This window comes from Medicago sativa, chromosome 7 (genome assembly GCF_051527215.1).
Source record: "Medicago sativa cultivar Bolivia chromosome 7, Bolivia_mono, whole genome shotgun sequence".
NCBI classification, from domain to species: Eukaryota; Viridiplantae; Streptophyta; class Magnoliopsida; order Fabales; family Fabaceae; genus Medicago; species Medicago sativa.
Window position 1 is genome coordinate 52,394,937 of NC_140755.1, and position 72,089 is coordinate 52,467,025.

The 72,089-nt window shown below is 33.8% G+C and overlaps 6 protein-coding genes and 1 pseudogene across 6 annotated transcripts; 3 read left to right on the forward strand and 4 right to left on the reverse strand.

The window, feature by feature from the left end:
* The first annotated feature begins 8,323 nt into the window (after window positions 1-8,323).
* Window positions 8,324-11,343, forward strand: LOC146906656 (putative transcription elongation factor SPT5 homolog 2). The gene is made up of 6 exons (XM_085728914.1): window positions 8,324-9,295; window positions 9,624-9,685; window positions 10,525-10,650; window positions 10,736-10,996; window positions 11,074-11,229; window positions 11,302-11,343. The coding sequence occupies exons 1-6, from the start codon at window positions 9,223-9,225 to the stop codon at window positions 11,341-11,343; spliced, it is 720 nt and encodes a 239-aa protein (XP_085585040.1). The 5' UTR covers window positions 8,324-9,222.
* Window positions 11,344-12,238: 895 nt separating this feature from the next.
* LOC146906657 (F-box/kelch-repeat protein At3g23880-like) lies at window positions 12,239-15,177 on the reverse strand (annotated as a pseudogene).
* Window positions 15,178-25,557: 10,380 nt separating this feature from the next.
* On the reverse strand, window positions 25,558-26,025 carry LOC146906658 (uncharacterized). The gene has a single exon (XM_085728915.1). The coding sequence runs from the start codon at window positions 26,023-26,025 to the stop codon at window positions 25,558-25,560; it is 468 nt and encodes a 155-aa protein (XP_085585041.1).
* A 3,113-nt stretch (window positions 26,026-29,138) lies between these two features.
* LOC146906659 (uncharacterized) lies at window positions 29,139-33,372 on the forward strand. The gene is made up of 8 exons (XM_085728916.1): window positions 29,139-30,112; window positions 30,205-30,432; window positions 30,706-30,965; window positions 31,338-31,595; window positions 31,684-31,926; window positions 32,211-32,397; window positions 32,488-32,613; window positions 32,706-33,372. The coding sequence occupies exons 1-8, from the start codon at window positions 29,273-29,275 to the stop codon at window positions 33,240-33,242; spliced, it is 2,679 nt and encodes an 892-aa protein (XP_085585042.1). The 5' UTR covers window positions 29,139-29,272; the 3' UTR covers window positions 33,243-33,372.
* A 1,864-nt stretch (window positions 33,373-35,236) lies between these two features.
* On the reverse strand, window positions 35,237-38,374 carry LOC146906660 (protein FAR1-RELATED SEQUENCE 5-like). Its single transcript, XM_085724570.1, has 2 exons — window positions 37,363-38,374; window positions 35,237-36,929 (listed from the first exon to the last, which is right to left on the reverse strand). The coding sequence occupies exons 1-2, from the start codon at window positions 38,243-38,245 to the stop codon at window positions 35,410-35,412; spliced, it is 2,403 nt and encodes an 800-aa protein (XP_085580696.1). The 5' UTR covers window positions 38,246-38,374; the 3' UTR covers window positions 35,237-35,409.
* A 6,987-nt stretch (window positions 38,375-45,361) lies between these two features.
* On the forward strand, window positions 45,362-47,533 carry LOC146906661 (putative transcription elongation factor SPT5 homolog 1). Its single transcript, XM_085728917.1, has 6 exons — window positions 45,362-45,434; window positions 45,559-45,617; window positions 46,709-46,834; window positions 46,919-47,179; window positions 47,264-47,419; window positions 47,492-47,533. Exons 1-6 carry the CDS (start codon window positions 45,362-45,364, stop codon window positions 47,531-47,533), a joined length of 717 nt encoding a protein of 238 aa, XP_085585043.1.
* Window positions 47,534-50,771: 3,238 nt separating this feature from the next.
* On the reverse strand, window positions 50,772-52,999 carry LOC146906662 (F-box/kelch-repeat protein At3g23880-like). The gene has a single exon (XM_085726551.1). The coding sequence runs from the start codon at window positions 52,997-52,999 to the stop codon at window positions 51,827-51,829; it is 1,173 nt and encodes a 390-aa protein (XP_085582677.1). The 3' UTR covers window positions 50,772-51,826.
* Window positions 53,000-72,089: the final 19,090 nt, after the last annotated feature.

The following is a 72,089-nucleotide window of genomic DNA, read 5'->3' on the forward strand; positions in this document are numbered from 1 at the left end:
TTCTACTTACTTAATCTTTCTAGTTCTTGACAGTCTATGCCAAGGCTCTTTGACACAACACACATAAATGTATGATAAATATACATAGTCAGCTTCATTGATTAGGTTAGCGTATAACAAACAATCAATCATCTTGGTTCATTTTATGGATTAGTCCCGAGTGGAGTAACCCCAGAAGATAATCCTTTACTACCGGTGAAATGCTTAGCAAGAGCGCACCGGACTCCCTTAGTGAACGTGCGGGTCCCTTACGGCTTACCCCGTTCCCCTTGGAGAACCTTTTGTACCCAACCTTGGATGGAATACAAAAGACACGTCACCTTAACTTAGTGAAATGCGGCTCCCTTGCGGCTTAACCATTCCCTTAGGGAACCCCTTGAATCCAATTTGGATAACAAGAGATATGACACTCTTTCTTACTTTCCTGTAAGCCTTAGTCTTATGCATGAGAAATAAATTTAAACATACTATCTCTTTTACCTCGGACCCTTAAACGATCCCACTAGAGGTAAGCTTAATACTTGCTTAACTTACTTTGTGAACAGATATAAATCGATTCACATCTTACCATACTCGTATGGCACTTAACTTCTATGCGAAGAGATTACACTTCGCGTCTTAATATTCTAGAGATTGATACTTAACTTACTAGTTCTCAACAACTATGTCGAGGCTTTTGATTTCCCTTTCTTAATGGTTAACTTGCTACCCGTTTCTTGACATAATTTCTCTCATATGCCATGCCTTACTAACATGCTTAATACTTGCTCATTTATCATAAGAAATCTTGCTTACAATGATCATTATTTAGGACCTTGGTTTGAGGGGTTTACTTCTATAATAAGACGGCACAAAGGATCCGGAACGAAAAACACCGAATCTGCCAGAACGAGCAAGCAGTACCAGAAGGCACCACTTACTTGCCACTGCGAGTTGCCTTACTCGCCATTGCGAGTTACATTACTCGCCACTGCGAGTTGGTTGTGAGCAAACCTCCAGAACTGCCATTTTGCTCGCCATGGCGAGTAATAGCTTGCTGTGGCGAGTTATGACAATCCAGAACTTGTGAAAATGGTATTTTAAGCCCAAAAACCTCAAACCAAGTGTCTCTAAGCATATTGGTACATATTTGATCATAGAATACATGTAAAACATTTATATGGCAAGTATTAACACATTTAGTAAGCATGACAAGGAAAGGGGCAACTAAACTAATACATAAGCCCTAGCATTTTCATAACTTTCATAATAATCTATCATGGCATAAACATGAATCCCAAGGGTGGGAAAACTATCTATGGAACTCACCTAAAAGATTACACTTGATTCCCACAAGTTTCCAAGCATCAACTTCACTTCATGCCTCAAAACCCTAGCTTTGGTCCTTATTGCTTTCTTGTTCAAACCAACCCACTCTTGTTGTTCTCTTGCAATCCATATCATCTTTATCCTTGCTAGTTCATCTCAAATCCATCCCAAAGCTCTATTCAACAAATCCTAGTTCTTGATTGACTAACATCCAAGGCCTTAGCTCACCAATTAATCTTCAAATCATCTTTCTCTTTGTTTCTTAACCATGAAGAACCCATAACTTGCACAAGATCATGCTTCAATCCCAACTTGACCAAAACCCTAACCTTAATCTCTTCTTAGGTGAGGAAATAGAGAACCCAAACAAGACCAAGCTTCCATAAACTTAAGAGACCAAGAGAAGCAAGAATCTAGAAGTTACCATGGAAGGAAAAAGTTTGGAAAGGATTGGTGTTGAGAGGGAAGAGATCGATGGAGAGGAGGGAGGAGAAGAGAGAGCAAAAACTCTTTCTCTAACTTAGAAAGAGAAAGAGATAAGAAGAATAAGATATTTTGGCCAAACACCAAATAAATATCCTTCCTCCTGTGAAATTACCAAATTGCCCTTGCCTTAAACGTGTTATATCCATCTCTGATACTTACTCCGTAATAAGCTGACACTACGTAATAATATTCTCCATTAACCTTTCTTTCAAAATAAGTTCTCTGGGACGATCGACTGATACAGTTCTGATACTGACATGCGAGATGTTACATGTTTCACAACATCAAAAGTGTGAGTAAACATAAACAACTATGGACTTTATATATTGCTTAAGCTTGGTACACGAAAAGTACATACATAGACATAATTTCACGACGGGACTATATCTAGTCTCAACATTATTCAAAATTCGACTTAGGTAATATATGGCTCTTTCAACGCCACTCTTGTCTTCTTGAGCTAGCATGCTAGCTATTGTCGAATCAGATGCTGAAATGTAAAATTTCATATTTTTGTTCCTGACCGGAGGCAATAGAATCATAGGTTTTATCAAATATCTCTTGATTGCATCAAAAGCTTGTTGATGCTCCTGCCCCCAGTAGAAACTATCCTCTTTCTTCACCGAAGCAGTTGTGAATAAACCTGCGTTTTACCACTTAAGTTGGAAATGAATCTCCTTAATAAATTAATCTTTCCCAACAACGACTGAAGCTCCTTTTTGTTGACGGAGGTTTAGTCTCTTAAATTGCCTTAGTTTTATTTTGATTTATCTCGATTCCTTTCTTGTGCATGACAAACCCTAAGAAGTCACCTACAAGTACTCCAAAGGCGCATTTTAATGGTGTCGCGTCATTTTTCGGAGATCAAGCTATTTAGTTAGCGTTGACTCACTAATTTTATTCACGACTGAACTTTTAATTTTTCAAAAGAAAGGGAAAAAAGTTCTAAATTACCACATTTTAAAAGATTTAGGGTTCGAGGGTTAGTTACGTTTAGGGAAGGTGTTAGCACCCTAAACGTTCGTAGTATTCTATGAGAACCTCTTGATTTTATTTATTTCTTGGCTATAACTTGCTTGTTTTTTAAAGAAGGAATTAAAGTGGTGATTAAAAAGAAAAAAGAAAATTGTTTTTACATTTTTTATGATTTGGAAGAACAAGGTCTTTTGCATACGTACCCGTGAGGGATCAAAACCTCGTAGTTTGGGGTAAAAATACCGATTGATTTGTTTTATATTTTTTATTAGTTTTGAAAAATGTTTTAAAAAGTAAAAGCAAAAGGGGCAAAATAGAATTTGTGTTTTTTATATTAAAAGAAAAATGACTCAAATATAATTAGAGTAAATTGGAATATTTTTAAGAAAAAAAGGTAAAAAGGGAAATCACTTGATTTGTTTATTATGAAAAGGATTTTTTTTTTTTTGTGAATTTTGATTATTTGCATGTTTTTTGTTCTTTTTGAATTTTAATTAAAACACAACGATAAAACTAACGTGACAATAAAATAAAAGCGCGAGGAATTTCCGTAGTGACGTTGTATCACCACGAAAACCCTTTAACCTATTTTTTTTTGCATTTTTTCAATATATATATATATATATATATATAACAGAATAAATAAAAAGGACACATGCATGATTTTTCTCATTTATGGTTACATTGGACCTAAATACATTCTATATCATATGCAAATAAAATAATTGACCCAAAATAAAAATAAAAATAAAAAATACGGAATAATACAATAAACATAAAATGAAAAAAAAATGCAAAAAAAAAAAGGAAATTAAAATGCAAGAGATATTAAAATGCGAAATGCAAGGGGGGTGCAAATAAGTATCAGGGCCTTGGGGAAGGCAGCGCGCGTGTAGGCCATAGAAAAATGTATCAGGGCAACTGATCTGATCAGCGGCCCTGATCTGATCTAAAGAAACCATATCATAGGCCGTTACTTGAGATCAAAGTGGTCAGGGTACGAGGGTGCATGTTAAATAATTGCACCCACACGTACCGAATCAGAACGGCTTATAAATAAGCTGAGTCAGTTTTTTTTAATTCATTTTTTCCTTTTTTTCTCTCTCTAAGACCTCTTTCCGGCCTCTCCCTTCTCTCTACTGACCTTTCTTCTCTCAACTCTTTTCTCGCCGGAAATGGTTTCCGGTACGGCGGCGGCCGGCCAAGGACCATTCATGTTATAAGATGTTCTAAGTATCAATAGAGATGATTTATGTTATAATTAACTAGATCCATTTAATGATCGATGTATACACGTGAGACCTTTTTAAGTACTAAAAAAAGAGTTTCTCCAATGTAGATGCTTTAAGTATTGTCACGTGTTTTACCTTGGACTATACATTTTGTTTTATTCCATTTGAGTATAATTTAGTAAAAGATAAATTGAGTTTCCAGCAACCGATCCGTTTAAGTATGACTATGCCCTCTTGTCTTTGCTGCTCCTAATGATTCATGCTAACATTCTAGCCTTTTGATTCGTGTTATGTTCTACAGTTTAAAACTCAATCTGAAATGAATCCGTATTTGAAAAACCTTCATTTATTCGCCTGCTTTCTAAAAATATATAATCTGAAATGAATCCGTATTTGAATAAAAACTAGTAAAAATTCCTTGAAATAAAATCTTTCTTATACTGAAAGTAATTTTGATGATCAATTTTTTTAGCGTAAAAAAAATATATGCAATTTTTTTTAGGAATAGAATGAGTGACTCTTGAAATTTTTATTTCAAGGAAAGGATTTTAAGTTAACCCTCAAACATTCTTTTAGCGTGAAACAAAAAAAAAAAAACCAATGGAAGAAGAAAAAAAATCAATCAATTAAAAGACATTAATTGTTTTGTTATTTTGTGGTGATAAGTGTTGACTACAATATCCCTCAAAAAAAAGTGTTGACTACAATAGAAAATGGAATTAAAGCCTACCATATCAATTAATCTAAGCCATTAACCAAAATTGGAATTAAAGGTCAAGATTTAGAGTTAGATATTACACTTACTCTTGGAGTCAAAATATCCCCACCCTTTGTTTTTTGTTACAGGTGTTTTGAAAGATATATCTCTACAAAATTACTAATTATAACACAAAGGCTAAAATATGGTATTGGTCCCTGCAAAATAGGTCAGTTTTGGTTTTAGTCCCTGCAAATTTTTTTTATGGTTTTTGGTCCCTGCAAAAATAGGTCAGTTTTGGTTTTAGTCGCTGCAAATTTTTTTTATAGTTTTTGGTCCCTGCAAAAATAGGTCAGTTTTGGTTTTAGTCCCTGCAAAAAATTTTTTTATAGTTTTTGGTCCCTGCAAAAATTTTTGTTTTTGAAAACAGTCCCTGACCCCAATTATGTGATGATTTGTCACTTTTGTGCATATGTGGCATATGTGCTTACTTAATAAAAAGAATATTATTTTTTATAATTTATATAACAATAAATATTTTTTAATTAAAAAATAATAATAAAACAGATACAATAATTATTTTTTAATTTATAAAAGTGGCAAATCATCACATAAATGGGGTCAGGGACTGTTTCCAAAAATAATTTTTTTTGCAAGGGCCAAAAACTATAAAAAAAATTGCAGGGACTAAAACCAAAACTGGCCTATTTTTGCAGGGACCAAAAACTATAAAAAAAATTTGCAGGGACTAAAACCAAAACTAGCCTATTTTGCAGGGACCAATACCATATTTAAGCCTAACACAAATATGCATTCTGCAAGAATCCCTAGTTTCCTGATCCATTCCCATGATATAGGATCAAACAAAAAGTCACTAAGGTAGGAGAGACGATGAAAATACTAAACACGGGAAATGTTGGGGAAAAAGATGGAAAACTTATAAAGCAAATTAAAAAAAAAATGTTCAAATGTTCTTGGATATTGGAGATGTCTCTAATCTTATGATTTTGAATTTAAAATAAATATTGAATGTCAATTGTCGCATATCATTTGTAAAAAACTAAATAAGGAAACACCACATTCCAATGTCTATTTCTTCTTTGAGTACTGTCATTGTAGTCTCCACGATTTAGGTATGCTAAGATGAGTTTCCTTGTTACATTTGTGTATTAATGGAAAACGGGTATAACTCAAAGTGTATTAATGGAAAATGTGTATAACTCAAAATATAAACAATATAAATGAAAGATCTAAATTAATCTAAAATGAAGTTCATAAATAAAAATAGTAAACCATCAAATTAATCTTTATCTTTGTAGGACACTCACAAATAATTCTTAGAGATCGGGATATTTCACTGAAATTTCTTACTCCATTAAATTGTCAATTTTGTCCCTATATTTAACCACTTACTATCAGTTAAGTCTTTATATTTTAACAATATATTATCAATTTAGTCCTTAAGTTTATCCACTTACTACTAAATTAGTCACTAGTATGTTCTTTGAAGGACTAATATGAACAAAATTTGACAGAATTAAAGATCTTTTGAAATATTCAAAAATACATGTATTGCATCGAGTGCATATAAAGGAGAAGGGTTAATACGTTTTTACCCCCCTGTAATATAGGCGAGTTCCGGTTTTCCCCCCTGTAAAAAAAGATTCTTTCAATTCCAACCTTGTAATATAAAGATTCCGTCGAAAACCCCCCTGGTCGAATATTGGACCCCCCAGCTGATGATGTGGCGTGACGTGGCGTGCTGACTGTATAATTATTTTTATTTTTTATTTTTTTTATAGGGTACACGTGGCATTTGTCATTTTTTTATGTCGTTACCCCCCTGTAATTTAGGCGAGTTCCAGTTTTCCCCCTGTAACAATTTTAAAAATAAAAAATAAAATCTGGAAAATTTTAAAAAATAATTTTTTTTTTAAAAAAATTCTGGAAAATTAATAAAAATTGAAAATAAAAAAAAAATAAAAAAATTGTTCAGTCTTCCGGTTTATTTTCTCTTTTATGTTGTTTATTCCTTTGATGATGTCTAACTAATTCCTTTATGATTGGGTCATAAATGATTTTGTTCTAGCTCATGACCATGAAAGTTATTATAGTTTATTCAGTATAAATTGTACGTAATGCTTTTATGATTCTTACCCAATATAATTGATTTTAGGGAATTATAATTAGAGAAAAGGGCTTTGAGTTAAGGGATTGATCTGAGCTGTTTTTTTAATTGTCATAAACCGATTAACAATCATATGATTTAGGTGCAGATTACTAATAAGTGATGAATAGATGATATGAAAGACCTAATCATTTCTCTAATCATATTTCAAAACCAATTTTATTCTTCAGTAATTTATTTATTATTGCAAAAAAACATGTTTTCCTAAGGCAACCCCCTATTAACATACATCCTGAATATTGACGAAATTTTTCAGGGTTATGATTTTTTCTGGGTATTTTTTTATTAATATTGATGAAGATGATGAAGGTGATAAGAGAATAAGATGAAGAAAGGAAAAAAATATCGGGTAGTTATAGTGCACTATTACTTACAATAGACGACTAAAATCCAACGGTTTATGTTTTATCAAATAGATTCCACTTATTGATCCAGATTTTTAAAATTTTAAATATTTTCCAGTTTTTTTATTTCGCAAAAAAATCTAAACTTTTTTTATTTTGAAAATTAAATTCTAGTATTTTTAAATATCTTCTAAATTTCAAAAAAAATCCGAACTTTTTTCCAATTTTTTAAATTTCGAAAAAAAATCTAAATGTCTTTTCTGCTTTTTTATTTTATTTTTTGAAAAAAATAATCTGATTTTTTATTATTTTTAAAATTTTAAAAAAAATCAATCTTTTATTTTTTTAAAAAAATAATCTGATTTTTTGTTATTTTTAAAAGATTTTCAGTTTTTAATTTTTATTATTAAATGATTTAATGATGTGGTATGTATATACACCCATGTCATGCAAATATAATTATTTTTTAAAATTTTCCAGATTTTATTTTTTATTTTTAAAATTTTTACAGGGGGAAAACTGGAACTCGCCTAAATTACAGGGGTAAAGACATAAACAAATGACAAATGCCACGTGTACCCTATAAAAAAAATAAAAAATAAAAATAATTATACAGTCAACACGCCACGTCAGCAGAAAAGGGTGACTTAGCACGCCACGTCACGCCACGTCATCAGCTGGGGGTCCAATATTCGACCAGGGGGTTTTCGACGGAATCTTTATATTACAAGGTTGAAATCGAAAGAAGCTTTTTTACAGGGAGGAAAACCGGAACTCGCCTATATTACAGGGGGGGTAAAAGCGTATTAACCCTAAGGAGAAAGAGAGTAGTAAAAGTAATAGCTTGCATTAGCAAGTAACTAAGATAGTTAGTTATGATTTGAAGTTACTAAGAATCAATAAGAATTACACTTTTCCATAGGGATGACAATCGGACCCAGACCCAATGGACACCCACAAAAATTATCCGCAATGGGTAGGGTAAAATCCCGCTATTATGGGTATGGGATTTGGTCCAGGTAATTACCCGCAAATTTGAATGGGTATGAGCGCGGGTAAGGGCACTATGCTGCCCAGCCCCGCAATCCGCATATATACTTATTTACATAATATTATAAATACTTTATTATTTTTGGTGTAGAATTATTTAATTTATTTAGCTATTTAAGCCTAAAAACTAAACCTAAAATAATATAAAACTTTAGTAACAATTTATTATGACATGCATCTTTTTAATAACATGCAACTGCAATTTTTTAACGCATCACTGATGTAAGGTATATGTTTTTTCTTTTCTTTTCTAGGATATGGAGAACCTAGGCTCGGGAGCTACAAGTTTATGATTTAAATCAATTTGATGTTTATTTTAGTATGCACTTTTTTATATGTATTTTGAATGTTTTTATTTTAATTTTCAAGGGTTATTTTGGATTTTTTTTATTTTCCTAAATACTACGATTCATACTATTTTATTATTTGATTTGAAATTTTTTGGATCATAGTTTTATTTCAATTGTGATGTTTTTTGATTGTCTTTTCATAGTTAAAATGCAGGTAATAAGTGCGAGTATGGATACCTAGATACCCATAAGGTATGGGAAAGGGCACTAAAGTTGTTGCCCACGAGGGTACGAGTTTGGGTACGAGTATTTTTTACAAACGCGGGTATGGGAAAGGGTACTATAGTACCCTGCCCATTGGGTACCCATTGCCATCCCTATTTGAGAGTGCCCTACAAAGATTTAGACTAATTTTATGGATTACTAAAAAAACATGTAGAAGATAAATGAAATAAATAAAGAAATACTGTAGAACATAAATTAAGTAAGTGAATAAAAAAGACCGTTAAAATTTAAACACGACACACACACACTATAAAAGAACAACACACAACACTAGGGCACAACAAACACAACACTAGGGCACAACAAACAAAGGAGTAACACACACACTAGCAAACTTGAGCATCCAACTGAAAATTTGAATTTGATCATGGTGAAGAGGGAAAGAGAAGGAGAAGAAGACAACAAGGGAGAGAGAAGGAAACTTAAGCATGAAGCCAACGGTGCATTTTTGCATTTTTCTCATTTTTTTCTTCTTTTCTTGCTTTCTTTCTTGGTGTTAGTTCATAAAAACTTGTTCTTGATGTTATATCTTTTTGTTTTGTTTTTGTGACACTTTCTTTTTCTGTTTGTAGAAGAAAAAGATGATTGATGGTGTTTGTTTATAAAAACCTGTTCTTGATTTTGTATCTTTCTGTTTTCTTTTTGTGACACTTTCTTTTTCTGTTTGTAGAAGAAAAAGATGATTCATGGTGTTAGTTCATAAAAACTTGTTCTTGATTTTATATCTTTTTGTTTTCTTTTTGTGACACTTTCTTTTTCTGTTTGTAGAAGAAAAAGATGTTTCACCACCATCGGTAAAAGGCCCAAAGTTCTGGAAGGTCCAATGTCATGTAAGTTGAATTATGGTTCATATATTTCCATGGATAAATGTCAAGAATTCTAAATTTTCACCATGTTCTTTATAGCCTTTCTTGACACAGTAATACAAATGATCGTTCATATTTATCCATGGATAAATATCAGTATTTCTAAATTTTCACCATGTTCTTTATAGCTTTGCTTGACACAGTAATACAAATGATCATTCCATCTTCTCACTATTTGAGAGTGCCCTAAATCTGCATTTACAATCGTTTCTTTGTTTTCCTATATGAATCCCTTGTTTTACTTTAGGCCAATAAACTCCACCAACACACATGTTTCTGTTTTCCTTCATTAGAATAATCAACATTCATACTCTCATAAGCTTTAGCATCATCTTTGTATTTTGATTTGGTATTGGCATTATTTGACTCACCCTTGGGAACCTTAGAATGGTCAAAACTTATTTACAGCACTTTTTTTCAATGAGGAGGAATAACAAAATAGTGAAATTCCACTTTTGTTATCTTCGAAACATCAGCTTCTAAACTGAAGATCCATATGAAAATAGTGAAATTTCTGAGATTGAAAATAGCCCTTCTGTTTACCTCCTCATTGAAAATAGTCCATTTGGAAAACATTGAAAATGTTCCCGATTCTGTTTTCCTCCTCGTTATTCCTCACTTCGGATGTTTAAAAGGTAAAAAAGTGGAATAATAAGGAGGTAAACATTGAATATAGTCCTTCTGTTTGCAATGATGAATCGGGAACATGCAGATCATTCTAGTTTAATAACCTTTGAAATGGTGAAGAGCACCCTGTTTGTTTGACTTGAATAATAAGGTTTGAAATGGTTACCTTTTATTAGGCTGGTCGTGAAAAGGAGGCTGTCGTTAGACTCATGCGAAAGTGCACAATCTTTTCAGCATTTGTCGTTGAATCTCTTCCGAAATGTGTATATGTGGAAGCTCATAAAGAATCTGATGTCAGAGAGGTATGTCCAAGTGAAACATCTATATTTTCATAACCAATTTAATGTTACATCTTTGATTTTTTTATTTTTTTTTTTACTGTTTTAGGCTTGCAAAGGAGTTGAAACTTTAAATTGCAAGAAACTAATTGCTGTTCCAATGAATGAGATGATTGATCTAATGACACTAGCAAGCAAATCTAACAAGGAGGTTCAAAACTTGAGTCAATCGGGTGAGAGTGGAAAGAAACAGCAATTTAGGAAAGGTGATATTGTTATGGTAACAGATGGAGAAACAGAAGGACAAATCAAAGTGGTGGATAAAGTAGAGGAAGGTCATGTTCTTATCAGAACAATGGATCATCTTTCTGTAAGTATTCAGTCTAAAGTCAGTCAGTCAGTTTCAGAACAACTAATTTTCATAACATGTTTTTTTCCTTTTTTTAGGGATCTTATGAGGTGAAAACATCGCGAATTCGTAAACATTTTAAAGTGGGAAACCGAGTTAAAGTTGTTTCTGGTACTCAAGAAGGTGAAACTGGCTTTGTTGTGAAGGTGGATCAGCATGACCACCTGGTCTTATTCACCGATAAAGGGAAGCAGGTGAGTTTTAATGATAGATTTTCTGAAATACTTTCGAATCTATGACTGAATAACAAAATAACCTCTCTTTAGATATGTGTCCTTGCAGATGATGCTGCAGTAATGACTGAATGATTCTATGACAGAAAAGTGTTACAAGACAGATGGCAAAATTCATGAAGAGTTAGAAGATTGTTTTCACTCTAGTGATTGTGTTTCTATTCCTATCTTGTCTGTAACCATTTATACTTTGTAAAACTCTTATCTCTTGATACTAGGTAGCATATCTTGTCTGTAACAATGAATCGTAAATTTGCTTATGCCCTCTCTCTTGAGTTCTCTTAATGATAAATTTGCTTATTCCCAATGATCATTCATCGTTTGGAAGTTGAAACTATGATCTGTTCTAGTTTTATGCTATTTTGATTTAGTGCATGTTATAAGAGATTATCCATGATGAATCTACTTGGAAGGAATATGTACAATCCCAGCTTACACTATCCCAATATTTAAAATTGGATGTTTCATATTACATATTTACTAAATCAAGTTTAAACAATATCAACTGTTGATTAAATCATACTGACCAGAGTCGATAACTGTGTGACGCAGTTACTACTAGGAATCCATTTCTGTCAATAGTGTTTCATCAAATGTTTGTACAGACGTTCATAATTAGTGACAACCACGAACTTCTATTACGATGGTTTTTTTCTTTCTAAATGTTAATTTTTATATCATTTTGTAGGGTTAATGTTAACACGATTAGAAAAATATTCAAGGCTATTATATCTGCATACTAAGTATAGTATTATTATATCAAGGTTATATATAACCAGTTTAAGATTTCTGACATGCTTTAGAAGTTATATATTCAAGGTTAATGTGAACAATATTCAAGGTTATATCTTAAACAGTTTAATATCTCTGATATGCTCTAGAAGTAGCTGACATGTGAAGTATTATTATTGAGTGCTTCTTACAGTTTCTTTGCAACCTTTTGCTTGATAACAGTTTCTTTGAGTGCTTCTTAGTTTCTAATCTCCTCAACAAAGTCAAAATCCTCACGATTATTTTCATCGTTTGTTTGGATGTCTGTGCCGAGTCCTCCAATTTCCACGAGTATAATTGCTTCTGTTCCATATGTGAGGTAGAATGTAAGTTCTGCTGTGGTCAAAGGAGGAGTTGTACGATATACCATGAGAACTGAATGGAGCTCTTCGACCCAGTTACCCTTTTCTTCATACACTTGTTAATTTTAATGTAAAAATTCTTAAGAGCAGGTGAAATAAATTACATATAAAAGAGTCAACTTGAAGTTCAACAAACATACTCCTAAAAGATAGATATCAAAAGGGAAATAAATTTCCAAGAAAATGAGTGCTATAACTAAAACAATTGTAGCTGCAATAAGCCTCTTTCTTCGTTTCTTTCTTCCTATCATTCCTCACCCCTTTCCTTCTTTCTATCATTTCCTCGTCCAACAATGTACGATCAATAACCTTGATATCTTTGAAGTTGAGATTGCAGATCTATAATTAAAAAAATGACTTGTGTTAGATTGGAAAGTGAGGTAGCAAAACACAACTAAATAAGTAAGAAGTTGCATAATGTTCAACTAAATAAGTGTGTGTAATATTATATGATTAAACAATGATATGTGCCATGAATAAGATCCTGTACTACATGTGACACAGTGAATGTTTATCAATAATTAGATTCTATAACAGCATCATTATCAAGAAAAAGCATATAAATTTATATAATCAAATGATTCTTTCTCTGCAAAAAACGCAATATTGTTCGTGTATATCCAGCTGAACCTATCTTCCACACCATTCTGCAGATCCACGCCATAAAGTTTCGACTTTAAACGTTCATTCTAATTTAGGTCATGAAGCCAATTCCAGTTCCAATCATGAGAACTTCCTTAAGTGATTCTTTTCTGCGCTACTGAAACGTTCTTATCAGTAATTGTTCATAAATCTCACCACCAAATCAAATCTATCCTTCTATCACTTTCACCTTCTGAACTAAGCAATTTAGCCGTCACCATTCCGTGCGTAAATTTAAATAAATTCGACCAGATTGCATTCTCATCCAACCAACATCTCCAAACCCATTTGCTTAATAGAGTACATTGAACAATTGTAAATCTTTTACTCCAAGATCTTATTCATCTTTTGATACACACGCTGTATCCCAACTTAGCCAATTATCCTACTGCCATCTGAGTCTCCTCATCATTTGCTTAATATAATGGTATGCTACACAACACCGAGTTTGACAAAACCAATCTACCTCCAATAATAAATGACGCCTCTAGTCTCCACCCATATAGTCTCTTCTTCATTGACTCAATTACCGGAGTCCATGTTGCATATCTTCTTGGATTAATTAGCACCTACCGAAACGCCAAGGAACCAGAATAGCACACAATAAACGATGCAAGCAAGGAACTTGACGCTGCTTCCGTTAAAGAATCATCCAAATTCAACCCATATAGTTTGCTTTTGAAGAATTTCATCTTAGGACCAGATAGCATTTCAAAGCTTCTTAATATTGTTTTTATACTCCACAAGTTGTCCCAAGTTCCTTCTCCTATCAAAATAGTGCCATCGGCATATTCAATAATGTCAAAATTTATATCCTCCTTGACTTTGAACCCCCTAAACTCCCCAATTTCCACCGTTACCAATAGCCAAAATAATAAAATAAAATCCATCATGTGATATAATCAAACAACATACAAGAATTAACGGAAATTCAAATAAATCGTCGAAGAGGAACTTACTTTCAATGACATAAAACCAAGCTTTCAGAATAGTTCTTGATATAGTGCCACCAGCGTTCACCATTGATAATTCTAGTTCTCTTTACACTATGATCTATCAAATTATAGACAACTGGTAGTTCTTCAGAATCGTTTGCCAATATGAGTGCATCATAATTTTTAGAAAGGTGCAATGGCAACCACCGCGAATCAAATTTTTTCTCCAAGTTATAATCAATAATTTGAAGATCTATCTTATGTAATTGAGTCCAAGACTCTTGAACTCCGTAATGTGTCATCTTCCATATAACAAGATGAGTTTGCTTGACAACATGAGAAAAACAAAGGCAATCCATCAACAGACAAATAGATGGCTTAATACATGGTACTTCAACAAAACCTTGAGGGGGAAGTAAATATTTGTATGTCTCCGTGCCCAAATCAAGTGAAATAATCACAAATTGCTCCACAGTAAGATCCTTGCAATCATACGAAGAATGGGAGTAGTAATTGCGAATTGCCAAGTAATTAACAATACCACTAAAATGCACACCATCACAACTTAGCTGATGATCCTCCACCGGAAAACTTTGAATATTTCTCCAAGCATTATCACCGAGACTAAAAACTTTCGCCCCTCGGTATAAGTTCACTACCTTATAAGTATCTTTTTCATTATCATAACCAAATGTCAAATCATAACTGTAGGGTATGCTACGAAAATGCCCTAATTTATCTGATATTGTCCTGGTAGCAGGGTTCCAAAAACGGAACCACATCTGTCTAGACTCAAAAGAATAACCGAGCAAACATATCAATCCATTGCAGGAACCAACAACATTAGAGCAATCCTTATCCTTCAAACTATAGTAAGGATCGTTGGTAAGGGTAATCGGTTTGGACGAACATGAACTCTCTAAGAAACGATCAAAGGAGATGGGTAGGACACTGGTATCCTCTATACTAAGTGTTCTTCCCAGTGTGAAGTTTGGGTTTTGTGTAGAACGCTGAAGGTGCGACTTGACGAATAAAGGATCGGACATGAGGGAGTTCCACGATTTACAGCAGGACCTCAGTCGCATAAGGATTTTCACCGGAAGTAAAGAAAACACTTCTACTATAAGTTCGTCAGGGAGGATTGTCGGCGAAGACATGGAGCTGGGCGGACGCTGCGACTTCTGTGGTCGGAGATTCATGACGGAAGGAAGGAGGGGAGGGCGATATAAATATCTATGGAGGTTTTCCTTTTTCCTGATTTGTTTTGTTTGATGCACAATTTTATGGTGTATACACACACGAGATATTAAATCATCGTATTTAAAAAGATCTTTTCCTAAAAAAAAAAAAGATATGTATATCTCTTAAAAAAAAAAATTGAATATATATCTATACTATATATACTAGCGGAAAGACGGGCACTATCGTGCCCGTCTGTCCGCTCTTTCTACTGCGCTAACGCATGTGATTATTTTATTATGTTTGTTTGTATAATTTTGATTAAATTTTTTAAATTTTTAAATATTAATGGAAATTATTGATATATTGATTTATAAACAAAATATTGTCAAGTTATAAAGCAATTATTTATGAAGTCAACATATTTTAGTTTGTCTGCAGATAAAATAAAGAAAAAATAATGATCTTTTATTGTTTATTCTAATAGTAATTAGTAACATCATAAAAAAAACATAAACGTATAAATGACATTTTATGTAAAAGAAACATTATAATGATTGCGATAAAAGAATATCTTTAAAAACTACATTTTTCGTAAAGTCTCCATCTTCTCCTTCTATTTTCCCTTCATTAATGAGAACTTTTGTTGAATTTTGAGAAACTTCTGTCATAAAGCTACATATAATTGACCATGACTGAAAACATGTCGTGGAAGATAGATTCCGACATTGGGAATGATATGCCTTTTAACATTAATTTTTGCTCACATTTGTTACTAATATTTTTTTAGAGGATTTAAAGTCCAATCTTTAACATAATATTTTGCTCACGTTTGTTACTAATATTTTTTTTCCAGAGGATTTAAAGTTCAATCTTTAACATTATTTTTTGTTCACGTTTGTTACTAATATTTTTTTTTAGAGTATTTAAAGTTGAATCTTTAACATTATTTTTTTCTCACGTTTGTTACTAATCTTTTTTCAGAGGATTCAAAGTCCAATCTTTAACATTATTTTTTGCTCACGTTTGTTACTAATCTTTTTTTAGAGAATTTATAGTTCAATCTTCAACAATATTTTTTGCTCACGTCTATTACTAATCCTTTTTTAGAGGATTTAAAGTCCAATCTTTAACAATATTTTTTGCTCACGTTTGTTACTAATTTTTTTAGAGGATTTAAATTCCAATATTTAACATTAATTTTTGCTCACGTTTGTTACTAATCTTTTTTTTTTAGAGGATTTAAATTCCAATCTTTTCCATTATTTTTTACTCACGTTTGTTACAATTGATCAAAGACTAAGGATGAGTAATTTATATCAATAAAATAATATGGAATACTGTTTTTTGTGGAAGGGATTGAAAATACTTGACAATCTTTGTCGGTTGTATTGAGGGGGACAACACAGATGTACAACATAAAAGCGGCTAATAAAAAAGTAACATGAGTTGTTGTTTTGTGCTAGTTTTTTTGTGAGTTTGATCTTTGGTTAACAGAAGTAAAAGAGGGTTAACGGTGCGATTAATGACATGGATTACTAATCCATGTACTATTTTATATGTAATATCCCGCTCGTCAGCTAATGGGAAATTTCATCTGTTAAATGTATCAGAGGACTAAGATTTATGGAAAGAGATTTTGGTGTTTTTGAAATAGATAAACATAGATAGTTTGATTTGTTTTCTTTGGAGAAATAGTTAGTTTGATTTGTTATAATTTAAAAATAACAAACATTTATATTTATAATTTTAATTAAAATTAAAATTTCATAAAAAAAAGGGCAAATTACACTCACCTCCCCTGAGGTTTCTATAAACAACATAAAGACCCCCTCTAGTTTAAAAATGAACATTGACCTCCCTTATTTGTTTCACTAATTAACATATACCTCCCTTGTATGTTAACGCCGTTAGTATCCAGTTAACTTCTTTGCTGCAGTGGAAGATTAGGTTGGCTTAGATGTCTATCACCATGGCAACTCCTTGCAAGGGAAATTGGCACCTCGATCTCAGGGGCAAATTGAGAAAAAATACACACTAGCGCAGTACAACGTGCCTGATTAATGTCTTCTGAAGCAAAAAGACAAAACTACAAATTCCTTTTATACATTACAGGGGACTGAATAATGTACAAACTGGGGCAAAAAAATAAAGAGATTATAATGGAAAATATTAAACAAAATCAACCCATTGTTTTTTTTTGCGTGTGCTGAAAATTGATTTACCAGCCCCATTACGCCATTACATCAAATCCAACCTCCAATGGAACTCACAAACTTTTCACCACCTATCCTAATTTCTCTTCATGTTCAACTTAGAGTTAAATTCAATGGATGAAATTACTTCATTCACTAACATCATTAACATCATCAGTATTACTGTTACTCTCTGTCATCAATTCCAACTCAAAGCATTTGGATTCCTCAAAAAGGACATTGGTGAAATTGATTCGAAGTTGACGACGGCGGACACACATCCTCTAGCGCTAGGATGTAGGTATACTGGCGATGGAGCTTTAATTTACACACTAGATAAAGATTGCACTGTAGTGGAGTTGTGCTATAATGGAATAAACGAGAATTGTTAAAAAAACAATTATCAACATTTTAGGATAACAGAGTTAGATTAGAGGGGAGGTGAGTGTTTTTTTAAAACTAGAGGGGGTATCTGTGTTGTTTAAAGAAACCTCAGGGGAGGTAACTGTAATTTACCCTAAAAAAAACCATTCAAATTTTCTAACGTTAACGCAATTTAAAGAGCGGAAAGACGGACACGCGATTGCCCGTCTTTTCTCGCTAGTTGATATAATTTTATTATTTAATTTTGTTTGTTTTTTTTCCTTTCGAAAAGTTTTACTAGTTTTTCTCTCAAGTCAAATGTTAATCGAAAAGATTACCAAATTCATAGACACTTCAAAAAAAGATTTTGTCAAAAATAAAAGATTTACTTCAAAAAATATAACGATGCACAAGATTACTATCCAATTTTCCTCTTAAAAAAAAATTACCATCCAATTTAATTTGAGTCAATCTTTTTCTTTTTGAGGGATTTTGAGTCAATCTTAAATCCCAAATAATTCTACATAAACTCGACACTATAAATACTTGCAATACATGCTATAACATCAAAACCCCAACTCTAACATAGTTTGGTCCTTCTTAGTTCAAGAAATCTGTGCAACCAAGAGAAATATTGAAGAAATCAACCTAGAGAAATGATGAAGACTCGAGAGAAGGGTGATAGGGTGAATCCTATAACAAGTTATTTGATTCTTGGAAAATTTAGCAAGAGTTTTCTGTGATGCTCATCATTATCAATGGGGCAAAGGTTAATATCATGATCATTCGAGTTCTCACGATTCAATTTCTAAAATTCTTAGTTTTATCTTCTTTTCTTTTTTAATTTTCCATTAGATTTTTTTTGTTACATATTTTTCCATTGGATTTTTTGTTCTGTTACTCGACAAGTTATTATCAAAATTAGAAATTTTTATGTTTAATATTCCCTATAAAAATAATAATCTTGTATTTAGTATTTCTTATCTCAAAAGAAAAGGAGAAAAAATTGTGCCTATCCCAAAAGAAAAAGAAAGAAAAATGTGTTTAGAGGTTTGAGAGTATGAGAAAATTAGTAATTGCTTTGGAACATTGGTTAAAGAATAGGTTGTATGAAACTAAACAATAGAAGTGCTTAATGATCTGCATAAAAAGACGAAATATTTAAAAGAATTTTAGTTTGATTTTTGGGTTAAACAATTTTTTGTTATGTTTTATTTACCATCCTAGATTATTATAGCCCCTTCACATGGAAAGCAAAGAGTTTTTTTTTTGAACAAATCAAAATGAAATATATTGCTCAAACGACAAATGGTTTACCCCGCACATGATGTCTAAAGTGATGAAACACACAAAATTTGGAAATCAAAGAGTTAACAGAAAAAATTTGGTGGTATAGTATGATAATATATTCAATATATTGGTAAATTTTTAATGTTATTTTAAAGTAAATTTTGTTTTAACCAAACAATTTGATTAAATTGGTATGAGATACATTAAAGGATGAATTGTTAAGGATAATGAAATTGATAAATGCACCGAGAAATGCATCACGAAAATATCCCGATGGTGTAATTGTTCAACACCTTTCCTTAATTACACTCCATTACCTCTTTTGATTTTCGGCCAATAACAAATTTAATTGGCTCAAACCTTTTCTTAATCAATTCTAGATAAAAACTCTCTAGATAAATAACATTGCTTGAAAGATAATCAAATATAATTATTGGTTGGAACAATTCTTTACCAAATTTTCCTTTTCTTTCGATCAAACTCTGAATTACTAGCACAAGGGTTAACACAATTTATTTTATTAATCAATGAGTTTGTAAATGAACTAATGTTTATCTTGAAGTTTTTCTTAAATAAAGGTCATAGTTAATCTCGATTGTGGGAGAATTTAAGTTAGAAGTTTTAGATGAAGCTTTATTATTTATTACTCCCTCCGTTCATTTTTAAGTGTCTTTTTAGAAAATTAACACCAAAATAACAATGTGTATTTTTTCACATTTTCTTCCTATTATACCATCGTTTTAATCCACCAATAAATTCCTATTTTTTTGCACACACTTTATCTTTCTAATAAATTTAATATATTATATTTCTCCCATAACAAACAATTGTCAGTTATTATCTTTTTCTCCAACAAATTCCTATTTTTCCCTCTCTCTCTCTCTCTCTCTCTCTCTCTCTCTCTCTCTCTCACATAACAAACAATTGTCAATTTTCTAAATATTGTGCACATCTTTTTAATTACTTTAAGTCAAATTATAGAAAAAATTATTTTAAGTCAATATAAAAATTATTCCAACTTCGCATTAATCAAAAGTTAAGAAAAAAAATCAAGTTTCTTCCAACTCCTTTAATCAAAGTTAAGACTTCAACCATGACTTCAACCAATGCTAGAGTCACACTTGACATTTTTAACAATTATTTCTCATCTTATTTATAGAATTTTAACTCTTTTTGGAACCACTATTTGGAACAAAAGTTTGTTTAAACTTGAAGATAACAAGAAACAAACTTTGTTTTTAAAAAAGCAAACAAATTTTGTTTCAAAAAACAAACTTTGGTTTTCCAAATAGATATCATTAATTAGTTTTATTGAAAAAGATAAAAGTAATTGAAAAAGGGTATAATTGACAAATCGTACCCTTAAAATACCAAAAAGACAGTTAAATAGGAATGAAAAATTCACCCTAAAAAGGCACTTAAAAAGGAACGGAGGGAGTACTATTACTACTTTCTCCGTTCCTTTTTAAGTGTCATTTTATTGTAGATTTTTCGTTCCAATTTAACTATCATTTTGGAATTTTAAGGGTACGATTTGTCAATTATACCCTTTATTAATTACTCTTATCTTTTTCACTAAAACTAATTAATGCTATATATTTGGAAAACTAAAGTTTGTTTTTTTAAACATAATTTGTTTGTTTTTTTTTTAAACATAATTTGTTTCTTGTTATCTTAAAATTTAAAGAAAATTTTGTTAACTATATTAATGGTTCCATGAATAGTTAAAATTCTATAATAAGATGAGTAGTAATTGTTAAAAAATTCAAGTGCAAAGTAAAAGAAAAGATCTGAGAGAAAAGTAAAATAAAAGACTCCATGAATGTTCAAAAGGAAGAAAGAGTGGAAGACTCATTGGAACGGCGGGTTGGAGGTGAAGAGGGAGAAATAGTTTAAGACTCGTTTGACAAGATAGAAGAACAATATTTAGAAAATTGACAATTGTTTGTTATTAGAGTGTGCAAAAGAAAAAAGGAATTTGTTGGAGAAAAAGATAGTGACTAACAATTGTTTGTTACTAGAGAAAAATAACATATTAAATTTATTGGAAAGAGAATGTGTGTGCAAAAAAAAAAATGAATATTTCGGTGGATTAAAATGAGGGTATAAAAGGAAGAAAACTTGCAAAAATATACTTCTCTATTTTGATGTTAATATTCTAAAACGACACTTAAAAAGAAATGGAGAGAATATTTAAAAAGGATACCTTACATGTATATCACTTAATATATATATATATATATATATATATATATATATAGAGTCAGGATCCGTTGACACCAGGTGTCAACGGATTCGTTGACACCAAATCTCATCCATTAAATTGGTTTAATCCAGAGGCTATTAATTATTCATTTAAAAGTGCACGGTGGCATAAAATTTATTTTCCACGCCTTAGTAAATTTTTTTTTTTGCTCATCCTTTCTCTTGCCCACCTGCCATATACCATTATTCACTTAAAATGGTTTCTTGATTGTACCAAAAAAAAATCGTTTCTTCTCCGAGATCTCAAATTCTACACAACCAATTCCTTATTCACTTCAACCAAATATAATAACTGTTGATTCTTGTATGCACTGGTCATTGGTTACTTTCTCAATTTATGTCAATGGGTTTTTGAATGATTTCCAACAATTCAAATTGATTCATGAACTCAATTTACATGCCTATGATTTGCGATCAATTTCAAAAAAATTACAGAAATTAGGTTTTAACAAAAGGGGGATATGTTGCATAGTTTGTGATCCATATGGGAGGAATTAACCAATGGGGAATCAAGGTGAGGAAATGATACGGATGATTGGATTTGGAGGAGAAAACCAAATTTTCATTCTTTTTTAAATTGGGTTTTACTAATTTTGTGAACAAAAAAACAATTATTTGAGTTTCAATAATGGGAAAAAAATAAAATAAAAGTATAGAATGGAAAAGGATTCGCTAATTAATACTCACATGAGTTAATTCCAAAAACTATTATTAGCCACTGATTAGAAAAGATAGACGGTTGCGATTTGGTGTCAATGAATTCGTTGACACCTGGTGTCAACGGATCCTGACTCATATATATATATATATATATATATATATATTCTCTAAAAAAATGGAAATCTTAATATCTTTTATTGCGCTAACGTTTGAAACTTATAAATGGTGTTTATTTTTTATTTTTATAAAAGTTTGACTTTACTTAAAACTAATTGCTTTCAAGTAATAACAAATTAAACTAACGTTGATTATCTATTTCAATGACACCAACAACATAATAAAAATATATAATCTAAATTTCTTTTCTTAGTGACACCAACAACAATCTTTATTATAGAAAATTTTGTTTAAGGGTATAATTGGGATAATGAAAAAGTAAATATAAATATTATAATCTTGTTTGTTATATTTTTTAAATTATAAAGGAAAAAAACATACATTTATATATTCGTATCGTGTTTGTTACATTTTGTTAATATTTAAATTTATTCTTATATATTTGTTGCATGTGTTAATTGTATTGAAAATTTGAGAGCATTTTTGGAAAGAGAAAAAGTCAACCCAAAAAAGTTGGAAAAGGTTATTTTTTTTGTTAATCTATACTAGCGAAAAGACAGGCACTCACGTGGCCGTCTTTCCGCTCTTTTTATTGTGTAAGTTTGAAATCTCAGGACATGTTGTGCAAAGGCTTTGATCGAAAACGGTTTGAAAAGGCTACGAGATGTACTCAGGTTACTTAGAGAGCAGGACGCGTTTTAGAATAAAAAAGGGTACTGTCTCTCGACAGGTTTGAGATTCCAAGTAAATGGAAGACAAAAATTAAAGAAAGGGTAAAAGTAAACGCATAAACTTAAAGGAAATGTAAAATGCATTGCATTAAAAATAAAGTGGTATACAAATCAGTTTACATACATTATGTATAACTCATTTCCCTAGACGCCGGTAGTTTGAGTGTTGTAGAATTTAATAAATGATTTGCGACCCATTTTCCGACTTAGAAACTCTTATTCATACTAAAAGAAACTAACTGGTGAACCACTAATCCCATGATCAACACTTCCTCCATCTTGGATAACCGTTGTCCCACGTTCCTAGTAAGGAAACTTCCCTTGAGCTTGAAATCGTGTCTTCCCGGCTTGATTGCTTTCTTCGACGCGATTGCACTCTCAGCCTTGCTCTGTGGGACTCCTGACTATGCGCTAGGCTTGCCTTCTTGTCGAAATCCTCAAATTGAAATGAAAAAGACTTCGATTCTTGCAAATTTAAAGATCAACCAAATGTTGACCATATTAAATGAGCCTGTCAAAATTACAGGCTAACATAATGCCCCCCAAAATGCCATTTTCGACGACTCTCGTCAAGAAAGGAGAAGATTGGCATTTTTGAAATTTCTCTGTATGCTTTTAAATCCAAAGCCATGATCCTTATGTTCCTCAGGATGACCTTCTCGACGTGCTTCTGATCTTTAGCAAAATACTCTCTTCCGATAATGCCTCAAATGACTTGTTGTCCTGTCAACAACCGTTTCTTAACGCCAAGATTCATCAACCTGCCACTACTTTGGAATTGCCCTATATATGGCGGTTACTAGAATAGGAAACAAAGTGGCATTTTATTTATTAACTGTTTCTTCTTGTGTCCACAATAATAACCCAGCCAATTCACCCATCTTCTACTTGTGATTTAGCACTCGCTCTGGCATTTTAAGTCATGGATATGCTCCCAGAAGACATCTTAATCCATATTTTCCTCAAGGATAGCCATTTCCGGAGTTCAAAACCTTTTGAATTTTGGAACTACTTCCACCTATCATTGAAAAAATTCCAACAAAAATGCGGCATTACGAGCCTTACCGCGAGATTGTTTCTGGTACCTCACTGATTATTGGCCCTGTACTAGGAAATAGGCTTTTATGCGGAAGCTATCTCGCAATGGTCATACAAAATATTCGGTAGTTTTGACATCTCAGATGTTTCAAGGTGGACGTCCTGACCTGAAGGAAATTAAATTCATTATGCGGAAGGCAGCCAAACATGGTTCAAATGGGGTTAGGTATTTCATGATGATGCTTTTGGTCTTGTCTAAAGATGGATCATTTGTTGATGACGCCTTCTTCACTTTCAAAGATCTTTTCAACCGTCGACAATTGGCCAATTGTAAAGGGGCCATCATGAATGTTGAAGGTCCTCCTTATTTTTGGGGGCATTTATGGACCAGAACACTTCTCCCGGAATTCACCTACCGGTTTACTTGCACCTCGAACCAAACTTATCGAGGACATAGGAGAAAGCCAGGCGTTTATTGGCCATTTCAGGCTCTGACGATGACTGCTCACTGACAGATATTTGTCTTTTCTGCCACTTCGACGTTGAAATTACCTAGTTTTTGGTCCAAGTTTGTTTCCTCGAATTGGAAGACTACTAACTTCCTTTCTTTGTTAGGGCCTAACAGTTGTTGCCGAATACGTATTACAAATGGTTTTGTATCCATTGTTCGACATCTTTGTACCTTGGTCCATTAGTTGGCTTTTAATCTGAGTAATACATGCCATTTTGACTTTCAATATCTTTGTTGTCATAACTAGACCATGTAAACAATTATTACTTCTTGGATATAACTTCATTTTTGTTCTGTACGCCAAGTCCCTTTTGTCTCAATTACTCTTGTGTTATTTTGACTTCCTGCATCATAGGCTTATATCTCTTCAGATACTTGCGATTTATCATGAATATTCTCTTAATGGAAGCCAACTCTTCGATCTCGTAGGCACCATTGGAAAATACTTGTACAACTTCGAATGGCCCTTCCCATCAAGGAGACCATTTACCCAAGAATCTATCTTTTTTATCCATAGGTAACAACACTTTCCAAACCAATCTCCAATGTTAAAAGACTTTGGCTTTACCTTTTTATTATAAGCCTTAGCGACGCACTATTTTTGTCTTACAAGTGTCTCCAATGTTGTCCGCCTTTCTTCATCTAAATCAATCATTTCATCCATCATCATGTCCCAATAATGATCCGAGATGATCTCCATTTGTCTCTGAACCCTGGCTAACTGTAGATAAATTTCTACTAGTAAAACGCATCGTGTCCAAACACTAAACAAAACGGGGTGGAATTTTTTGATTCCTTAGGAGATGTTCGACAAGCCCAAAATGTTTGGTCTGAAGTGACATGCCAATTTCTGGGTTTATCATCTATCCATTTGTTAATTGAGTCAATGATGGTCTTGTTATCTGCCTCGACCTGTCCATTTACTTGGGCGTAATATGGTTTCGAGGTGAGCAACTTAAAACCTGCTTGATCAGCGAAATCGACCATTTTTCAACCAACAAAAACTGACCCTTGGCTGTAGTGATATTCTCAGGCACCCCAAACCTATACAGGATATGGTTTTGAATGAAACTAATTACGGCCTTTTGGCCGACCTTGGGCAAGGGGCAGCCTCAATCCACTTGGTTAAGTAATCAATCCCAACCAAATTAAAACGATGGCCATTAGATGATTTGGGACGAATTTCTCCAATTACGTCCAAAGCCCAACCCATGAATGGCTAAGGTTTTATTATGAATGTAACTTGCTCGCCGGTACAAGTTGAATTCCCGCGTGTTTCTGGCACTCTTGACACCTTTTTGCAAACTCAATACAATCCTTCAACATAGATGGCCAATACAATCCTTGTCGAAACATTAGCCATTTCATTTTATGACCTGCTTGGTGATAGCGACATGCTCCACTGTGAACGCTGTAAATGGCTACAAAAGTCTCATTTTCATTAAGGCATCTGAACAGCACTCCTTTGGCCGTTTTCTTAAACAACTCATTCCCAACAATAACATAGCTCAAGAGTTTGTATTTAATCTTTCGACTAACCGTGCCTGATGGATTATCTAAATAGTTAACAATTGGCTTCCTCCAATCGTTGTCTGGTAGATTGTCAATGGCAAAAATTTCAACAATATCGAAGATTTCGGGATAGGAGTATGGATTACAAAAATCAGGCTCCTTTTCTGCCCCCACAGGTTTTCTCATGGACAATCCCGTCGAAGGATATTCAGTAGGAACCAATTTATCCTTAATTTCGATTAATTCTTGCAATTTATGTGTAGAAATTTTATATCCTTAAGCAATCTGTGCTAAGTCATTTGCCACTTGGTTTTCAATTATAGGTACGTGTTGAAGACTAACAGACTCAAAATTGATTAATAAAGATCTTGCAGAAACAAAGTATGAAAGTAAATTTTCACTTATGCATTTGTACTCCTTCGTTAGCTGCTTCACCACCAATTCGGAGTCTCCCTTTATTACCACGTTCTTTGCCCCCCAGTCCTAACAGAATTTCTAATCCTATTATTAAGGCCTCGTATTCAGCCTCATTATTAGAGCAAAAGTCCTTAATTTTGTATTTAAACTTCGTTGGTATGTTCAACGGGGATAATATGAAAATACCAACTCCAGTTCCATTTTTATGACTGGAACCGTTAAAGTACAAATTTCAAGGCTAGTTTTCCACATAGCCTTGTGTTGCTTCGACCAAAGAATGGTCAACTATGAAGTTAGCAACAATTTGCCCTCTTATAGCTTTCAAAGGCTGATAATTCAATGAGAATTCGGACAGAGCTAAAGCCCATTTTCCAACTCTACTATGTAGAATCGGCTTCGAGAGCATAAGTTTCACAACATCAAAGTGTGAGTAAACATAAACAACTATGGGCTTTATATACTGCTTAAGCTTGGAAAACGAACAGTACAGACATATACATAATTTCACAACTGGACTATATCTAGTCTCAACATTATTCAAAATTCGACTTAGGTAATATATGGCTCTTTCAACGCCACTTGTCTTCTTGAGCTAGCATGCTACCTATTATCGAATCAGATGCTGAAATGTACAATTTCATATTTTTGTTCCTGATCGGAGGCAATATAATCATAGGTTTTATTAAATAACTCTTGATTGCATCAAAAGCTTGTTGATGCTCCTGCCCCCGGTAGAAACTAACCTCTTTCTTCACTGAAGCAGAGGTGAAAAAACCTGCGTTTTACCACTTAAGTTGGAAATGAATCTCCTTAAGAAATTAATCTTTCCCAACAACGATCGAAGCTCCTTTTTTGTTGACGGAGGTTTAGTCTCTAAAATCGCCTTAGTTTTATTTTGATTTATCTCGATTCCTTTCTTGTGCATGACAAACCCTAAGAAGTCACATGCAAGTACTCCAAAAGCGCATTTTAATGGTGTCGCGTCATTTTTCGGAGATCAAGCTATTTAGTTAGCATTGACTCACTAATTGAATTCATGACTGAACTTTTAATTTTTCAAAAGAAAGGGAAAAAAGTTCTAAATTACCACATTTTAAAAGATTTAGGGTTCGGGAGTTAGATACGTTTAGGGAAGGTGTTAGCAACCTAAACGTTCGTAGTATTCTACGAGAACCTCTTGATTTTATTTATTTCTTGGCTATAACTTGCTTGTTTTTTAAAGAAGGAATTAAAGTGGTGATTAAAAAGAAAAAGATAATTGTTTTTACATTTTTTATGATTTGGAAGGATAAGGTCTTTTGCCTACGTACCCGTGAGTGATCAAAACCTCATAGTTCGGGGTAAAAATACCGATTGATTTGTTTTGTATTTTTTATTAGTTATGAAATATGTTTTAAAAAGTAAAAGCCAAAGTGGCAAAATAGAATTTGTTTGTTTTTTTTTATATTAAAAGAAAAATGACAAAAATATAATTAGAGTAAATTGGAATTTGTTTAAGAAAAAAAGGTAAAAAGGGAAATCACTTGATTGAAAATCAAGGTTTATTATGAAAAGGATTTTTTTTGCGAATTTTGATTATTTGCATGTTTTTTGTTCTTTTTGAAATTTAATTAAAACACAAAGACAAAACTAACGTGACAATAAAATATAAGCGCGAGGAATTTCCGTAGTGACGTTGGATCACCACGAAGGGAGTGGTTATGGTGCATAAGCAAAACTTATGCACCATGCATAAGCCCAGACCGGATCCGGCCCACTAAACCAAGCCCAAGCGAAAATTGCTTTCTACATCACTCAAATTGCTTTCTTCACCTAAGAGCAAAACAAAACCAAATTCCAACGGAAACTGCATTTAATTCTCGCCTGTAACAACTTCACCGTCGCCTGAAACAACTTCCGGCACCGGCGTTCACCAACTTCATCACCGTCGTCCTTTTCCACCGTCAAAATCACCGTCGTAATCCACAATCATCATCACCGTCGTCGTTTTCTGCAGATTCCGTCATCATCGTTCGCATTTCCAACTTTCTTCACCATAACTGCCACCGTAACCGTCTTTCACGATAATCATCACCACCGCATTTCATCATCGTCAACATCACCTTCGTGCAAGCATTCTCAACTTCACGCAAGCATCTTCTTCATCATTACAGTTGTTTGAAACTGAACTTTAAAACTCAACAAAACTCAACAAAACTCATCAAAAATGAAGTTTAAACAGGTTTGAACTTATCTTGTGCTTTGAAATTATTACAATTATGTAACTGCATTTGTGTAACCATTTCAGTTTAGTTGGAAAGTAACTGCATCTGTGTAACCCTAAATTGACATTCTAATTTCGAATTGGGGAAAATGAAGTCAAATTAATGGTTTCAGAGTGATTAAATGTGCTTATTATAGAATGTTTTGTTTAAAAATTATGCCAAAACCATTTGCCTGTGTAAATGGTTTCTGCGAGTTTCACGATGAAACCATTTTGCTGTGGAAATGGTTTCAAAGTGTTAAGTTGGTTCAATTATAGTGTTGTTGTTGTTTGTTTGTTCATGATGTAAATTGATCATGTAGATCTTGTTCATGATATAAGTTGGTTCAATTATAGTATTGTTGTTGTACTTTGTAAGCTCTTGTGCTGAGCAAATGGTTTTGGTAAACTCTGAAAAATATGCTAAAACCATTGTGCTGAGCAAATGGTTTTGGTGATTTGTACTCCAAAACCATTGGCTGTATTTAATGGTTTTATTTGATCATTCAGGTGGAAAAAACTACAGAGCAAGGTACATTGCCATCATTCAGTTTAGGACTTACACAAAAGGAGGAGGAGGATGAAAAGAATATCAATGACTCATCATCTGTTGGTGATACAAATAAGGATCATAGAAAAAGAGAGGCTAAGGGCAAAAAGAAGAAGCATAAACCAAGAGAGCCTAAGGAGCATAAAAAAAGAGAGGCTAAGGGCAAAGAAAAGAAGGAGCACATAACCAGAAGTAACAAAAGGAAACAAGAGAGTGAAGAACAAATGGAGGATGAACAAAATAATGAAGAACAATTGGAGGATGAACAAGAGAGGCTAAGGGCAAAGAAAAAGGTCACTGGTTCATCATCTGGTGGTGATAAACATAAGGAGCAGAAAGAAGATGCTAGAAGTAAGGAAAAGAGGCATAAGAAAAGGAAACAACAAGATGATGGTGAAGATTCTGATGAAGGACGTTTGAATGATGAAAATGCAAAGCACAGACTGAGGCACAAGCTGAGTATACCTAAGGTATATGAAATTATGAATTCAATCTATCGAAAGAGAAACAAAACAGAGATCATTAAGGTTTTGAATAAGTATGGCTTTGGTGGAATGTTGCATATCTGCAACTGGAAAAGAATCCACACTTTCTTTGTGGATTGGGTTGTTAAAAACTTTGACAAAGATAACATGTGGATTGTATTAAGCAAGAATGAGGTACTTCCATTGAAAGAGGAAGATGTACATAGGGTGTATGAGCTTCCAGTGGCAGGGAAGAAGATTAACGTGGATCTCTGTTCTGAGGAAGCAATAAAGAAATTAAGGAAAGAATTAGGTCTGACTGGAACTTATTCTGCTTCTGTGAGGGTGACAGAATTGGAGAGAATACTGAAGACACTTGAGAAACCAAATGCATGGGTGAAAGGTGCAATATGTTATATCATTCACAATATTTTGTGCCCCACTAATAGTAGCTTTGTATCTCTCCAATATGCACACATATTTGAAGATCCAGCTGGGGTATCATCTTATAACCGGTGTTCCCATGTTCTTGAATATATGAAAGAAGGCCTGCAAAATCCGGAAGTTGCAAATCCATTAGCGGACTTCCACTTCCTAATGGTGATCATATTATATATTCTGTATATTTGTATTTTTTAAACAAATAAGTGTTAGATTTTTAAATTATGTATGTGCATGTTTTTATTGTGCAGATTAATTACATGGACAAAATGGGGAAGAGAAGTCCTTTTCTGACAGGACAATACAAGCGGCCATCACTTCGTGATTGGGATGTCATGGCGGAAAACCAAGAACTTCAGAAGGTCTATGACATTATGGGACTCGAGCATGGACTGACAGCCGGCGTAACCAGACTGCACAACACAATTGAAGGTCCCCTTGTATTGTGTTTTGATGCAGATACTTGCCCACTCTCTAAGGTGAGATAAAACTGTCAAAAGATGTATTAGATGAGTGGCATAATATTGTGTTTTTATGGTTTTGAAAATATTGTGTTTTTATGGTTTTCAAAATACTAATAGTACATATAAAACTAAAAATAATTAAACCAAACTTATTGTTTCAGTAATAATTCCATCATTTAAAACCATTTGAAAATGATTTTGGTTTCACAATTAAAGCTAATCAGAACCATTGAAACAGACATATGTTTTTCAAAATAGTAATAGTACATATACATAAAAATTTTGCAGGCACAAATGCATCTTAATCATTGTAGGTCTTGCATACAAATCTACACTAAAACTGCTGAAACCTTGGAAAGAAGAATAGCTGAGGGAAATGTTGAAACTTCTGGAGAAAATGATGATGTTCCAAAAGATACAACCAACGACAGTCCAATTGAAGTTCAACCTGAACACGACGAGAATAACAGTTCAAGTCATGAAAAAAGTATGGAAGCACCTGATAGTGAAGAAAATAGAGGGGATGGAAGCACTGGAAGGGAAAAAAGGTACTGCATCTAATTTTAAGTCTTAACATGATTTAATGTTTGATATCTGCATAAGATTGACACATATAAGCAAATGTATAATTCAGTGAAGAAAATCATGAGAAAGATGTATCAGATGAGATTGTTGATGATGATGATGGAGAGAATGAGATTGATGCCAAAATCCTTGATGATTCAGTGAGGAAAGCATGCAATATTTCCGTTACACAGGAAACAATCTTGAGGTTTCCAGAGTTTTTTGATGGGGGAGAAGCTTCAAATGCAGGGTAAGAAATGAATATAAATGATGTGTTTCAATGGTTTTTAATTTGTGATATGTACAACTATATGAACTAACTAATGCTTTTCTATATATGATGTGTTTGTCAATAGTAAATCAGTTAAGACAAAATCTGAGACAACATCTAAAGCAAGCAATGTGAATCAAGAAAGGGTGATGGAGGAGGAAAACCAGGAGAAGGACACGGAGCAGGAGAACCTGGAGAAAAACACATCAGTTAAGACAAAATCTGAAGCAAGCAATGTGAATCAAGAAAGGGTGATGGAGGAGGATAACCCGGAGAAGGACACGAAGCAGGAGAATGCGGAAGAGGATAAGAATTTGGAATTTTGTAATGACATTATTGTAAAGTAAGTATCAACCAATGTGACATTTGCTTCATTAAATTCTGCAGAATATAAATTCTGCAAACTAACAATTACATAATTTATTTGACAGCGCAACTCCGTTAAGGTCAGTGTTAGCAGATGAGGTAATTGACTTGGACAATGACAAAAGTGTGAAGGCAAGGAAAAGAAAGACCACGCATGACATATCTGGAAAAGCCCCTGAGCGTGAAAGAAGAGCTGTAAAGAAATCGAAATACCTTGAAAGCCCTTACGATGAAGCTGTCTACGAGTCAAAATGCAATAAGATGCAAAAGGACATATCAACATTTGCATGGAGCAATTCACTTAATGAGTAAGGAAAACCATTTTAAATATTTATTGGCATATTATATGAATTAGTACTTTGTTAGCACTTTGGTAAACTCTGAAAACTATGCTAAAACCATTGTGCTGTGGAAATGGTTTTGGTTAGTTGTCCTCCAAAACCATTGGCTGTATTTAATGGTTTTATTTGATCATCCAGGTGATAATGATGATGATGAGTCAAACTGTTAATGTTTATTTGGCTATACTACAGTTTCTAATATAATATAATATAGTATTAGTACAAATGCTAAATGCTTTATAATAATGTAGGGATGAGTTTTTGTACTGCTCGGAAAATAGCACTCATGCTTACGCTCTACAAAGAAGAGACTTGTGCACACTTAAAAAAGATGAATGGGTGTCATGCTTTGTTATAAATGCCTGGGTCAATTGCTTGAACTGGAATCAACAACCAGCTGACAAAATGACAAGACTGGTCACGCCATTCATGAATTATGTATGCATTACATTTCATGAATGTTAAAATTTTAAATACATAATGTTTAGTTCTTTTTGAAATTGATTTTGACTCGTTTTATATAAACAGGTTGACTTGGAAAGACCTGATGCCCTGAATATTACAGAAAATGTTGCATTTGAACGATTCATCCAAAAGCTGAAAAAGTTCAAATACATGGATTGGAAAGCTATTGACCCTTCATGTCTAGAATATGTGAGACTACGTTCATTTTATTTTTGAAAGATTTCTACACATTAATTGTTTGAATTATATGATGTTGATTGTTTTTTTTACTGGTGAAATAGATAATGACACCAGCAATAATTGGAAATCCGGGTAGTCATTATGTATCCTTCGTAGTGAATCTCAAGAGCCAAAAGTTACAATTCCTGAACAGCTTGGCAGGAGATCCACTGCACATGAAGAATGGAGAACCAACTGTGTACAAACGAATGTTTGATGTATGGCTGAAGGAGGTGGAAGCATTCGTGAAAGAATTGTATAAGAAAAGCAACATCACAATGCCTTTCCAGTTTAGCAAATTTACATGGGAAACACCAAAGGTGCCTATTCAAACTGATAAAGACAGTTGTGGAGTGTTTTGCATGAAGTTTCTTGCTGAATGGGAGGATGGCAATCCACAAATGGAATCTTTCAAAGGTTGGACCAAACTGAAAAAGCGTGGGGAGAATGGAAAGGTTGCAAGAATTATGGATATGAGAATTGAAATCTGTTCAACAATATTAACTGACTCAAGCAATAGCAAAAGACAACATGTGGAGAAGGCAGCAACTTCAAACTACAAAGAAATGCTTGAAAAGCTAGCATCTCCGGTTAAATAATGAATTAGTTTTAATGTTTTTTTTTTTTTGGAATTTTAATGTTTTTTAAGGAGTTTGTACACAGATGTTGATGAATTTATATATTTCTGTCAAGTTTATGGAGTTTTAAATGATGAGACTATTACTGAAACCATATGTCTGTTTTAATGGTTTTGATAGCTTTAATTGTGAAACCAAAATCATTGTCAAATGGTTTTAAATGATGGAATTAATACTGAAACAATAAGTTTGGTTTAATTATTTTTAGTGTTATAGTGCAAACTTATAACACTGAAAAGAATTACTTAATAGGAATTAATCAATCAGTAACCACTTTTTTATTTATTAAGCTTCATCATCTCTCTTTTGTTTCTTCCGTTGTAAAACAAATTTCTGCATTTGTCTAAGTAAAATTGTGGTTTAATGGTTTATAAAATAAAAGAATAATGAAAATTATTATTAAGAAACAATTTTAAATAATGACCTTTACTGAAACCAATAGTACGGTTTAATGGTTTTGAAAGTGTTCTATGTGAAACCAATATAACTGCCTAATGGTTTTGTAACTGCCTAATTAGAGACACATAAATTTCCACGGCCCCACCAAGATAAATACGGGAAAAAGGTATAATAACGGTTAGAATGGAAGAATCAGAGTCATGGACAGTTGAAAAATGCAATTAATTTAAAAAAAAAGAGTTAACTATGGTTTTGTAAGGAAGTTGAAAATAAATGAAACTGCCTAGTATGGTTATTAAACTGCTTAGGATGGGAAGTTGAAACATAAGGATTAACATATTACTATATATAATGAGGTTGCTTTAGAGAATGTTTCAGAATTAGTATCATAATAAGGTCTTGTGTCACTTACATTTCCAGAACAAAAAATGTCAGACGTCACTACTGCAAATTCGGTTCCAGTTGCTGTAAACGGAGACATCGCAAGGGCAACAGATCTTGCAAATGAAGTAAGAGAAATCATCGTAAACAACACATTTGAAGTAATCTATTCCGATGCCAATATTAGAAACCAATTATCCCAACTTTTAAGCCAAATCCGTCCACTAAGACACCTCCTCAATCCTGTTCATTCAGGATTAGTCTGTTCATGTCTTCAGTTGCAAAACATGTTTGCTGCAGGTTTACCAATCATTGAAACTGATACCCTAAATGCAAACATAGCAAGACAGGAACTTGCTGTGTTCGAAAGACAATGGAAGGTGCTCAATGATGATTTTGTCGCTGCTGAAAAAGCAATGACAGAACTATCATTGCAAAAGCATGCCTCTGATACTCGAATCGAAGTATTGGAGAAGGCACTTGCAGACGAAAAAGAAAAAGGGAAATTGATCGGGACAGAATTTGAGGCATCAAGGGTTCATCACTCGCAGCTGGCGGGGAGGATTATGGCTGGAACTGAATTACGCACAACGTTGCAGAATGCGGTTGAGCAATGGGAGCAGAAGTACAATCAACTTGTGGTATGGAGAGAGAAAGTGTTGGATTGCTGGACAAAAATCAGGGCGTTCTATGGATGAAGAAAAAAGTAATCTTAGTATTTATTAGTAATCATATTTATGTTATCATAATATTTCTGTATAAGTATTTTTAATTTTGTTATGTTTGGATTTATAATGTTAGTATGGTTTGTAATGTTTGGAACTATAATATTAGTATGTTTTTCCAATAATGGCTACATTGTTTAAAAATGCCTTGTTTTATTATGACTTTAATTTATATCATTTGTTTCCTCTTTGCTCTCAACATGCCACACCATGAACAAATTCAAGGAATGAGTGGTTTCAATTTCGAAAACATAGTAATATTGTCACCGCGCATTACTATTAATTTTACTATTAATTTTATCACTTGAATAGATTGAAGCAAATTGCAAAACTCAGTAATTTATCCACTTAACTACGAATTGAAAATCTTAACTAAACCATAATTATGGTTTAATGGTTTTGATAGTGTACAATATGAAACCAAATTAACAGTCTAATGGTTTTGTACCAAAATATAATAATAAATAGTTTCCAGAAGATAATATTCAAACCAATACATAACAATCAAGAATTTGATATAAAATCTAGTACAAACTTATCACATATAACATAAGTGACCGCTTTTTTAGTTAAAGCCTCATCATCTTTCCTAACTTATAACATAAAAAAAAATCAGTGCCCGCTTAAATTGTTAAAGCCTCATCATCTTTCTTTTGCTTCTTCCGAGCTATAAGGAATTTCTGTCTTGCTCTAGCTTTTTCATAATCACTTTTAAGTCGCTTCTTTGACCTAATTGGATTTGGTCTTTCTTTGAACTTTGGTGCAGTCCCAACAGATGGTTCATAGACAGCAACTGCTTTTGAAGACTTAGAAGGCGTAACGGATGATCGATCTGTATGAATACCTTTAGAAATAAGAAACTCCTCTGCCTTTTTCCCTGCCTCAAGAACACCGTTGAGAAATATTTCAGATGCCTCCGCATCTGCGCAAACACGTGTAGAAAGCTGAACTGTAACAGCACAAATTTGTTGATATCGTTGTGCTTGAGTGGTGTCTTTAGTGCCAACATTCATGGTGGATTTCAGCTTATCGACAGACGGACGCACATCTCTAGTCCACCGCTTTAAAACATATTGTGCAGGTATAGTCTTCAAAAAATGATATTGCACATGACCACCTAAGACCTCCAAAATCTTGAAAACATGTCGACATAAGAAACCCCGGTTCTCAAACATACGACATGAACAAGTAAAACTTTTGCTCCTAATGTCGACTGTGACAACCCTTTCATCAAGTCGATTATGATCTTCAAACCTTAGGGAAAGGTTTTCTTCAAATTCTGCATCCAAAACATCAACATTCGAAACCCTCTCATTATCATTATCAACATCATCGTAATTATAATCAACCTTCTCAATTGTGAAAACTTTGAAGAACTTGTTCAATTCAGACCCTTTTGTTGTGTCCTCCTCATAATAGTATTTGAAGGAAAGGTCATACTGACTGTGAATAAATGAAAAGCAAGATGGTGTATACTTGTTTACTACGGACCGCATAAGCTGACTGTTGGGATAATTATTTTTTGTTCTAGTGTTTGCAGCCTTAAAGTCCAACTCAGCATGATTATCCCTCATTCTCTGAACCATAATGTTGAAATGACTAAAGAATCGAACAAGTGAATGGTCTGGCTGCAAAAATCCACGAAGAAAAGCATTGAAAGACTCACTTAACTGTGTCGTTTTCAAACCAGCTGTAAAATGTGACCTCACCCAAACTGAAGACCAATGCATACGATTTGAATGAGTTTGAACAAGCCACTTAAAGTCCGAAGTAGGCCTTCCATTAAAATAGTTTTTCATCATCTGATCCCAATTGTAGTCGAATTCTGATTCATCTTCGACATTTGAAACCAAATTAGTTAACTCATCGAAAAATGCACTGTTTGCACGAGAGCCGAGATTTTTCTTTGCATTCTCTCCCATGTGCCATGAGCAAAGACCATGAAAAACACCTTGAAAAACATTCGGAATTGACTTCAACAACGCACTAGCCTGGTCTGTGTATATGGTTTGAGGTTTCTTATTGGACATACACTTCAAAAAAGTTGTAAACAACCAATCAAAAGTAGCTGATGTCTCATCATACAGTAGCGCAGCACCAAATAACACACTCTTACGATGATTGTCAAAACCAAGAAAGGCAGCTGAAATGAACCAAATCAGAACAAAATACAACATATTTAAAAAATATAAAACCATTGTGCTGTGTAAATAGAAAAAGCTATTCAATTAACAACTGTAAAAAACACCTATGATCTTTGCATAGCTGGACATAGCACAACTTCTCAAGCGAGATGTCTAAACTCGCAAACACAGAAAGAGCTATTTATCATCGATAAAAAAACACATATGATCTTTCCATGGCTGTACAGAGCATAAATTCCAAGGCAAGATAGGATCACCCATAAACCAGAACATTAAATTCTAAACCTTCAATCAATATAAACATTCAATTTTAAACACACACAAGAGCCAAATTAACACACATATACCAGAACCTTCAATTCTAAACCAGAACATTCATTCAAATTTCAAGAATATAAGAATTAAAAACTGTGAGAAGTACAAAATACTAACCTAATGGCCGATATTTATTGTTTGTTCGGTAAGTTGTATCAAAACTGACAACATCACCAAATAGAGCATAATCTTGTTGCATAATTCCATCTGCCCAAAAAATACTGGCTATGTCTTCTGCAGCATCAACTTGGATATCATAGTAAAAACCTGGTTTCGAGAGACCTTCATTTCTAAAGAATTCTTGAATAACAGTTGCTTCACCAGCCACCATCTCCTTTTGACGAGTTGTCATTAGATAGTTCTTTAAGTCCGAAAATCGAAAAGGAAGATTCTCCGTGCCTCCAACTCCTTGACCCATCACTTCATAAGATGTTCTCATCGACATTCCAGCTTTAGAATTTATTAAAGCAAGTTGTCCTTGAACTTCATTTACTTCTCGAAATGATCTCAAGTAGCACAAATGCTCTGGTTTATGTAATGGATGACAGTGATCAACTTCCCACTTATATATCTTATAGACATTCAACGCTTCATCCAACTTCAAATATATTCCAGCTTTACAACCAACCCTTTCCTCTGGTTTTTCTTTAGCTTTCTCATACTCAACAAGAACTGGACTGTCACATGTTGGCCTGTTTTTAGGATTAAGCAGACTTCCCTTCTTGAAACCTTCTTTGTTACAAGCATAACACACATAATGTACCTTATCCGATTTCTTATTTTGTGAATTGTTCTTGGACTTCAACATACTCCTAACAGAGAATCCAGTGTTATATGCATAATTAAAATAAAAATCTTCAATCTCTTTTATAGATTTAAAGACCAAAGACTTCCATGATTCTTTATCACTAAATGAGTAACATTGAGAACTATCCGCATCAATAACTGAATTTTCAACCGTCAATTGTCCACTCTCAGATGAAGTTAATATCAAATCCATTGAAAACAGCAACAAACACTATTAAGAACAAAAAAACCATTAGATATGATAAATTGAAACTACTGAAAAACTCTAAAAAACTATGCTAAAACCATTGGCCTGTGGATATGGTTTTGGTGAGTTGTAATCCAAAACCATTGGCCCGTGGAAATGGTTTTGGTGAGTAATAAGCTAAATTGCTATCAAATTATCCCTAACACTCATACTCCAACAGTTATTTTAAATGATTCAATCATCAGTTTTATAGCATTGAGTTAAAAAATCACAGTTGAATATTCACATTGAGTTAAAAACATCACAGATTGAATCAAATTAACTGATGTAATCAACTGAACTAAAATATCACATATTGCAATGATTCAATCATTGCTATGATTCAATCAAGTAAAATTCTTACTACAACAATAATTTGCAATGATTCAGTTTACTTCAGTTTTATAACATCGCTTTTATATCATCGGTTTTCAATTCAATGATCCTTAACTTCAATTTTAAAGCATCAATTTTCAATTCAATGATTCAACAGTAATTTTATATAATCAACAATAATTTTCAATGATTCATATCACAGATTGCATCGAATTAACAGACTGAATCATATAAATGAATAACTCGCCGGAGAAATACGTCGGAGTGAATAACGTCGAAGGAAGGTGAGAAACACGTCGGAGAGAAATGTGAGAATCACGTCGGAGAAGAATCAAGTTGCAGCAGCGAGAAACGGTGAGAATCGAGGTGCCGGCGATGAATTTCTGAATCGCACGAATCAAGATGAATCAAGATGAATTTCTGAATTGCACGAATCAAGGGTGAATCACGTCGGAGAGAAGGCTGAAAATAACGTCGGAGAAGCGAGCAAGGCTAAGAATCACGTCGGAACGGCAAGAAACGGTGAGAATCGTGATCGTGAACCGGCGCCGGCGACGGAAACGGTGAGAAAAGCGATCTTGTTAGGGACGAAACACTGCAGCATCTGAAGCTCAAGATTAGAACACGTGTGCAATATCGGACGGTTGTGATATGTTTGAGCTGAAGCACCAGATTATAACACCTGTCCTTGATCTAACGGTTCTGATTTGCTTATGCACCATGCATAAGGAAATCCTTATGCATAATAACTTTTGCCCACCACGAAAACCCTTTAACCTATTTTTTTTTTGCATTTTTTCAATATATATATATATATATATATATATATATATATATATATATAAAACAGAATAAATAAAAAGGACACATACATGATTTTTCTCATTTATGGTTACATTGTACCTAAATACATTCTATATCATATGCAAATAAAATAAATGACCCAAAATAAAAAAAATAAAAAAAGGAATAATACAATAAACATAAAATGAAAAAAAAATAAAAATGCAAAAAAAGGAAAATAAAATGCAAGAGACATTAAAATGCGAAATGCAAGGGGGGAGCAAATAAGTATCAGGGCCTTGGGGAAGGCAGCGCGTGTAGGCGGAGGCCTGCCAAGGACGGCGGCGGCCGGCCAAGGACCATTCATGTTATAAGATGCTCTAAGTATCAATAGAGATGATTCATGTTATAATTAACTAGGTCCATTTAATGATCGATGTATACACGTGAGACCTTTTTAAGTAAGTATTATCACGTGTTTTACCTTGGACTATACATTTTGTTTTATTCCATTTGAGTATAATTTAGTAAAAGATCAATTGAGTTTCAAGCAACTGATCCGTTTAAGTATAACTATCCCCTCTTGTCTTTGCTGCTCCTAATGATTCATGCTAATATGTTGCTAACATTCTAGCCTTTTGATTTGTGTTATGTTCTACAGTTCAAAACTCAATCTGAAATGAATCCGTATTTGAAAAACCTTCATTTATTCGCCTGCTTTCTAAAAATATATGATCTGAATAAAAACTAGTAAAAATTCTTAAGAGCAGGTGAAATACTATACATATAATTACTATTCTTATCATAACCAAATGGTCCTATAAAAGTGCACTTAAATTATATTGCATATAAAAGAGTCAACTTGAAGTTCAACAAAGAGTTGAGCTGTAGAACATACTCCTAAAAGATAGATATCAAAAGGGAAATAAATTTCTTAGAAAATGAGTGCTATAACTAAAAACAATTGTAGCTGCAATAAGCCTCTTTCTTCGTTTCTTTCTTCCTATCATTCCTCACCCCTTTCTTTCTTTCTTTCTATAATTAAAAAATGACTTGTGTTAGATTGCAAAGTGAAATAGGAAAATACAACTAAATAAGTAAGAAGTTGCATAATAATGATCAACTAAATAAGTGTAGTGTACTATTATATGATTAAACAATTATGTGCCATGAATAAGATCTTGTACTACATGTGACACAATGAATGTATATCAATAATTAGATTCTATAGCAGCATCATTATCAAGAAATCTAATTTATGCAAGGACCAAAATTGGAGTAATTTGAAATTAGAGGGACCAAAAGTGGGAGGAATCTGAAATTGCTGGGACATAATTTATGCAGATCCTGCTGACGTGATGAAACGAGGGACCAAAAGTGGAAGAATCTGAAATTACATAGACAAAATCTAATTTTTTTTACAGAGACTAAAACCGGAATTCACTTATATTACAAGGACGAAAAAAGGTATTTACCCTAAAAAAATACAAGTACTAACGGAAATTCAAATATAAGTATCTTTTTCATTATCATAACCAAATGTCAAATCATAACTGTAGCGTATGCTACGAAAATTCCCTAATTTATCTAATATTGTCCTGGTAGCAGGGTTCCAAAAACGGAACCACATCTTTCTAGACTCAAAGAATAACCGAGCAAACATATCAATCCATTGCAGGAACCAACAACATTAGAGCAATCCTTATCCTTCAAACTATAGTAAGGATCGTTGGTAAGGATGATCGGCTTGGACGAACACGAACTCTATGAAACGATCAAAGGAGATGGGTAAGACACTGGTATCCTCTATACATAGTGTATTGCCCATTGTGAAATTCAGGTTTTGTGTGGAACGCAGAAGGTGCGACTTGACGAATAAAGGATCGGACATGAGGGAGTTCCACGATTTACAGCAGGACCTCAGTCGCATGAGAGTTTTCACAGTAAGGAAAGAAAGCACTTCTACGATGAGTTCGTCAGGGAGGATTGTCGGCGATGACATGGAGTTGGGCGGACGCCGCGACTTCTGTGGTCGGAGATTTATGACGGAAGGAAGGAGGGAGGGCGATATAAATATATAGGTTTTTCTTTTTCCTGATTTGTTTCGTTTGTTGCACAATTTTATCGTGTGTATATATAGACACACACGAGATATTATATCATCGTATTTAAAAAGATCTTTTCCAAACACAATAAATAGGATATGTATAAAAGATGTATATTCCATCCAAAAGCGAAAAGGATATTATATCATCGTACTCCAATTTTTTGTTATATTTTTTTAGGGAGATTTTTGTTATATTCTTGGTGTCTTTGAAATAGATAAACATGATTAGTTTGATTTGTTTTGTTTAGGAAATAGTTAGTTTGATTTGTTATAATTTAAAAATAACAAACATTTATATTTATATTTTTAATTAAAATTTCATAAAAAACATCGTTTAAATTTTCTAACGTTCCCTCAAAAAAAAAAAATTTCTAACGTTAGCGCAATTTAAAGAGCGGAAAGACGGACACGCGACTACTCGTCTTTTCTCACTAGTTGATATAATTTTATTATTTAATTTTATTTGTTATTTCCGTTCGAAAAGTTTTACTAGTTTTTCTCTCATGTCATGTTAACCAAAAAGATTACCAAATTCATAGACACTTCAAAAAAAGATTTTGTCAAAAAATAAAAGATTATTAGAACTGTACACACACGTCATGTTAACCAAAAAGATTACCAAATTCATAGACACTTCAAAAAAAGATTTTGTCAAAAAATAAAAGATTATTAGAACTGTACACACACATTAGAATTACAACTAGAACTGTACACACATATTAGAGACTAACAACAATCAGAGACTTAATCTGATCTTAAATTTCAATATAGACCTCCATATATTTGAATTCTAAATTATTGTCTCCCTTTAAATTATAGGTTTATTTAACCAAATTGCAAATTGTTAAATTGTGGCCACTCCTAAGAGAAACCAACTCCTCTTTCTTAAGATATGGATGGATGATGATTTTCTCTATACCCACTCCTGAAACTACAATACGATACATCAACAAATCATAACTATTTAAATTTGATATAAGGTGTGTTTGGATTAAAGGTTTAAGAGGGGAAGAGATGAGATGAATTACTTTTATTTTTTAATTTACAAACAATGTAAAATATTTTTTTTTTATAAAAAAATTAAGTGTTTTTGAAGTATTACATAATCATTTATCATGTTATTAATTCAATTTTCTAAAAATTATTTTATAAAGTCTGTAGTTTTAAAAAGAAAAGTAAGTCCTCCCCTCTCTTCTCCTCCATCCAAACACAACCTTAGGTGTCCTCGTGAGCTTAGCTCAGTTAGTATAGACAATGCATAATATATACACTACCAAAAAAAGACAATGCATAATATATGCAAGGTCCGGGGTTCGAACCCCGACCACAAAAAAAAAAAAAAAAACACAACCTTAAGTTGTGTACTGTGTTTGGATGGAGGGTTTGGGAGGGGTGGGTTTAATTTTCTTTTTTTAAATTTCAGACTATATAACATGTTTTTCTAAAATAAATTTAGTTTGATTGAAGTATTCTGTGTTTGGATGGAGGGTTTGGGAGGGGTGGGTTTAATTTTCTTTTTTTAAATTTCAGACTATATAACATGTTTTTCTAAAATAAATTTAGTTTGATTGAAGTATTATAACCCAAAGTGTATTAATGGAAAATGTGTATAACTTAAAATATAAACAATATAAATGAAAGATCTAAATTAATCTAAAATGAAGTTCATACATAAAAATAGTAAACCATCAAATTAATATTTATCTTTGTAGGACACTCACAAATAATTCTTAGAGATCGGGGATATTTCACTGAAATTTCTTACTCCATTAAATTGTCAATTTTGTCCATATATTTAACCATTTACTATCAGTTAAGTCTTTATATTTCAATTTAGTCCTTAATTTTATCACTTACTACTAAATTAGTCACTAGTATGTTCTTTGAGGGACTAATATGAACAAAATTTGACAGAATTAAAGATCTTTTGAAATATTCATAAATACATGTATTGCATTGCGTGCATAATAAGGAGAAAGAGAGTAGTAAAAATAATAGCTTGCATTAGGGGTGGGAATGAGCCGGGCCGAGCCGGACTTTGGTTAAGTAGGCTAGGCCTAGTTGAAAAAACTAAAGCCTAAGCCTTTGTCTTTTACCTCTCAAAGGCTTTATTTTAAGCCTGACCTGGCCTTTTTAAAAGTCTGACCTGGTCTATTAGCCTGTCTAAAAGCCTAGTTTGTGTTACAAATTTTAAACTGAGTCTGGTCATCAAAATTTTTTTCCTTTCAATTTGTGCAACGTACTTAATATAGAGATAAACATTAATTATATACAAATTAAACTAATAAAACTAAATTGTAAAAATTATAGATGGATAGAAACTCAAGAACAACCTGATAACAACAAGGATTACAAACTTAATCTAATAATCATACTTGACCTTAGACATATCAGTATCAAGCCTTAACATAAATAATAAATATGTAAAAATGTAATATACTCATATACGGGCTGGCCTGATAGGCTTGATATGCTTTTTATAAGCCTAAGCTCGGCCTAATTAAATTATTAATAGGCTTTTTAAAAAGCTCAAGCTTGGCTCATTTATTAAAAGAGATAGGCTGAGCCGAGCTTTTAGTAGGCCGAGCCATAAGCCCCTGACGGGCGGCCTCGCCTATTCACACCCCTAGCTTGCATAGCAAGTAACTAAGATAGTTAGTTATGATTTGAAGTTACTAAGAATCAATAAGAATTACAATTTTTCATAGGGATGACAATCGGACCCAGACCTAATGGACACCCGCAAAAATTATCCGCAATGGGTAGGGTAAACTCCCGCTATCATGGGTATGGGATTTGGTCCAGGTAATTACCCGCAAATTTGAATGGGTATGGGCGCCGGTAAGGGCACTATATTGCCCATCCCCGCAACCCGCATATATACTTATTTATATAATATTATAAATACTTTATTATTTTTGTTGTACAATTATTTAATTTATTTAGCTATTTAAGCCTAAAAACTAAACCTAAAATAATATAAAACTTTAGTAACAATTTATTATGACTTCCATCTTTTTAATAACATGCAACTGCAATTTTTTAATGCATCACTGATGTAAGGTATATGTTTTTTCTTTTCTTTTCTAGGATATGAAGAACCTAGGCTCAGGAGCCACAAATTTATGATTTAAATTAATTTGATGTTTATTTTTTATTTTTATTTTTGACAAAAACTTGATGTTTATTTTAGTATGCACTTTTTTATATGTATTTTGAATGTTTTTATTTTAATTTTCAAGGGTTATTTTGGATTTTTTTTATTTTGTTAAATACTACGATTCATACTATTTTATTATTTGATTTGAAATTTTTTGGATCATAGTTTTATTTCAATTGTGATGTTTTTTATTGTCTTTTCATAGTTAAAATGCAGGTAATAAGTGCGAGTATGGACACCTAGATACCCATAGGGTATGGGTAAGGGCACTAAAGTTGTTGCCCACGAGGGTACGAGTATTTTTTTACAAACGCGGGTATGGGGAAGGGTACTATAGTACCCTACCCATTGGGTACCCGTTGCCATCCCTACTTTTCCATTCTATTTTTCTTCTCTCATAATAACATGGACCTATTTGAGAGTGCCCTACAAAGATTTAGACTAATTTTGCGGATTACTAAAGAAACATGTAGAAGATAAATGAAATAAATAAAGAAATACTGTAGAACATAAATTATGTAAGTGAATAAAAAAGACCGTTAAAATTTAAACACGACACACACACTATAAAAGAACAACACACAACACTAGGGCTTCCAACAACAAACAAAGGAGTAACACACACACTACACTTAGGTTTTCCAACAACAAACAAAGTAGCAAACTTCAGCATCCAACTGAAAATTTGAATTTGATCATGGTGAAGAGGGAGAGAGAAGGAGAAGAAGACAACAAGGGAGAGAGAAGGAAACTTAAGCATGAAGCCAACGGTGCATTTTTCTCATTTTTTTCTTCTTTTCTTGCTTTCTTTCTTGGTGTTAGTTCATAAAAACTTGTTCTTGATTTTATATCTTTTTGTTTTCTTTTTGTGACACTTTCTTTTTCTGTTTGTAGAAGAAGAAGATGTTTCACCGTCGGTAAAAGGCCCAAAGTTCTGGAAGGTCCAATGTCATGTAAGTTGAATTATCGTTCATATATTTCCATGGATAAATGTCAAGAATTCTAAATTGTCACCATGTTCTTTATAGCCTTTCTTGACACAGTAATACAAATGATCGTTCATATTTATCCATGGATAAATATCAGTATTTCTAAATTTTCACCATGTTCTTTATAGCTTTGCTTGACACAGTAATACAAATGATCATTCATATTTATCCATGGATTCTATCTTCTCACTATTTGAGAGTGCCCTAAATCTGCATTTACAGTAGTTTCTTTTGTTTTCCTTTATTTTTCGTCTATATGAATCGCTTGTTTTACTTTAGGCCAAGAAACTCCACCAACACACATGTTTCTGTTTTCCTTCATTAGAATAATCAACATTCATACTCTCATAAGCTTTAGCATCATCTTTGTATTTTGATTTGGTATTGGCATTATTTGACTCACCCTTGGGAACCTTAGAATGGCCAAAACTTATAGGTTGAATTGCAATAAATTGAACATACTGAAATTTTGCATTATTATGCCTGCACTTTTTGTTTCGCGTTTCTTCGACTCTCCATTCCGGTTGGAAGAAGAACAACCCTTCATTGGATCAAAATAATACTTTTTCTCAAAGGTTATTCAACTAGAACTATCTGAGAGGTGTTATTTACAGCACTTTTTTTCAATGTGGAGGAATAACAAAATAGTGAAATTCCACTTTTGTTATCTTCTAAACATCAGCTTCTAAACAGAAGATCCATATGAAAATAGTGGAATTTCTGAGATTGAAAATAGTTCTTCTGTTTACCTCCTCATTGAAAATAGTCCTTCTGTTTACCTCCTCATTGAAAATGTTCCTGATTCTGTTTTCCTCCCCGTTATTCCTCATTATTCGGATGTTTAGAAGGTAAAAAAGTGGAATTTCTGAGAGGAATAATAAGGAGGTAAACATTGAATATAGTCCTTCTGTTTGCAATGATGAATCGGGAACATGCAGATCATTCTAGTTTAATAACCTTTGAGAAAAAGGGTTATTTAGACCCAATGAAATGGTGAAGAGCACCCTGTTTGTTTGACTTGAATAATAAGGTTTGAAATGGTTACCTTTTATTAGGCTGGTCGTGAAAAGGAGGCTGTCATTAGACTCATGCGAAAGTGCACAATCTTTTCAGCATTTGTCGTTGAATCTCTTCCTAAATGTGTATATGTGGAAGCTCATAAAGAATATGATGTTAGAGAGGTATGTCCAAGTGAAACATCTATATTTTCAGAACCAATTTAATGTTACATCTTTGATTTTTTTTATTTTTTTTTACTGTTTTAGGCTTGCAAAGGAATTGAAACTTTAAATTGCAAGAAAATGATTGTTGTTCCAATGAATGAGATGATTGATCTAATGACACTAGCAAGCAAATCTAACAAGGAGGTTCAAAACTTGACTGAATCTGGTGAGAGTGGAAAGAAACAGCAATTTAGGGAAGGTGACATTGTTATGGTAACAGATGGACAAACAGAAGGACAAGTTAAAGTGGTGGACAAAGTGGAGGAAAACCATGTTCTTATAAGAACAATGGATCATCTTTCTGTAAGTATTCAGTCTAAAGTCCGTCAGTCAGTCAGTTTCAGAGCAAATAATTTTCATAACATGTTTTTTTCTTTATTTTTTTAGGAAACTTGTAAGGTGAAAACATCGCAAATTCGTAAATATTTTAAGCAGGGAAACCGAGTTAAAGTTGTTTCTGGTACTCAAGAAGGTGAAACTGGCTTTGTTGTGAAGGTGGATCAGCATGACCACCTGGTCTTATTTACCGATAAAGGGAAGCAGGTGAGTTTTAATGATAGATTTTCTGAAATACTTTCGAATCTATGACTGAATAACAAAATAACCTCTCTTTAGATATGTGTCCTTGCAGATGATGCTGCAGTAATGACTGAATGATTCTATGACAGAAAAGTGTTACAAGACAGATGGCAAAATTCATGAAGAGTTAGAAGATTGTTTTCACTCTAGTGATTGTGTTTCTATTCCTATCTTGTCTGTAACCATTTATACTTTGTAAAACTCTTATCTCTTGATACTAGGTAGCATATCTTGTCTGTAACAATGAATCATAAATTTGCTTGTGCCCTCTCTCTTGAGTTCTCTTAATGATAAATTTGCTTATTCCTAATGATTCATCGTTTGGAAGTTGAAACTATGATCTGTTCTAGTTTTATGCTATTTTGATTTAGTGCATGTTATAAGCGATTATCCATGATTAATCTCCTTGGAAGGAATATGTACAATCCTAGCTTACACTATCCCAATATTTAAAATTGGATGGTTCATATTACATATTTACTAAATCAAGTTTAAACAATATCAACTGTTGATTAAATCATACTGACCAGATCGATAACTGTGTGACTCAGTTACTACTAGGAATCCATTTCTGTCAATAGTGTTTCATCAAATGTTTGTACAGACGTTCATAATTAGTGACAACCACGAACTTCTATTACGATGGTTTTTTTCTTTCTAAATGTTAATTTTTATATCATTTTGTAGGGTTAATGTTAACACGATTAGAAAAATATTCAAGGCTATTATATCTGCATACTAAGTATAGTATTATTATATCAAGGTTATATATAACCAGTTTAAGATTTCTGACATGCTTTAGAAGTTATATATTCAAGGTTAATGTGAACAATATTCAAGGTTATATATTAAACAGTTTAATATCTCTGATATGCTCTAGAAGTAGCTGACATGTGAAGTATTATTCTATCTGCATTAACATAATTTTGGGACTAATTTGTGGTAGGGCTTACATGATTCCAAGTCAATTGAGTGCCTACTATGAAGCATATGCCTTCATTGTATGAATACATGGCTTTGCACAATAACCTCAGAGCATAGACTATTGTCATTGTCTTTAAGTTGATTTTGTATGGGTCCTCTCCTAATTAGGGGTTAATTTTCATTGCTCGGTCACCTTTTGATTGCGCCTCAATATGAGGTCACCTGTTTTGAATTCTTGTTTGATCACATTTTTGTTGTGGCGAGTTGCAATCTTTTGCTTGACAACAGTTTCTTTGAGTGCTTTTTAGTTTCTAATCTCCTCAACCAAGTCAAAATCCTCACGATTATTTTCATCGTTGGTTTGGATGTCTATGATGTGGTTGTTCTCCAGCCGAGTCCTCCAATTTCCATGAGTATAACTGCTTTTGTTTCATACATGAGGTAGAATGGAAGTTCTCCTGTAGTCAAATGAGGAGTTGTACGATATACCATGAGAGCTGAATGGAGCTCTTTGACCCATTTACCTTTTGCTTCATCTAACCTTTCCACATTGGTGACATATCTTCCTAAATGATCAATAGCTAGCATAGCTCCTGTAAGCTCAAATGGAGGTTGCCCAAAGTCAGAAACTTTGTTAGTTGAGTTACCTGAGAGGTTCACATCAGCTATAATCTTCACTATTGAAGATCTCCATGAAATGATAATGCTATTGAATCTGATTTGATTTCCAACTAACCAAATAGCCTTTTCAATATTAATTATAGCAGACAGGATCACTATTTTACACTGAGGTGAGTAATGCTTGTTCATGGTTGTAAGGATATCATCCAAAGAGGAAATCAAAGTATAATTGCCAATCACATCAGATAATCAAATATTGGAAGCAAATTGACATTTAGTGTTGAGTAGATTCAGATTGCTTGAAACACAAGTTACAGACAGAAGTAGCATACTGACCTCTTATCCTCAGATTCTCATTTCTAGGCAGTTTATCATGAAACATTCTCCATAGAAGCAGAGATTTGGATGGTGTAATAGAAGGATTCCAGATGATCTTTCCCCAGTTGTGTTTTGGACCAGAAGGAGCAACATAATCATATGCCAATTTTAGAGATAATTTCCCACAATCTGATTTGTTCCAAATTCTCTCTTCTTCTGAAACATCAAATTCTCCATGTTTCTTTCGTTTTCCTTTTCTCTCTTATTTGGTGTCAATAGAGATGATTCATGTTATAATTAACTACTTGCGTATTTACATTGACCAACAACAAAATGCGCAAAAGAAAAATTGTGGACAATGATATTTTTACACTTGCAAATGAAGGAGTGAGTTTTTTTTTCTCTTCTTTTGGGGAGTTCAGATAATGAAACTTAATTTACCATTGTTTTTATTTGCTTTTATTCTGTAAATTGATATTGCATATTTCTTACTATCGGTTTAAAGATTTACTCTAATTCCAAGTTTGATCACCAAAGTACATATTCCAATTTAACTTTGAATCAAAGAAAATATATTATGTTCGGTGTTCTGTAATTGATATTGCATAATATCTACGGAAACATTGAACATATTGTTGATAAAGCCAACTTAAATTTTTAGAGGTAAGCAAAGATGAATATGAGAAAAGATTGAAACCATTTGTATTTTTCTTTGTTAATTCAAAAGTCATGACATGAATTTTAAAAATTTTGTTTCTTTTTTGCTATGGAACATTCCATCCTAACAACCATTATTCTTGGTGTATATACCTTTTCATATTCATTCTGTCATTTTTATGACAATATTCACTTAAAAGATGGAGGACCTCTTGTCTTTGCTGCTCGTAAAGATGTTGCGAATTAAGATCATGCTAATATTTCTTCATACACTTGTTAATTTTAATGTAAAAATTCTTAAGAGCAGGTGAAATAAATTACATATAAAAGAGTCAACTTGAAGTTCAACAAACATACTCCTAAAAGATAGATATCAAAAGGGAAATAAATTTCCTAGAAAATGAGTGCTATAACAAACAATTGTAGCTGCAATAAGCCTCTTTCTTCGATTCTTTCTTTCTATCATTTCCTCGTCCAACCATGTACGATCAATAACCTTGATATCTTTGAAGTTGAAATTGCTGATCTATAATTAAAACATGACTTGTGTTAAATTGGAAAGTGAAATAGGAAACCACAACTAAATAAGTAAGAAGTTGCATAACAATGATCCTGTACTACATGTGACATGGTGAATGCATATCAAAAAATAGATTCTATAGCAGCATTATCAAGAAAAAGCATATAAATTTATAAAATCAAATGATTCTTTCTCTTCAAAAAACGCAACATTAATTCGTGTAGCTGAACCTATCTTCCACACCAGTCTGTAGATCCACGCCTATAAAGTTTCGACTTTAAACATTCATTCTGATTCAGGTCACAAGCCAATTCCAGTTCCAATCATGTGAACTTCCTTCAGTGACTCTTTTCTGCGCTACTGAAACGTTCTTATTAGTACAAGCAATTTCTTCTACTAAATAAGTATATTGAATGGCACACTATAAACGTATTTTCCCCACTTTTTACATTTCTTCTAATTGTATTTCTAAACCAGTTTGATTCACCTTCAAAATCCCTTCTAATCGTTCATAAATCTCGCCACCAAATCGAATCCATCCTTCTACCACTTTCACCTTCCGAACTAAGCAATTTAGCTGCCACCAATCCGTACGTAAATTTAAATAAATTCCACTAGATTGCATTCTCATCCGACCAACATCTCCAAATCTATTTGCTTAATAGAGATACATTGAACAATTGTAAATCTTTTACTCCAAGACCTTATTCATCTTTTGATAGACACGCTTTATCCCAACTTAGCCAATTTATCCTTCTGCCATCTGAGTCTCCTCACCATATGCTTAATATAATGGTATGCTACTCAACACTGAGTTTGACAAAACCAATCTACCTCCAATGATAAATGACCCCTCTCCAGTCTCCACCCATATAGTCTCTTCATCATTGACTCGATTACCGGAGTCCATGTTGCATATCTTCTTGGATTAACTAGCACCTACTGAAACATCAAGGAACCTAAATGGCACACTATAAACGTTCAAGCAAGAAAACTTGACGCTGCTTCCGTTAAAGAATCATCCAAATTCAACCCATATAGTTTGCTTTTGAAGAATTTCATCTTCGGCCTAGATACCATTTCAAAGCTTCTTAATATTGTTTTTATACTCCACAAGTTGTCCCAAGTTCCTTCTCCTATCAAAATAGTGCCATCGGCATATTCAATAATGTCAAAATTTATATCCTCCTTGACTTTGAACCCCCTAAACTCCCCAATTTCCACCGTTACCAATAGCCAAAATAATAAAATAAAATCCATCATGTGATATAATCAAACAACATACAAGAATTAACGGAAATTCAAATAAATCGTCGAAGAGGAACTTACTTTCAATGACATAAAACCAAGCTTTCAGAATAGTTCTTGATATAGTGCCACCAGCGTTCACCATTGATAATTCTAGTTCTCTTTACACTATGATCTATCAAATTATAGACAACTGGTAGTTCTTCAGAATCGTTTGCCAATATGAGTGCATCATAATTTTTAGAAAGGTGCAATGGCAACCACCGCGAATCAAATTTTTTCTCCAAGTTATAATCAATAATTTGAAGATCTATCTTACGTAATTGAGTCCAAGACTCTTGAACTCCATAATCTGTCATCTTCCATATAACAAGATGAGTTTGCTTGACAACATGAGAAAAACAAAGGCAATCCATCAACAGACAAATAGATGGCTTAATACATGGTACTTCAACAAAACCTTGAGGGGGAAGTAAATATTTGTATGTCTCCGTGCCCAAATCAAGTGAAATAATCACAAATTGCTCAACAGTAAGATCCTTGTAATCATACAAAGAATGGGAGTAGTAATTGCGAATTGCCAAGTAATTAACAATACCACTAAAATGCACACCATCACAACTTAGCTGATGATCCTCCACCGGAAAACTTTGAATATTTCTCCAAGCGTTATCGCCCAGACTAAAAATTTTCGCCCCTCGGTATAAGTTTACTACCTTGTAAGTGTCTTTGGAATTATCATAACCAAATGTCAAATCATAACTGTAGGGTATGCTAAGAAAATGCCCTAATTTACCTGATATTGTCCTGGTAGCAGGGTTCCAGAACCGGAACCACATCTCGTCAGACCTAAAAGAATAACCGAGCAAACATATCAATCCATTGTAGGAACCAACAACATCAAAGCAATCCTTATCCTTCAAACTATAGTAAGGATCGTTGGTAAGGGTAATCGGTTTGGACGAACATGAACTCTCTAAGAAACGATCAAAGGAGATGGGTAGGACACTGGTATCCTCTATACTAAGTGTTCTGCCCAGTGTGAAGTTTGGGTTTTGTGTAGAACGCTGAAGGTGAGACTTGACGAATAAAGGATCGGACATGAGGGAGTTCCACGATTTACAGCAGGACCTCAGTCGCATAAGGGTTTTCACCGGAAGGAAAGAAAACACTTCTACGATAAGTTCGTCAGGGAGGACTGTCGGCGAAGACATGGAGCTGGGCGGATGCTGCGACTTCTGTGGTCGGAGATTCATGACGGAAGGAAGGAGGGGAGGGCGATATAAATATCTATGGAGGTTTTCCTTTTTCCTGATTTGTTTTGTTTGATGCACAATTTTATGGTGTATACACACACGAGATATTAAATCATCGTATTTAAAAAGATCTTTTCCTAAAAAAAAAAAAAAAAAGATATGTATATCTCTTAAAAAAAAAAATTGAATATATATCTATACTATATATACTAGCGGAAAGACGGGCACTATCGTGCCCGTCTGTCCGCTCTTTCTACTGCGCTAACGCATGTGATTATTTTATTATGTTTGTTTGTATAATTTTGATTAAATTTTTTAAATTTTTAAATATTAATGGAAATTATTGATATATTGATTTATAAACAAAATATTGTCAAGTTATAAAGCAATTATTTATGAACTCAACATATTTTAGTTTGTCTGCATATAAAATAAAGAAAAAATAATGATCTTTTATTGTTTATTCTAATAGTAATTAGTAACATCATAAAAAAAACATAAACGTATAAATGACATTTTATGTAAAAGAAACATTATCATGATTGCGATAAAAGAATATCTTTAAAAACTACATTTTTCGTAAAGTCTCCATCTTCTCCTTCTATTTTCCCTTCATTAATGAGAACTTTTGTTGAATTTTGAGAAACTTCTGTCATAAAGCTACATATAATTGACCATGACTGAAAACATGTCGTGGAAGATAGATTCCGACATTGGGAATGATATGCCTTTTAACATTAATTTTTGCTCACATTTGTTACTAATATTTTTTTAGAGGATTTAAAGTCCAATCTTTAACATAATATTTTGCTCACGTTTGTTACTAATATTTTTTTTCCAGAGGATTTAAAGTTCAATCTTTAACATTATTTTTTGCTCACGTTTGTTACTAATATTTTTTTTTTAGAGTATTTAAAGTTGAATCTTTAACATTATTTTTTTCTCACGTTTGTTACTAATCTTTTTTCAGAGGATTCAAAGTCCAATCTTTAACATTATTTTTTGCTCACGTTTGTTACTAATCTTTTTTTTAGAGAATTTATAGTTCAATCTTCAACAATATTTTTTGCTCACGTCTATTACTAATCTTTTTTTAGAGGATTTAAAGTCCAATCTTTAACAATATTTTTTGCTCACGTTTGTTACTAATTTTTTTTAGAGGATTTAAATTCCAATATTTAACATTAATTTTTGCTCACGTTTGTTACTAATCTTTTTTTTAGAGGATTTAAATTCCAATCTTTTCCATTATTTTTTACTCACGTTTGTTACAATTGATCAAAGACTAAGGATGAGTAATTTATATCAATAAAATAATATGGAATACTGTTTTTTGTGGAAGGGATATGAAAATACTTGACAATCTTTGTCGGTTGTATTGAGGGGGACAACACAGATGTACAACATAAAAGCGGCTAATAAAAAAGTAACATGAGTTGTTGTTTTGTGCTAGTTTTTTTGTGAGTTTGATCTTTGGTTAACAGAAGTAAAAGAGGGTTAACGGTGACGATTAACGACATGGATTACTAATCCATGTATTATTTTATATGTAATATCCCGCTCGTCAGCTAATGGGAAATTTCATCTGTTAAATGTATCAGAGGACTAAGATTTATGGAAAGAGATTTTGGTAAAAGATGTTAAGTACAACGAAAGATATTAATGAGTAATATCAACCAAGCATGAGTTATGTATCAGAGTCAGGTAAACACGACTGAGACGAAGGGCATTTAAGTAAACTCGCACGAGGGAGTATATAAGTGATGTTGGGCAAAAATATCTCATTTCCCACTTCACTTTCTCTCTCTAGGTTTTTGGGTAAAGAATTCTCTCCTCCTTCTCTCTAGAATTTCGCCTCCCTCTCCTCTCTTAATCATCCAAACTTCCTCTAAAACATGGATTAAGGCAGCTTAACAAGCAAGAAACTAGTGGAGGAAGGATCAAAGCATGCTTTTTGGGATGAAAGCTAAGGATTAAGATTGAAGCAAAAGCTAGGGTTTGAGCTTGGATCTTGAAGGAAAGCAAGGAAACATGATTAGGTGAGTTCCATAGATAGATTACTACCCTTTGGGTTGTGTAAATTCATGATACAAGTGTAGATTTATGTTTATGAGAGGTTTTAAACCCTAATGCCTCTTTGAGCAATTCTTGTCAATTACATGTTAGTTTGCCATGGAATATGTTTAGAAATGTATATATATGTTGCTGGATGTTTTGGTGCATTGCAGGAACCATTAGAATGAGATTTGGGTCAAAAATTGGAAATTTGGTGCCACAGACCCGAAGAGCTACGCTATTAGCGAAATCTACGCTAATAGCGAAATTCACAGGATGAGCCACGCCCCAACTGAGCTATTAGCGCAGCTCTCTGGACTTGGCCAACTTGCTTTGGCCTGTTGGCCCAGTTCAAGGTCTGTGGTGCATTCCGAAGCTTTTCTTTCGATGTTTTACAACTATTTAACCCCAAAACAACATCTAAGCAATGCACATAACATCAAATGATTCTTGAAATGAAAATCATGGCAATCTTAACATGAATGGCAAGAGTGATTCAAGAGAGATTAGCCGAATTACTCGGGAAGCAAAGAACTAGGCATGGGATGAAAGTAGAGCCTTGACATAGCTTGTCAAGAACTAGAATAGTTAGTAAAGAATAGAATGCTAGGCATGAGTAGTATGCTTGATTCGATACGAAGTGATATAGAGTATTCTCTTCGTATAGAACCTAGAGTGCCAAACAACTATGGCAAGACGTGAATTGATTAGACATCTCTTCACATAGCAAGTTAAGCAAGCATATAGTTTACCTCTAGTCGGATCGTATAGGCATCCGAGGTAAAAGAGATAGCTAGCATAGATTTAATACTCATGCATATATATAGACCAAGACATTAAAGTTAAGGTGCCATGTCTCTTGTGTCCACACTAGGTTGGTTCAAGAGGTTTCCATTAGGAGAAACGGGGTTAGCCGTAAGGAACCCGCATGACACTTAGTAAGAAAGATGTAGTGGTCGTGTCTATTGTGTCCACACTAGGTTGGTTCAAGGGGTTTCCATTAGGAGAAACGGGGTTAGCCGTAAGGATCCCGCACGTCACTGCAGGAGTGTCGTTGGTTATACCTTAGATAGGTTTCCATCGGATAGATAGGGATTGCGCTCGGGGTTACTCCACTCGGGGCTTTCCGTAAAATGAACTCAAATAATGTTTGATTGTTAAACGCTAACTTTATGAATGAATCTGGCTGTGCATATTATTAGATATATTATGTTATGTCATAGAGCCTTGACGTAGATCGTCAAGAAATAGTAGAGCCTTGACGTAGATCGTCAAGAATAGTAGAACATAGACGTAGATCGTCAAAACAAGCATGACAGCAAGATAGAATGTGTTGTTAGATACGACATAGTTATGTATAGAGAAAGTATAGATAAAATATACCGATGACGATCTTAGGTTTCCCCTAATCATCCGGTTTAAAATTGTGTCATGATTATAGTATTTTAGGCCTCGATACGTAGAGCGTATTCTTGGCATTGCGGTTTTAGATTCCCTTTGACCGCCATGACACGTATAGGAAGTGAAGCCTATAACAAGTGAGATAAGACTATGACGGCCCTAGTATGCACGACCGTCTAAGTATGCAAGTCCCCACACACGTATAATCAACCGTCAGGTTGTATTTAGACACGTGGTGACCGTAGGTTTCCCCTGAGGTTGCCTATAGCCTAGGATTTAGGGGAACTCACTGAGACATTATGTCTCATCCCAATCCTTATTTGTTTCAGATAAACAGGTTGGATGGCAAGCTAGTAGCCGAATGGATATATCAGCAAGTGTTCGTTCGTACCCGATGCAGGATGATAAGGATATGCAAGGACGCATTCATCATATTTTAGAAAAGTTGAGTTACTTTATTATTGTACTAACGCACATTGTTGTATAAGATATTCATTGTGAGTTTTTAAGTTGTAAATTTTTAATGTATCCAGTACTAAATAAACGCACATGCTAGACTTTCTAGATACGTCTAGTATGGGTGTTACATTTGGTATCAGAGCAGGTCGATTCAGATCGTGCCTTGGGTCATTAAGTTACAACAAAGGTAGTGGGACCATTGGGTTCCGGGTAAATGTTCTAGTTGTTGTTGTTAGTTGAGCCTGATCAACTCAATTTAGCATTCGACGATTAGAATGGATGCCTGAGAGCTGAATAGGACCCTGGAGGAACGAAGTATGTGATGAAGATACACCGGAAAGTGTGAACTCGGAAGTAAGAGCTCGGAATGAGTACTAGTAAGAAGTTGATCGTGCCAGTAGGTGGCCAGTGAACTAAGCAAGTAGAAGTATGAATCCTCTAAGAATGTAAGGCAATGTTGAGAAGGGTCGTTCCGATAGTGTTGGGTAAGTTGTTAATGATACTTCGTATACCCGTAAGTGAAGAATACAGAAATATCTTAGCACGACCTGAAGCTTCAGTAAGGGTCGTAGTTGGAACGGAATTGTATTCCAGAAAGTAAGCGCAAGGCTACAAGATAGAGAGCAGTCGACGTAGGTTGACGGGATTAGTGGACTCTCAGGATTAGCGTTATGTTATTGAGATTATGGACTTGAATGTTCAAAGTGAACGAGGTTCTAGTGTTCGGGAAGCTACGTTAAGCGGTAACGCAGAGAAGTAAGCTACTCGTAGTAGGAAAGGATTCAATGAAAGTTTTATGTTATCAGGAATGAATCATCAGTTTCTAAAGTGCCGAGAATTGTATCGAATTAGGTTGATGCTTGCCATGCATATGTAGTAGAATATATTTTAGATGTTGGGAATGACAGATGTGCATTGATTTACTTGAGAAATAAAAATTTATGCAAAGTATGTTTTGAAAAATTGAGCTGAAGAAACTCATCAATAGCGAACCCGGAGCGAAATTTTTCAGTTCGTCTCCAGGGAATGCAGTGACTATTGGAGGGTTGTCTTCACCATCTTTTATGCAATGAGAAATTGTTTTTTTTTTTTTTGATATTGAGTGACGAATTCATATCACCCCCCCTAAAGTCTTCAAAAGGGAAAAAGGCATGGGCAACCATCAACAAAAATCGATTCGGTTTAAGGTGACTTTGGAAGTTAATGTGACAATAGATAAGAATGAGTTTAGACCAAGAGTTTAGAGGCACCAGTATCTAGAATGGAAGTCACAGATGTGAAGGCATAAAGTAAGGAGTTAAAGTGGTGCAGAGTCATACGAAATCACACGGATGTTGGATTTTGCGAAGTTATGAGTACCCCTCGAATCTATGTTTTGCTTGATTGACTTGCTAAGGCTCGTTATGATGTTGAATCACACAATTTACACGATTTTAGAAAGATAAATGCATATGGGTGATAGGAGTTGCTACTTTGAAATTCAAAATGAAATTTTGTAGGTACCGGTTTGTTACGACTCGCGTAGTTTGGGCTAAACTCACTAGGACTAAGATTTGATGACACATACGTGTTATCAACTCGTCCTGGGATTTTAGAGTAACGACTGGGACCTAGATTCAGTATATGTTTTATATATAGTTGTAAATCATCAACGTCAATGACCCGTGTGCTAATTTACGAAATTTTATTAGAAAGAAAAATTAACGAGCAAGTATAGGAAGGATTGAGCAAAACATAGTATGCGAGATACGAAGCTACAATGTTAGATGCATAAGGAAGTATGTCCGAATGCAAGATTAGTCTACCATGGGAGGTTGTAAGAGCGTTTCATGGAATAGTAGTTATGTAATAACAGAAGAAGAATAAAGTTCACTCGTCTCAACGGATCAGAGTATTGGTTGAAGCCAACCGGTGGGAATCAGAGTAGCGCAACGGAAGTTAATTAATTAATTAGGTTGCGAACAGTAGCCATGGAACATGGAATTTTGTAGTAAGAATCTTTGTGAAAAATGTTCGAGATAGAAATACCATTTCAGTGAGAAGTATTATGTGGAAAGCGAGGAGTTCTTGTTATGTTAAGTAAGTATAGATGCTTATGCAGCCAGTAATGATTAAAGTAAAAGTTTAAAGAAAGCATCTTCACTCAGGTAAGATGAGAAAGACTAGAGTTAACATAGATGAATTAATCGAGTTGCCTTTTTGGTGATGTCTAATTCGTCGAAGAGTTGTTGGTTAGTCAGAAAGAGTATGTGCTATGTTAATGGAGTACGATTTATGGGTTATGCCTGACGAAGTACATACCCTCTTATACCATACTTGTTAAATGATAACGATACTTTCTAGAATGGTGTCAAGCCACGATTTTATAACTTTTAAAGATAAGATTGGTATTGAGGAACTTGGGAACGATGTTTATTTTAAAAACATGAAATTTCACATTGTTAAAACTGATGAGATACGTCGTAAGCGAGTAAGCTCACTTAAGACGTACAGACTTCAGGACCAGCTTGTTAGAGACAAGTGTGAAGGAGAGTCATAAAACTTTTTTTCAGATATAGAGACTCGTCCTGTGGTTCTGCAGTACCAGTATAAACTCAGTTTTAAAATGATATTTTCTAGTCATGTATTTATTCGTTCCAAGAACCTATGTACCAAAGTTTAGAAACTCTTAGAAACAAAAGCTAGAATGAGTATCGTTATTAACTAACAAGCAATGGCGCTAGAAAGTATGCCAATACTAGAAGATAAAGTTTTATGAATGGCAATGCCCATGTAATACTAATGTCGTACGGGATGCACAGATTTGTGCTTAGAGTGTTCAATGCAAGTGCAAATGGACTTAGTAGAAAGTTTCAAGAGCATGTGAATCGCAAGACAGGTTAATGGATTGTCAGATGAATCAGTGTAGTTGCTTTCACTTCTTCATGCCAAGCTAGAACAAGTTACCCATGAATTGCGGTACAGGGATATTATGAAAGGATAGACAGGTTTCATAAGATTATGATTAGAGATGAGTAGAATCATCAAGATAAGTAGCATCAGTAAGAAGCATAAATCGCAATGTGCGGTAAAACAGATTATGTATGCATGCTAAGATGTATACATGGAAGATGTGTTAGATACACGTAAGCACTGCAGGGCAAACCTGGATATCAGTAGAACTCCAGTTTAAAGGCAAATCTTGAGTGATTCAGATATAGAAAAGTTACTTAGATGCAGAGTTCATGCTAAGCAGAGAAGAAATAGATCAGAGACAAGCAATCCTCCTATAACAAAAGTTAGTTTTAATCACTATGTTCTCAGATAGTTCTGTGATTTGAGGAAGATAGTAACATTGAAGAGACCATGTTCAATTAGATGCAGAATAAGAAAGAGGAAGAATTGCATGCTTTGTTGAGAAAAGTATTCATCAACCTCCCTAGAGTGGTTTTGATCAGATATTGTATAGCAGAAACCAAAGGAAATAGATTTTTGTTGCGATGATTGGTAGATGATTCTAAATTTCGAGGACGAAATTTTTTTAAGGGGGGTAGAGTGTAATATCCCGCTCGTCAGCTAATGGGAAATTTCATCTGTTAAATGTATCAGAGGACTAAGATTTATGGAAAGAGATTTTGGTAAAAGATGTTAAGTACAACGAAAGATATTAATGAGTAATATCAACCAAGCATGAGTTATGTATCAGAGTCAGGTAAACACGACTGAGACGAAGGGCATTTAAGTAAACTCGCACGAGGGAGTATATAAGTGATGTTGGGCAAAAATATCTCATTTCCCACTTCACTTTCTCTCTCTAGGTTTTTGGGTAAAGAATTCTCTCCTCCTTCTCTCTAGAATTTCGCCTCCCTCTCCTCTCTTAATCATCCAAACTTCCTCTAAAACATGGATTAAGGCAGCTTAACAAGCAAGAAACCAGTGGAGGAAGGATCAAAGCATGATTTTTGGGATGAAAGCTAAGGATTAAGATTGAAGCAAAAGCTAGGGTTTGAGCTTGGATCTTGAAGGAAAGCAAGGAAACATGATTAGGTGAGTTCCATAGATAGATTACTACCCTTTGGGTTGTGTAAATTCATGATACAAGTGTAGATTTATGTTTATGAGAGGTTTTAAACCCTAATGCCTCTTTGAGCAATTCTTGTCAATTACATGTTAGTTTGCCATGGAATATGTTTAGAAATGTATATATATGTTGCTGGATGTTTTGGTGCATTGCAGGAACCATTAGAATGAGATTTGGGTCAAAAATTGGAAATTTGGTGCCACAGACCCGAAGAGCTACGCTATTAGCGAAATCTACGCTAATAGCGAAATTCACAGGATGAGCCACGCCCCAGCTGAGCTATTAGCGCAGCTCTCTGGACTTGGCCAACTTGCTTTGGCCTGTTGGCCCAGTTCAAGGTCTGTGGTGCATTCCGAAGCTTTTCTTTCGATGTTTTACAACTATTTAACCCCAAAACAACATCTAAGCAATGCACATAACATCAAATGATTCTTGAAATGAAAATCATGGCAATCTTAACATGAATGGCAAGAGTGATTCAAGAGAGATTAGCCGAATTACTCGGGAAGCAAAGAACTAGGCATGGGATGAAAGTAGAGCCTTGACATAGCTTGTCAAGAACTAGAATAGTTAGTAAAGAATAGAATGCTAGGCATGAGTAGTATGCTTGATTCGATACGAAGTGATATAGAGTATTCTCTTCGTATAGAACCTAGAGTGCCAAACAACTATGGCAAGACGTGAATTGATTAGACATCTCTTCACATAGCAAGTTAAGCAAGCATATAGTTTACCTCTAGTCGGATCGTATAGGCATCCGAGGTAAAAGAGATAGCTAGCATAGATTTAATACTCATGCATATATATAGACCAAGACATTAAAGTTAAGGTGCCATGTCTCTTGTGTCCACACTAGGTTGGTTCAAGAGGTTTCCATTAGGAGAAACGGGGTTAGCCGTAAGGAACCCGCATGACACTTAGTAAGAAAGATGTAGTGGTCGTGTCTATTGTGTCCACACTAGGTTGGTTCAAGGGGTTTCCATTAGGAGAAACGGGGTTAGCCGTAAGGATCCCGCACGTCACTGCAGGAGTGTCGTTGGTTATACCTTAGATAGGTTTCCATCGGATAGATAGGGATTGCGCTCGGGGTTACTCCACTCGGGGCTTTCCGTAAAATGAACTCAGATAATGTTTGATTGTTAAACGCTAACTTTATGAATGAATCTGGCTGTGCATATTATTAGATATATTATGTTATGTCATAGAGCCTTGACGTAGATCGTCAAGAAATAGTAGAGCCTTGACGTAGATCGTCAAGAATAGTAGAACATAGACGTAGATCGTCAAAACAAGCATGACAGCAAGATAGAATGTGTTGTTAGATACGACATAGTTATGTATAGAGAAAGTATAGATAAAATATACCGATGACGATCTTAGGTTTCCCCTAATCATCCGGTTTAAAATTGTGTCATGATTATAGTATTTTAGGCCTCGATACGTAGAGCGTATTCTTGGCATTGCGGTTTTAGATTCCCTTTGACCGCCATGACACGTATAGGAAGTGAAGCCTATAACAAGTGAGATAAGACTATGACGGCCCTAGTATGCACGACCGTCTAAGTATGCAAGTCCCCACACACGTATAATCAACCGTCAGGTTGTATTTTAGACACGTGGTGACCGTAGGTTTCCCCTGAGGTTGCCTATAGCCTAGGATTTAGGGGAACTCACTGAGACATTATGTCTCATCCCAATCCTTATTTGTTTTAGATAAACAGGTTGGATGGCAAGCTAGTAGCCGAATGGATATATCAGCAAGTGTTCGTTCGTACCCGATGCAGGATGATAAGGATATGCAAGGACGCATTCATCATATTTTAGAAAAGTTGAGTTACTTTATTATTGTACTAACGCACATTGTTGTATAAGATATTCATTGTGAGTTTTTAAGTTGTAAATTTTTAATGTATCCAGTACTAAATAAACGCACATGCTAGACTTTCTAGATACGTCTAGTATGGGTGTTACATTTGGTATCAGAGCAGGTCGATTCAGATCGTGCCTTGGGTCATTAAGTTACAACAAAGGTAGTGGGACCATTGGGTTCCGGGTAAATGTTCTAGTTGTTGTTGTTAGTTGAGCCTGATCAACTCAATTTAGCATTCGACGATTAGAATGGATGCCTGAGAGCTGAATAGGACCCTGGAGGAACGAAGTATGTGATGAAGATACACCGGAAAGTGTGAACTCGGAAGTAAGAGCTCGGAATGAGTACTAGTAAGAAGTTGATCGTGCCAGTAGGTGGCCAGTGAACTAAGCAAGTAGAAGTATGAATCCTCTAAGAATGTAAGGCAATGTTGAGAAGGGTCGTTCCGATAGTGTTGGGTAAGTTGTTAATGATACTTCGTATACCCGTAAGTGAAGAATACAGAAATATCTTAGCACGACCTGAAGCTTCAGTAAGGGTCGTAGTTGGAACGGAATTGTATTCCAGAAAGTAAGCGCAAGGCTACAAGATAGAGAGCAGTCGACGTAGGTTGACGGGATTAGTGGACTCTCAGGATTAGCGTTATGTTATTGAGATTATGGACTTGAATGTTCAAAGTGAACGAGGTTCTAGTGTTCGGGAAGCTACGTTAAGAGGTAACACAGAGAAGTAAGCTACTCGTAGTAGGAAAGGATTCAATGAAAGTTTTATGTTATCAGGAATGAATCATCAGTTTCTAAAGTGCCGAGAATTGTATCGAATTAGGTTGATGCTTGCCATGCATATGTAGTAGAATATATTTTAGATGTTGGGAATGACAGATGTGCATTGATTTACTTGAGAAATAAAAATTTATGCAAAGTATGTTTTGAAAAATTGAGCTGAAGAAACTCATCAATAGCGAACCCGGAGCGAAATTTTTCAGTTCGTCTCCAGGGAATGCAGTGACTATTGGAGGGTTGTCTTCACCATCTTTTATGCAATGAGAAATTGTTTTTTTTTTTTTGATATTGAGTGACGAATTCATATCACCCCCCCTAAAGTCTTCAAAAGGGAAAAAGGCATGGGCAACCATCAACAAAAATCGATTCGGTTTAAGGTGACTTTGGAAGTTAATGTGACAATAGATAAGAATGAGTTTAGACCAAGAGTTTAGAGGCACCAGTATCTAGAATGGAAGTCACAGATGTGAAGGCATAAAGTAAGGAGTTAAAGTGGTGCAGAGTCATACGAAATCACACGGATGTTGGATTTTGCGAAGTTATGAGTACCCCTCGAATCTATGTTTTGCTTGATTGACTTGCTAAGGCTCGTTATGATGTTGAATCACACAATTTACACGATTTTAGAAAGATAAATGCATATGGGTGATAGGAGTTGCTACTTTGAAATTCAAAATGAAATTTTGTAGGTACCGGTTTGTTACGACTCGCGTAGTTTGGGCTAAACTCACTAGGACTAAGATTTGATGACACATACGTGTTATCAACTCGTCCTGGGATTTTAGAGTAACGACTGGGACCTAGATTCAGTATATGTTTTATATATAGTTGTAAATCATCAACGTCAATGACCCGTGTGCTAATTTACGAAATTTTATTAGAAAGAAAAATTAACGAGCAAGTATAGGAAGGATTGAGCAAAACATAGTATGCGAGATACGAAGCTACAATGTTAGATGCATAAGGAAGTATGTCCGAATGCAAGATTAGTCTACCATGGGAGGTTGTAAGAGCGTTTCATGGAATAGTAGTTATGTAATAACAGAAGAAGAATAAAGTTCACTCGTCTCAACGGATCAGAGTATTGGTTGAAGCCAACCGGTGGGAATCAGAGTAGCGCAACGGAAGTTAATTAATTAATTAGGTTGCGAACAGTAGCCATGGAACATGGAATTTTGTAGTAAGAATCTTTGTGAAAAATGTTCGAGATAGAAATACCATTTCAGTGAGAAGTATTATGTGGAAAGCGAGGAGTTCTTGTTATGTTAAGTAAGTATAGATGCTTATGCAGCCAGTAATGATTAAAGTAAAAGTTTAAAGAAAGCATCTTCACTCAGGTAAGATGAGAAAGACTAGAGTTAACATAGATGAATTAATCGAGTTGCCTTTTTGGTGATGTCTAATTCGTCGAAGAGTTGTTGGTTAGTCAGAAAGAGTATGTGCTATGTTAATGGAGTACGATTTATGGGTTATGCCTGACGAAGTACATACCCTCTTATACCATACTTGTTAAATGATAACGATACTTTCTAGAATGGTGTCAAGCCACGATTTTATAACTTTTAAAGATAAGATTGGTATTGAGGAACTTGGGAACGATGTTTATTTTAAAAACATGAAATTTCACATTGTTAAAACTGATGAGATACGTCGTAAGCGAGTAAGCTCACTTAAGACGTACAGACTTCAGGACCAGCTTGTTAGAGACAAGTGTGAAGGAGAGTCATAAAACTTTTTTTCAGATATAGAGACTCGTCCTGTGGTTCTGCAGTACCAGTATAAACTCAGTTTTAAAATGATATTTTCTAGTCATGTATTTATTCGTTCCAAGAACCTATGTACCAAAGTTTAGAAACTCTTAGAAACAAAAGCTAGAATGAGTATCGTTATTAACTAACAAGCAATGGCGCTAGAAAGTATGCCAATACTAGAAGATAAAGTTTTATGAATGGCAATGCCCATGTAATACTAATGTCGTACGGGATGCACAGATTTGTGCTTAGAGTGTTCAATGCAAGTGCAAATGGACTTAGTAGAAAGTTTCAAGAGCATGTGAATCGCAAGACAGGTTAATGGATTGTCAGATGAATCAGTGTAGTTGCTTTCACTTCTTCATGCCAAGCTAGAACAAGTTACCCATGAATTGCGGTACAGGGATATTATGAAAGGATAGACAGGTTTCATAAGATTATGATTAGAGATGAGTAGAATCATCAAGATAAGTAGCATCAGTAAGAAGCATAAATCGCAATGTGCGGTAAAACAGATTATGTATGCATGCTAAGATGTATACATGGAAGATGTGTTAGATACACGTAAGCACTGCAGGGCAAACCTGGATATCAGTAGAACTCCAGTTTAAAGGCAAATCTTGAGTGATTCAGATATAGAAAAGTTACTTAGATGCAGAGTTCATGCTAAGCAGAGAAGAAATAGATCAGAGACAAGCAATCCTCCTATAACAAAAGTTAGTTTTAATCACTATGTTCTCAGATAGTTCTGTGATTTGAGGAAGATAGTAACATTGAAGAGACCATGTTCAATTAGATGCAGAATAAGAAAGAGGAAGAATTGCATGCTTTGTTGAGAAAAGTATTCATCAACCTCCCTAGAGTGGTTTTGATCAGATATTGTATAGCAGAAACCAAAGGAAATAGATTTTTGTTGCGATGATTGGTAGATGATTCTAAATTTCGAGGACGAAATTTTTTTAAGGGGGGTAGAGTGTAATATCCCGCTCGTCAGCTAATGGGAAATTTCATCTGTTAAATGTATCAGAGGACTAAGATTTATGGAAAGAGATTTTGGTAAAAGATGTTAAGTACAACGAAAGATATTAATGAGTAATATCAACCAAGCATGAGTTATGTATCAGAGTCAGGTAAACACGACTGAGACGAAGGGCATTTAAGTAAACTCGCACGAGGGAGTATATAAGTGATGTTGGGCAAAAATATCTCATTTCCCACTTCACTTTCTCTCTCTAGGTTTTTGGGTAAAGAATTCTCTCCTCCTTCTCTCTAGAATTTCGCCTCCCTCTCCTCTCTTAATCATCCAAACTTCCTCTAAAACATGGATTAAGGCAGCTTAACAAGCAAGAAACTAGTGGAGGAAGGATCAAAGCATGATTTTTGGGATGAAAGCTAAGGATTAAGATTGAAGCAAAAGCTAGGGTTTGAGCTTGGATCTTGAAGGAAAGCAAGGAAACATGATTAGGTGAGTTCCATAGATAGATTACTACCCTTTGGGTTGTGTAAATTCATGATACAAGTGTAGATTTATGTTTATGAGAGGTTTTAAACCCTAATGCCTCTTTGAGCAATTCTTGTCAATTACATGTTAGTTTGCCATGGAATATGTTTAGAAATGTATATATATGTTGCTGGATGTTTTGGTGCATTGCAGGAACCATTAGAATGAGATTTGGGTCAAAAATTGGAAATTTGGTGCCACAGACCCGAAGAGCTACGCTATTAGCGAAATCTACGCTAATAGCGAAATTCACAGGATGAGCCACGCCCCAGCTGAGCTATTAGCGCAGCTCTCTGGACTTGGCCAACTTGCTTTGGCCTGTTGGCCCAGTTCAAGGTCTGTGGTGCATTCCGAAGCTTTTCTTTCGATGTTTTACAACTATTTAACCCCAAAACAACATCTAAGCAATGCACATAACATCAAATGATTCTTGAAATGAAAATCATGGCAATCTTAACATGAATGGCAAGAGTGATTCAAGAGAGATTAGCCGAATTACTCGGGAAGCAAAGAACTAGGCATGGGATGAAAGTAGAGCCTTGACATAGCTTGTCAAGAACTAGAATAGTTAGTAAAGAATAGAATGCTAGGCATGAGTAGTATGCTTGATTCGATACGAAGTGATATAGAGTATTCTCTTCGTATAGAACCTAGAGTGCCAAACAACTATGGCAAGACGTGAATTGATTAGACATCTCTTCACATAGCAAGTTAAGCAAGCATATAGTTTACCTCTAGTCGGATCGTATAGGCATCCGAGGTAAAAGAGATAGCTAGCATAGATTTAATACTCATGCATATATATAGACCAAGACATTAAAGTTAAGGTGCCATGTCTCTTGTGTCCACACTAGGTTGGTTCAAGAGGTTTCCATTAGGAGAAACGGGGTTAGCCGTAAGGAACCCGCATGACACTTAGTAAGAAAGATGTAGTGGTCGTGTCTCTTGTGTCCACACTAGGTTGGTTCAAGGGGTTTCCATTAGGAGAAACGGGGTTAGCCGTAAGGATCCCGTACGTCACTGCAGGAGTGTCGTTGGTTATACCTTAGATAGGTTTCCATCGGATAGATAGGGATTGCGCTCGGGGTTACTCCACTCGGGGCTTTCCGTAAAATGAACTCAGATAATGTTTGATTGTTAAACGCTAACTTTATGAATGAATCTGACTGTGCATATTATTAGATATATTATGTTATGTCATAGAGCCTTGACGTAGATCGTCATGAAATAGTAGAGCCTTGACGTAGATCGTCAAGAATAGTAGAACATAGACGTAGATCGTCAAAACAAGCATGACAGCAAGATAGAATGTGTTGTTAGATACGACATATTTATGTATAGAGAAAGTATAGATAAAATATACCGATGACGATCTTAGGTTTCCCCTAATCGTCCGGTTTAAAATTGTGTCATGATTATAGTATGTTTAGGCCTCGATACGTAGAGCGTATTCTTGGCATTGCGGTTTTAGATTCCCTTTGACCGCCATGACACGTATAGGAAGTGAAGCCTATAACAAGTGAGATAAGACTATGACGGCCCTAGTATGCACGACCGTCTAAGTATGCAAGTCCCCACACACGTATAATCAACCGTCAGGTTGTATTTTAGACACGTGGTGACCGTAGGTTTCCCCTGAGGTTGCCTATAGCCTAGGATTTAGGGGAACTCACTGAGACATTATGTCTCATCCCAATCCTTATTTGTTTCAGATAAACAGGTTGGATGGCAAGCTAGTAGCCGAATGGATATATCAGCAAGTGTTCGTTCGTACCCGCTGCAGGATGATAAGGATATGCAAGGACGCATTCATCATATTTTAGAAAAGTTGAGTTACTTTATTATTGTACGAACGCACATTGTTGTATAAGATATTCATTGTGAGTTTTTATGTTGTAAATTTTTAATGTATCCAGTACTAAATAAACGCACATGCTAGACTTTCTAGATGCGTCTAATATGGGTGTTACATTATAATTGGCTATTTGTATTTAAAATTAAGGGTATTTTTCGAAAAAAAAAAGTCCAACCCAAAGGTGTGCTTATAAATAAAAAAAAACACACTATCATAGTTTGTATAAGCAATTATAAACCAGCAAAGTCAAATAATTCTTAAAATTAATCGTAAATAATTTGAATCATAATCACTTATAAACCAGCAAAGTCAAATAATCCATAAAATTAATCAACTTTGATTAGTTGTAACATGAAAGAAAAAAAAACTTACAGGTTAATTCAGAATTCTAATGCAGAGGGCGGAGAGAGGTTGAGAAAAACTAAACAATGCGGGAACCAACTGTGAACTGTGAGAACCCTACTTATTAATATTTTTAATATAGTGTTAACAAATCTTTTTCTAAAAGATTTTGAATCATAATATTTTGCTCACGTTTATTACTAATATTTTTATCAGAGGATTTAAAGTCCAATTTTTAACATTATTTTTTTCTCAGGTTTGTTACTAATCTTTTTTTTTTTTGCTCACGTTTGTTACTAATATTTTATTAGAGGATTTTAAGTCTAATATTTAACATTATTTTTTGCTCATGTTTGTTACTAATATTTTTTTAGAGGATTTAAAGTCCAATCTTTAACAATATTTTTTGCTCACGTTTGTTACTAATCTTTTTTTAGAGGATTTATAGTCAATTTAATATAGTGCTAACAAATCTTTTACTAAAAGATTTTGAATCATAATATTTTGCTCACGTTTGTTACTAATATTTTTATTAGAGGATTTAAAGTTCAATTTTTAACATTATTTTTTGCTTAGTTTGTTACTAATCTTTTTTTTTTGCTCACGTTTGTTACTAATCTTTTATTAGAGGATTTAAAGTTTAATCTTTAACATTATTTTTTGCTCATGTTTGTTACTAATCTTTTTTTTAGAGGATTTAAAGTCCAATCTTTAACAATATTTTTTGCTCACGTTTGTTACTAATTTTTTTTAGAGGATTTATAGTCCAATCGTCATCGGCTATTATTTTTGTTTAAAAAAAATTAAAAAAACTCATAGACTCGTGAGAAATAAAGCAAGAAAAAACATAAACTTTGGATTATTTTTTTCATAAGTGATTATTGTTCAACTTTGATTTTCTCAAATTCGGATTCATTCATTCTTCTAACAAAAAAAAGTAAAAACAAAGCTTGAATTGTAATGTTGGCGGAAAGTAAACTGCTCGAAGGATAAAATAGAAAGATATTCAATTCATGAATTGGACCTTAAAGATATTCCATTCAATGGTGTTTCAGAAGTATTAATCAAGTTCGTGAGCCTTGGAACTTTCTAATTTTTTAGCGTGAGCCTTGGAACTTTCTAATTTTTTAGATGTGATGAGATGTGATCAGAGAGTACTATGATGAATTCTGGATCGATTTGAATTCATGAGAAGAGACATAAAGAATGCAAATATAATTTTTAAACTTTTGTGAGTTTGATCTGTTGTTAACGGTGGTAAAAGAAAGTTAACGGTGACGATTAGTGACATTGATTATTAATCCACGTGTTATTTTATAATTTGCTATTTGTATTTAAAATTAAGGATATTTTTGGAAAGAAAATTCCAACCCAAAAGTGTGCTGAAAGGGGTAGTTTTCTTTATATATATATATATATATATATATATATATATATATATATATATATATATATATATATATATATATATATATATATATATAGACACACACTCACAATATATAAAGAAAACTACCTTTGAGTATTTTTGGGCTGTATTTTTTTTTCAAAAAATACCCTTAATTTTCAATACAAATAACTCTCGTTCCCTCAAAAAAAAAAAATACAAATAACACTCGTAACAAATAGATAAAAATAAATTTAAATATTAAAACAAATGTAACAAACACGATATGAATATATTTTTTTTTGTTTTCTTTACCTTTATCACTTAAAAAGTGTAACAAACTAGATGAGTATATTTATACTTATTTTTTCTACATTTCAATTATGCCCTTAAACAACTTTTTCTATAATAAAATTGTTGTTGGTGTCATTAAAAAAAGAATTTAAATTACATTTTTTTTGTTATATTGTATTATTGTCGGTGTCGTTGAAATAGATAAGCATGGTGTGTTTGATTTTTTATAACTTGAAAGCAACAAACATTTATATTTTTTTTAGTTTCAATCAAAATCAAAATTTCATAAAAAAAACATCATTCATAATTTTAAAACGTTAGTGCAATAAAAAGAGCGGACAGACGGGCACTCACGTGCCCGTCTTTTCGCTAGTTTTTCTATAATAAAATTGTTGTTGGTGTCATTAAAAAAAGAATTTAAATTACATTTTTTTTGTTATATTGTATTATTGTCGGTGTCGTTGAAATAGATAAGCATGGTGTGTTTGATTTTTTATAACTTGAAAGCAACAAACATTTATATTTTTTTTAGTTTCAATCAAAATCAAAATTTCATAAAAAAAACATCATTCATAATTTTAAAACGTTAGTGCAATAAAAAGAGCGGACAGACGGGCACTCACGTGCCCGTCTTTTCGCTAGTTTTTCTATAATAAAATTGTTGTTGGTGTCATTAAAAAAAGAATTTAAATTACATTTTTTTTGTTATATTGTATTATTGTCGGTGTCGTTGAAATAGATAAGCATGGTGTGTTTGATTTTTTATAACTTGAAAGCAACAAACATTTATATTTTTTTTAGTTTCAATCAAAATCAAAATTTCATAAAAAAAACATCATTCATAATTTTAAAACGTTAGTGCAATAAAAAGAGCGGACAGACGGGCACTCACGTGCCCGTCTTTTCGCTAGTATTAGATAACTTTTAAAAGGATTTTCCTCAATAGAAAAAACTTTTAAAAGGATATTATTGACAAATACTAAATGATAAAATGACATATAAGAAAATAGATTGTTTATGGACTGACTTTTTCTCCTTCCAATTATACTTTTAAACAAATTTATGATATTTTGTTTTTTTTAAAGAAAATTTATGATATTTTGTTGGTGTCCTTAAAAAAACAAAAATTTATGTTATATTTGTTATATTTCTTAAAAGATAATATATTTGTTATCTTATTTTTTTTTATACGCCAAAATTGAATATAATATTAAACAATAGAGTGATTCATCTAGCACAAGGTGTACAAAAGAGAACCACTCTCAAGAGATTACAAAGTCAAGTCATTTGTCCTTCAAAGTAGAGCACGATGAAAACCATACAAGGATAGGAT

What these genes read in the sequence shown, in the direction of transcription:
- LOC146906656 (XM_085728914.1), top strand. Translation starts at nt 9,223, where the DNA reads ATGGTGAAGAGGGAAAGAGAAGGAGAAGAAGACAACAAGGGAGAGAGA. An exon ending in AAGAATCTGATGTCAGAGAG is followed by an intron (nt 10,651 to 10,735) that starts GTATGTCCAAGT and finishes TTACTGTTTTAG; the next exon opens with GCTTGCAAAGGAGTTGAAAC. An exon ending in GAACAATGGATCATCTTTCT is followed by an intron (nt 10,997 to 11,073) that starts GTAAGTATTCAG and finishes TCCTTTTTTTAG; the next exon opens with GGATCTTATGAGGTGAAAAC.
- LOC146906658 (XM_085728915.1), bottom strand. Translation starts at nt 26,025, where the DNA reads ATGAGAAAACCTGTGGGGGCAGAAAAGGAGCCTGATTTTTGTAATCCA.
- LOC146906659 (XM_085728916.1), top strand. Translation starts at nt 29,273, where the DNA reads ATGGAGGATGAACAAAATAATGAAGAACAATTGGAGGATGAACAAGAG. An exon ending in ATACTTGCCCACTCTCTAAG is followed by an intron (nt 30,433 to 30,705) that starts GTGAGATAAAAC and finishes AAAATTTTGCAG; the next exon opens with GCACAAATGCATCTTAATCA. An exon ending in TGTAATGACATTATTGTAAA is followed by an intron (nt 31,596 to 31,683) that starts GTAAGTATCAAC and finishes TTTATTTGACAG; the next exon opens with CGCAACTCCGTTAAGGTCAG.
- LOC146906660 (XM_085724570.1), bottom strand. Translation starts at nt 38,245, where the DNA reads ATGGATTTGATATTAACTTCATCTGAGAGTGGACAATTGACGGTTGAA. An exon ending in CAATAAATATCGGCCATTAG is followed by an intron (nt 36,930 to 37,362) that starts GTTAGTATTTTG and finishes GGTTCATTTCAG; the next exon opens with CTGCCTTTCTTGGTTTTGAC.
- LOC146906661 (XM_085728917.1), top strand. Translation starts at nt 45,362, where the DNA reads ATGGTGAAGAGGGAGAGAGAAGGAGAAGAAGACAACAAGGGAGAGAGA. An exon ending in ACTTAAGCATGAAGCCAACG is followed by an intron (nt 45,435 to 45,558) that starts GTGCATTTTTCT and finishes TTCTGTTTGTAG; the next exon opens with AAGAAGAAGATGTTTCACCG. An exon ending in GAACAATGGATCATCTTTCT is followed by an intron (nt 47,180 to 47,263) that starts GTAAGTATTCAG and finishes TTATTTTTTTAG; the next exon opens with GAAACTTGTAAGGTGAAAAC.
- LOC146906662 (XM_085726551.1), bottom strand. Translation starts at nt 52,999, where the DNA reads ATGAATCTCCGACCACAGAAGTCGCAGCATCCGCCCAGCTCCATGTCT.